Genomic DNA, 72089 nt, shown 5'->3' on the forward strand with positions numbered 1-72089 from the left:
TAGTTGAAATTTTGTTTTATATACCCTTAGTCCTGGTAAATAGTAGACATTTTGCACTATTTTCCCCTTCATCTTGATCCTGGCAGATAGTACACATTTTGCATTATTTGCCCTTTGTACTGGGAAATAGAAGAAAATCAGTGCTATTTACCCTTTGTCCTGGCAAATATTGCACATTCAGCATTACTTATCTTTCGTCCTGGCAAATAGTAGAACTTCTGCACTATTTACCCTTCATCCCATCCTCCTTGCAAATAGTAGGAATTCTGCACTATTTACCTTTCGTACCATCCTCCTTGGAAATAGTAGAAATGCTACCCTGTTTGCCCTTGGTCCTTGCAAAGAGTACTCATTCTGCACTATTAACCATTTGCCCTGGCAAATGGTACACATTTTGCACTATTAACCCTTGCTCCTGGCAAAGAGTAGAACTTCTGAACTATTTACCCTTAATCCCATGCTCCTTGCCAATAGTAGAAATTCTGCACTATTTACCCTTCATTTCTTCATCCTTACAAATAGTCAATATTCAGCAGTATTTACCCTTCATCCTTGCAAACAGTAGAAATTCTGCTCTATGTACCCTTCGTCCTGGCAAATAGTACACATCTGTGTCACAATTTATCCATCGTCCTTGCGAATAGATGCTACCATAAATAGGCGGGCATGCCCAAACCATATGAATGAAGTCTGGATGGGTGGCTCGGCATCTTAAACTTTCCCCTCTGTATTCAGTGCTGTATTTAACTAATTACTGTGGGGTGTGTTAGTACAGGTGAGTGCATTTAAACTGGATCAGTTTCTGAGAGTACCATATTGAAAATCTGTTTACGTGTTTTAAGTCTCTTGCCCATTTCACGTCTTTAAGTTCCCTTTCTAGCGATTTCTCCAATTTGTTCCTAGCCGCATGGATTGCCCTCGCAAAGATGACGCTAATTTATATAGCTGTGACACAAGGTGATTGTGTTCCGCCGATTTCAGCAACATACTAATTATGAGGCTCTCCGGCGGCGCTAAGGGGAAATCCTCTAGGAACATTTTCACAGCATACAGAGCCCATTGTACCACAGGCAACATGCTTGTGGGGCCTCCCAATTCCCTCAGTCTATCGTAGGTTATTAAAATACCCTTATGGGAATAAGTCTTCCAGCCGAATTAAGCTCAACTCAGCAAAACCCCTGAGGAATGAAGACTGAAATGTGACCGATAAGCTCTCGATTCTTTTTAGCAGTAACATCTTGGCCAGGGGTGTTGCTGGGTCTGGAAAAGACCCGGGGCTTTGCTATTGTCAGAATTGTCAGGACTGGGGGCTAGCTAGTCTTTTGGCTGTAGCTCCTGAGATTCTATCCGGGGCTACAACCAAAATACCAGGGGCTATAGCCCCCTTAGCTCCCCCTAGCAACGCCTCTGATCTTGGCTTCGAATAGTCTGCCAAATCCTAAACGCGTGTGTAATCTCCGTCAGGCCTATAAAGTGGTGTCACTTGTGTCGCTCTCTTTAGTGAATTTCTCTTTCCGTGCAATGGTTAGGCAACCAGGGCATATGCACGCCTTTTCCAAGCGAGTGGGCTGGGGTGGTTAAGCAGTTGTGCATCAGTGGCAACCGTTGGCCACTTGTGCAGGTAGCTAGTAGATTTCCAGATCTGGAATCCCCAGAGTCTAGCAAAGACTGACCCAGGTTGTTTGATTGGGCTACTCATGAATAGGTATAAGCACTTTGGAAGTGTTACCATGCAAATCAGGGGAACTACCCAGCATTGTAAGAGGTGGGAGGGGGGGGCGTCCATCTCTTGAGTTTTGCCACCAATTGCTGCAGAAGCGCTCAGTGGTTTAGTGCGATTAACTGTAATTTCCGTGTTTGTGATGTGTATGCCAAGGTAGTGGATCGGAACTGGCTGCCAGATTAGTTGACCACAGTCAAAATCGCATTCTATTATCAGAAGATTTTGAAGGATTCCCCATGAGATGTCCCCAAATCTGGAGATATCAGCTATCAGCGGCCCACTATTTTCCACTGGGGTCTTCACGTAGAGCATGAGATCCTCTGCAAATGAGGACAGAAACACTCTCACCCCATTCATTGTTCAGCCCCTCTGTTGCATGTTTTTCTCACATAAGACACAGTCCAGGGGTCCCATAGTAATAGCAAACAACAATGGTGACAGTGGACATCCTTGGCTGTGCCTCTGGCCAGTGTGAAGGAGCCAGAGGTGTTATTATGTGTAAGTACCCTGGAAGTAGGGTTATGTTACCACAGCTGTGTCATGTTAATGAAGGGATAACCCAATGCTGCTCTTTGTTAAATTGCTTGCAGGTAGGGCCATGCAAGCAGGTCAAAGGCCTTTTGTATATCGAGCAGAAGTGCTGCTACGGGCACGCCTGGGTCAATCTTATGCAGGACAGTAAATAGTTTCTTTATATTGTGCTGTGTTGTTCTGCCTGGTATGAAACCAGTCTGATCTGGCAATACTATGTCTGGCATTATCGTCTGAAGCCTGCGTGCCAGCAACTTTGCAAATATTTCATAATCTACAGTCAACATAGATGGTGGCCTGTATGAGGCCCAGTCTATGGCAACCCTACCCAGCTTCCAGAGTACCACAACATTGGCATGCATTGCATGGGGCTCGGGGCAGGGAGGGTTTAGTGACTTATGTCTGGGTAGTGCTTGTAAAAATCAAGTGTAAGCCCTTTAGGGCCTGGCCCCTTGCCTGGGGCCAGGTCTCGTATGGCGCCAGGGATTCCTTCCTCTGTTATGTCACGACCCAACCAGCCTCTGTGGCCACTCTCGAGCCTCTAGAGGGCTATGTCATCAAGGTAATGCTCCATGTCTGAGGCTGATGCCTCTAGTATAGAGGAGTCTAGAACTGAGTAGTAGGTTTTGAAGCGGCCATTGATTGCCAAAGGGTAGGTCGCTAGATGACGGTCAGCGTCTCTTATTGCCTTAATTGGGTTGCGCCATTTCCCATTTAACAAGATTAGATAATATCCTCTGATTCGCCATACTTTTTGGCATCACGTGTACCATGCAGGAATTGAACTTCACGTTGAGCAAGTTCTTCAAATGTAACTTTAGCAGTGGCTATATCATGAGGGGTGGTGTTAGCGTGCTTCTCAACATTGCTTCTTTCTAGATTTGCAAGTTTAGTTCATAAAGTGTCCAATTCGGCTCTAATTGATTTTAAAATACCACATTCACTTGAAATACAAATGCCTCTTTCATAGAATTTAAAGGTCTCCAAAAGCACCTGCAAATCAGAAACAGCCTTCGTAGTGCTAACAAAACACCAATATATCTACTTTAAGGGATGTGCTAAACTGTGTGACGTGTAAAGGCTCATGTTTAAATCTTCACAGGGGGCTCGTGTTCTGGGTTATGGCCACTGGGGAGTGGTCAGAAAGCTTTCTTGGCAGAATGACAATAGAGGTGGTAGCTTGAAACAGCAACTCAGAAGCCAACCCCTAGTCTATTCTGGTGCATGAATCGTGCACTGAGGAGGAGTAAGTGTATTGATGGTCTTGCATGTGCATACATTTCCACACTTTGTATAAGTTAAAACAGGACATCCGGACATCCTCTCTCATTTTAACGATTGCTTTGCTGACAGGCTTAGTGACAGTTGAGGCATTATCCCTGCTGGGGTCTAGTACTATGTTTAAATCCAAGAAGGGTTGGTAAGAACTACGTGTACTCCGGCGCTGGACCTTGAGTATTGTGACCAGTTAGGTGGTGTGTCAGAAGAGAGTAAATGATGAGTCTTGTCACTTCAGTTTCAATTTTTGAATGCTGCTTTATTGGCATATAATTGCCCTGATCTGTTAGCACATACAGTGCCTGATCAGATTATTATATCGGGGAGATTTTGGACCCCAGGAGATACATATCATGGTACGAAAAGCCATAAAAATATTGTTATAGAGCTAGCTCACTCTCATTTAATAGGACATTTGAGAACCGCAAAAACTCAGACGTAAATTGTGAACAGATTTTATTGGCCCGGAATTGATGTCGATATAAAAAAATTGTATCTGTACTCATCAAATTAGCCATACTTTTCTTGTATACCTTTGCTGTATGTATTAGTGGGAGGGTCAGAGCTGTTTTGGACACTAGGAGCCTCATTACACGGTATGCGGTAAGGGTTTACCGGTACCGGTAAGGGCACCGGTACCGGTAAACCCTTACCGCCTTATTACGAGGTCCCTTTGCCGGACCTGACCTCACCGGTTGGTTTTAGCAGCCGTTAAGGAACGGGCCCGCTAAGGGACCTTGGTGCTAATTACGGTACCGCAATTTGCGGTACCGTAAATAGCTCCTTCCCCATTCCCATTGAGCCCTATGGGGGCAGAAATGGGAATTGGGAAGTGCCTTGGTGAATGGGGAATTACCGCCCCTGCTCACCTTGGAGTAGGGCGGTAATTTTACCATCCACCAAGGCGGACACTGTAAAATACCGGCGGCGACCATGGCGCTAATAGCGCCATGGTTACCGCATACCGTGTAATGAGGCCCTAGGTCCCTTTTCTTTCGTTTTAGTTTGCTAGGCAGGAAAACATAAGCATTCATCGAACCCTTTTTATTTTAATAAATGGCAAACCTTGAAAAAACATGACCTCTGTGTCCATCTCACATTTCTGACCCCTCAAATAATGCAGTGACTTTTCTCCCTTTCGTGGTTCAGAGTTTCAATCACTTCTGTAGATATCAAGATCACCTGAGACCCTGTATGTATGAGAGCAGATAAGTCACACTGGGGGTCATTACAAGTTTGGAGGCAGCCATGGTGCTATTAGCACCATGACTGCCTCCAAACCCGGGTCCGGTGTCTCTGAATGGGGACTAACCGGGTCATTCCAACCTTGGAGGACCCGGTAAGTCCCCATTCAGAAAACCATTCCCCATTTCCATTTCAGCCCCCATAGGGTTCAATGGGAATGGGGAAGGAGCTAATAACGGGCCCGCAAATTGAATTGCGGGCCCATTATTAGCTCCATGGTCCCTTAACGGGTCCCGCTAAGAACGGCTGGTCAGACCAGCCGTTCTTGGTGGGACCCGCTAAGGGACCTCGGAATATGGCGCTAGGGGGTTAACAGCACCAGCATCCTTACCGGTGCCGTTAACCCCCTACCGCCATACTTGGAATGAGGCCCACTGTCCCTGAACTTGGATAGGCATGACAAATCTCTAATTTCTAAATTACAGAGAAAGTGTAAGTGCATGGATCGTTCAAATTCTAGTTTTAAAAAAGTATCCTATTAAATCATTACTGGGAAATCCGACCCAGAAGGCAGATATGTTCTAGTGCAGGGAGGCTGCTGAATAAGTCAATCACGATGAACATATATGGTTCAAACTACGACTATCCCCGACTTCTACCCCAAGACACTGGAAGCAAGCTCTCTCATTTATGACTCTAATTTTCTCATTGGGAGGGGGATTTAAACACAGGTTTGTAATCGAGGTGAAGATGAGAGCATTAGGAACGATAGATCACTGCGCTGATCATGGTATGTATCATATGTGTGTCCTGCTACCAGTTGTTGGGTTCTTGCAGGACAATGCTCTGATGTCCCGTATTGTAAGGTAAGAAGGGTTGGTAAGAACCACATGTTCTCCGGCACTGGACCTTGAGTATCGTGACCAGTTAGATGGTGTATCAGAAGTGAGTAAATGATATCTTGCCACTTCAGTTTAGCTTTTTGAATGCTGCTTTATTGGCATATAATTCCCCTGATCTGTTGGCACATACAGTGCCCAATCGCATGCAGCTTTCGGACACGTGTTTCAACCATAAACATCTTTGTCAAGGATCTGCATGAAATTACCGAGTTGAAAAGTCTGACCACCAAACGTCTGTTTTTTCTTTCTTAATTTTTTTGCATATATATATATATATATATATATATATATATATATATATATATATATATATATATATCATATATATATATATATATACATATATATATATATATATATATATATATATATATATATATATATATATATATATATGTGTGGGGGGGATACCCCCACCTTACACCTATACATTTTTATTAACTTTACCCCCGCACACATATACATATGCAAATAAATAGGGGTCGGACTTTTGGTGGTAGGACTTTTCTACTTAGGTAATTTTGTTCTAATCCTTTGTCAAGGCTGTGTTTAAACAAAATTGGTGCCGTGTACATAGTTGTGTTGTGGTGTGTTAACTGTGATTTCTATGTCTAGGATGTCGATGGTGTAGTCACTGTGAGTACCTGTAAGTTCAATCCCAAACGTGTTGTTGAGGTATTCCTAATGGATCACAAGTTACTCTAATGTACCTGACCAGCTCATTAGAACATCATCGATGTATCTGTGCCATTTGTATACCAGTTTGTTGAAAGAGGAATTGGCAAATGCATGAACCTGTTCATAATTGTTCATTAATACATTTACTTTACAATAGTAGGGGCATATGTTGCACCCATTGCAATGCCCTTAGTGTGTCTGTATTATGCCTCATTGAAAATAAAAACATTATGCCTCATTACGATACTGGCGGTAGCTGTGCTGGTAAAACAGGCACGGTTGCCACCAGTATCATTTTTTTCTGGTGCCCAGGAATGGGCAATTACCAGGTAATTATGGCTCCCCCGGACCTGGTAATTGCCATTCCTGGGTGACAGAATAAAATGCTCCCCATTCCCATTGAGCCCAGGCTCAATGGGAATGGGGAGGCCGAATGCACCGAAACCATTTACAATGGTAGCGGTGCATCCGGCATGGCCTGCTTGCGGGTGCCAGTCCGCCCGCCAGGTCAGACCAGGTGAAAAGACACCTGTGAGCAGAACTCGTAGTTTGCCGGTACTGGTACCATTGTTACTGTACCGGCAAACTTATAATGAGGCCTATTGTTGGTTACGGAAAATTCTAAAAGTTCCTCGGTAATTTCCAAGTGAGACTAGAAAGAGGCTGAGGCCTTGGCATACGTGTAGCGGATGGCTTTGAGAGCTAAGGTATGGTCAGTAATATCTTAACATTGACACCTTACATAAATCACACATAGGTTTCATCACTTCTCTCCAGTGTCCAACCGTGCTTCCCTAGTCACGCTAACCAGATTATTTTGTTATGGGACCATTGTCCCAGGGCTAAGAACGACACACCAGGCAACCCGCCAACATTATACTGGGAGCCAAACACGTGTCCCTCCAGCACTACGTGCCAACCTGACCATGATTCAAAGTGGCCTACATGCCTAACCGCCCCTCCAGCGCCCACCACACACTGGAGCGCCATCTTATCAATACCCCTCCAATGACGTCCCCACCCAGCACCATGCTATGCTCCTCAACTGATCAGGGACACACCAGCTCCCTCGAGCTACTGATACATTCATGCCCCCTGTAGTGTTGTGCAACGCCACCATGTGAGACACGCCGAAACTTGAGCTGGTAAGGTGACCAGGTCAATGTACGTGCACCGCACGCCAATAAACCAGTTCCTTATTGACTACAATGGTGTCCGGTCGCATCAGTATGCGCGCTGCTGATGTGCCTTCCCAGCGCGCCCCTCCCTGCCCTTAAGAACGTCACACTGGCGACGAGGTACAACCGACCAGACACGCTCTGGTAAATGGAGCATTTCACAAGACGTGCCACATGCGTATCGTGGGAGATAAGCGTAAGGCAGAAGGAGGCAGGAAAGGACTAGCAAGGATTGTGGGCCCACGGGTGAGTGCAAAGGGCACCCCAGTCACCCAGCCATGGCCAAAAGCCCCATAATTCAACCTGGGGGGCACAAGAAAGGGGCTTCTTTGAAGAAAAAGAAAAGAGGAAAATTAAAGGCGCGTATGCAGACATTGGTCTGAAGGGCTGCACTGACACCCACACAATTAAGAGTGTCCACAGCAGGCCATACGGCACGCACAATGCATACCACACCTGAGGGACCATGTCAGAACAGGAGCAGAATCTTGCTGCGCCAGCCCACGCACAGGGCCAGAAACAGAGAGATGCATTGCCTGCACCCTTAATAATGCCCTTTCATACAATTTACACCAGCAGCCTGGGTCCTTGGTGGACCAGGTGGATGAAAGAATTTGACACGTACCTCGATGCGGTGGGCCTACAAGAAGACAAGCATATCATTGGCCTACTCACAGTGACTGCTGGCCCAGAGGTACGAGATATCATCTTCGAACTGCCTGAAGATGTGGAATAAAAGTATGACAACCTAAAGAAGATATTGAAGAAACATTTCACCACACACCAAATTCGTCACGTGTCTGAGAGCGAGGGTAAAACACTGCGAATTCCACCAATATAACAACAAAGAGGCCGTAAAATTGCAGGTGACTGCAGGGTGCGAGTCGCTAGTGCTAAAAAAAAAACTGCTGCAAGTACCACACTCTCTCACGGAAATACTTGTGTTGGCCAGAACATCGTCCGCTCTGGATCTACACATATCCACATTGAGCAAAACACACATCACGGCACCAGTCATCAAAGAGGTATGCATAAACAAGATAGCATCTCATACTTTGGCGCCACACAACACCAAACAAGAAAAACACCAGTGTTTCTGTTGCAGACACAATCTTCCACATGACGGATCATGCCCCGCCATCAGCCAGATATGCTCAGCATGCAGCGGCGAGGATCAATATCGCATGATGTGCCGTAATCCAAATCAACGAGGGTCGCCTCCACGGATCAAGAACCACACCGACAAAGGACCTTGCCCAGGTACACAAAGGAAGACAGGGTCGAAAGGATCAGAGAGAAGATACTATAAGGAAAAACAACACACCAGAGGAAAACACTCACAGTCCCCAGAAGAACAGCGAAAAAGGGCGGAGAAGGATACATAGATTTAACACATCAAAGCCATCCACCAGCGAGTTGCAATCCCACTCCAGCACCTACAGACAAAAAAAGGATACCTACACGCTCTGGGAAATCTGACCGCCTCCAAGCACAGTCCCACCCTAACTTTAACGCTGCAAGATCAGGAATTCAATTTCTTATTAGATTCTGGAGCCACCATCAACGCCATGGCTCTCAATCTCTTCCACTTCCCTGGTCTTCATATCCTGCTGCTCCCATTCTGCTCTTTTCCTCTCCTTGCGATCCTCTCTTCCCTTTCCCTCTCCATCGGCTCCTTCTCTCTCTTTCATTTTCTATCCTCCCTCCCCAACTTCTTTTCTCTCTTTCTCTCTTTGTCTAACTTCTCCTCTCGTTCCCTCTCCCTCCTTTCTGCCTCATCCATTATCTCTGCCCAGTCTGATGCTTCACTGCTCCCCTTCAGACCTTCCATTGCCTTAGTTGCCCCTTCTGCCTCCCTGTCTGTTTTCCCTTCCAGCTTCAGGAGTATCTGTCCTCCTATCCATTCCTTCGTGGTTATGCTCCCAAGCCCCTCCTTCGCGCATTTCCGCTCCTCGCCGCTCGCCTCTCTTTCAGTGGCTGGCTGCCCTGCGCCTCTCAACCCCTTCTCCTTTGTATATGGTTGTAGCTTATATGTCGGATTTGAGTACCCCTCTGCTGCTCTCAATTTCCGTAAAGCTCTTATCTCTTGCAATGGATACATCCCTTGCTCATCATCTGTGTCATTGGATGCTACACTCAGAGGGACGTGGGGAGGAGCGGAGGGATGAGCCCCTGGCTCCTTCACATCCTGCTGGCTCAGTATCTACTGACCCCTCGCTGCATCCTCCTCGCACTCCTGTAACATGCACCACAATTCGAATATGGCCATGCGTTTTGTTAACCTCTTTCCCTTATAGGCCCCCTGTATATGTGTCAATAGTGATTGCGGCACATCTTTGGAGAAACTTCTGCACGGTGGCCGTGGTTTAGTTAACTTTCCCTCTGTACCGTTGGGCCATTCTATGCTATATTTACATATTTTCTCCCAATAGGGTGGGCATAGGATGTGAGTGTCTTACACAGGTGCTGTAGTGGCATGTCACCCCCCGCACTTCCCCTGATACATTTTTCTCGTCTTTACCTGACCTCAAGTCGAGGGTTTCCACAATCCGCTGTTAAGGGAAAAGGTAAAATGCAAGAATACTTTTCAGGTTACTACAAGCCTCTCTGGCTCCTCAATTTATCAGGCATGCTCCGCACACCGCCCCTCCTTACAAGTTCGCTCCTCCTCAGGCACAACCACAATCTTGCGCATGCACCTTCCGCACACCGAAACTGGTTCACCTCGTCTGCCAAACCCAAGTTTCCAATGCTAGCTCTTCACCGTCTCATGCTCTCTGTGTCCTATGCGGAAGCCTCTAGGTGACATCACCAATCTACTAACCAAGGTAGTGCTGAAAAATCAAATACCGTGCGTACACCGTTAAAGCCTGCTACTTTCAAAACACACAAAAACCCCACAGCTGTCTTCCCGCCTCCAGGCAGAGTATACCAATATTCTCTTGTGATCAAACAGTATCCGCTGCGTCACCTAGCATGCTAAACTTCTCACTCCAGGAGACTTAACCAGTCAACTCACCTACCGAAAGCTAGGCCAGCTCCCTTGCTAACCATTACAGGGATACTGTCACCTATGACCCGAGCTAAAACGTCCAACCCACAGGAAAACCACTATTTACATATCTTCTGTCATCCGTGTCCCCGAGCCATTAGTCTAGGTTATCCACCAGAACAGTTTACCTCTACAACCGAATGTGCCCTAAACATAGAAAAGGGACATCTACCTCCACTCCCGTCCCTACTAACTTTGACAATGCTGGACAATACTTTGACAATACTCGACGATACTAAATAAGCTGTCCAGACAAGTGGTCGACTGTAAATTGGTCGAAGGACAAATGGTCGACGTAATTTGGTCGAAAACCAAATGGTCGAATTTTTTTTTTACTTATATATGTATTTTTTTGGTTTTCGTTTAGGGAAAAAAGGGTTTTTTAGAAAAAAAGGGGTTGGGGGGGGACCCCCTCCAAAAAAAAAAAAAAAAGGGGTGAAAATAAAAATAAAAAAAATTCGACCATTTGGCTTTCGACCAAATTGGTTCGACCATTTGTCCAGTCGACCACATTTTTTCGACCAAATGTCTGGCAACCACTAAATAATACTCCACAATACTCAATACCCTCATTCACACCCACAGTTGCCTCTCAACTGGGTCATTACTTACACTCTGTGTTCTACTGGCGCTGCTCGGCTGCCGTGTTCCCAGGTGCTCACTTCCCGTCCTGGTCTGCTTGGACTCCTCACTGACTCTGGGCAGGATAATTTCCATCTGGCTCCTGATGGCCTTTCCACGGGTACGCGTTTCCCGTCTTCTCGAAATGTGCGAAGGTCCTGCAGCCTCTCAGGTTCCACGCCAGGGGAGACTACCTCGTGCCGGGCTGACGCAGCAAACCATCAAATCTACTACCAACTTGTTAGGGACAGACTCCCAGGTATGCCAAAGTGATGCTGGGGGTCCGCAGACTCAGAAGGCCCAACTCCCTCCCCAGAATAAATGGAGGACTCAGTCAGACGGCAAGTACATAGTGCCGTTTATTATGGATCTATGTGATTTTTCCACAGCTGATTTTGCTGCAACAGAAATGTTCGCATGGGAAATGCACAAATACAAAATGTTCGTACATTTCCCATGCGCACACGCAGGGGTGTCCCCCGCAACCCCCGCTCACTATACTGTGTAGTATAGTGAGCGGGATGTTGCAGGGGACACTGTACACTGTAGTGAGCAGGGTGTTGCGGGGACACCCCCTCCAGCCGCCTGCAGCCTTTAAAAAAATGAAATGTTCACACCAACCTCACCTAAACACATACCACGAAAAGTTTGAACTTTTGGTAGTTAGAACTTTTCGTGGTGTGTGTTTTAGGTCTTTTGGTGGGGTTGGTAATTTTTTTTCTGACATTTCATCCTATTCCGTGTATTACAGCCAACGGGGATCGCTACAAGAATTCAGAAAGACTACAGCACGTCACACAGTAAATGGCGCGCAGGCCAGTTTTGTCGTGGAAACACGTCACTACTCCGTCATCACTTGGGCCTTTCTTCAAAAACCTATTGCTACGTGGGATTGGCAGTTGGAGCATGATAACCTATATGGGTACCTATATGTATTATTCTACTGGCTCTCGCATGTCAGGTGGCTGGCCTGTCCCATCCCCAAAATCTAACTTGCAACATTGTTGCAGAGTATTGGGCCTACCATTGGTTCTCGCCCATTGCTACCCACCCCTAGAGTGCTAAACTGTGATTGGCTAGAGTTTATGTCCCAGGTCTGGGACCCAAAGCGGTTCTCAGTTCACTGTGCACCTTTTCACTGTGATGTGAACGACTGTGTCTGAATTGTAACTTGTGTGTACCCCCTTTGCCTATGAAACCATGTCCTGCTTGTTGCAACACTTTGTTGCCCATTTGTTGCAGCATGCGTCTAGAGGCCTGGGATCGGCTCCCCTTTCTCACCATCGATCACTGTCCATTATCTGCCTCAGCCGCATCACGTGTACCGAGACCACAAGATTGAGCTCTGCAGCTCCGAATTATGAGAATTTATTCACTTTTTCTGCAGCTGGTGCCTTTGTTGTCTGGGGATTGGAATGTCTCCATATCTCTTGTCCTTGGCTGTGGGTCTTGTCTCACATGTCTGGCTCCTTGCGCAGCCTGCATCGGCTCAGCTCGTCTTGTGCTCAACAATTTGAGGCCTGCTGTAATTTTCCTAAACCGTATAATGCGGTTTCTACATTGTCCATGTTACACTACATTCTCTGAGTTAGCTATAGAAGGTTTGATCAGGTTCCATACATACTCCTTTATGTCCAAGCTACTATTGGCTTTAAAAATAAGCAAGCTCGATCAGGATCTCTTGTGCCTTGCGGGTTCTGCGTTACTGCATTTGGCTAATGACAAAATAATAAAAGCAATGACAGTATGTATATGCATCTATCCTCCAACTATAGAACTATATGCTCGTGTTCTTCATGTGAGTGTGAGTTTGTGTGCGCATAATGAGGATTGCATGTTTGCTTCCTGTTCAACGCTGCTATGTCGTGGTGTCTCTAGTGATGTTAGCAGCCTGGCTTCTTGGTGTTTAGTCCAGGCTGGCGATAGAGGTCTCTCTGACCATAGCCGTTGGCCCTTCATCCATGCATGGATAGATTTGTACTGCACCTGGTCTGTATGGCTGGCTGAGAGGGTACTTCTCTGTATTTGTCGATCATTAGTGCATTTGGGATTTGTCCAAAATAGAATGGGTGGTTGCAGTAGTTTCTGGCCTTCTGTCTTGCATGAACTTGGTGGGTGGGGGTGAGGGGGTGGTAAAATTCTGACTCCCTCTTCAGTCCTTTTTCTGAATGTCCGTCAGACTTTGAGCAGGTTCTTCCTTGTCTGGTTTCACGGGACTCAATGTTTCTTCTGACTTTGGATTAGTGTAAAATGTTGGGGTGTTCCCTTCCAGTGTGGATTGCCACTTAAACCTGGGTGGAAGGCTGATTTTCAAGAATCTGGAAGGGTTCCCATCACCAGTTTGTTCTCCTACAGAGATGACTTTGAGGTCTGGATTTGGTTATTCTTGAAATGGAATTCTTGATCAATTAAGTGATAGGTACCATTCAGGCTCAATACTTGGTACTCATCTCTTTTTTTTATTTCTTTTTTTATTTGATTTAATTGTATTACAATTTTTACAAAAAAAGGTCCTAGTCACGTCCTTCGTGTTCGTTTTCCAGTCAATTATCACTACATCTTAGAACGGCGGAAGAAAGAAAAATGAAGTCAGCACTTTTCATTCTTTCCCATTTGGTTCGGATGAGGACACTCCTCCAGGACAATGTTTTTCATAAACGAAGCGACCACAAAACCCATTGTGTCTTTTCACCACTCATTATTAGAGGCCACCACACTTCCTCATCGTTAATTGGTGATGCCTTCAGGATTTTCCCTAAATATGTGGATCTTGCTTCCTGTGTCCCAATGCAGGTTAGGAATAGGTGTTGAATTGTTTCCACTTGACCTAAGGATTTACAGAAGCGACATTTGTTGGAAATGGATTGTCCACTTTTAGCTATTATTTTGCTTGTTCTCATAAGATTTAGTCAGATTCTTAAGAATGTGCAGCTCAAGCTCTTGTCTGGGCATTTTCCTAGATATCCTCTGACTTCGTTGACTTTCATTGAGTTGGTTGGAACATTCTTTGTTAATTTATAGGTCTCAGCCTCTTCTAAGGTCTTAATCCAGTCCATTTCGATCAACTTCTTTGTGACTTTGTTTGGGTTTGTTAAGAGGTTTTCTTCAGTTGCACCTATTTTGTCCAAAAGGTTGTTGTTTTCCAAAGCTCAATTTGTCAGCATTCTGTTCTTGCCACCTTCCATTTCTTTTTGCATAATGTCGAGGATTTTTGGTCTTGGGTAGAGAACAATCTTTCTGTACAGCATCAGGGTGTTTCTTGCAATAATTTCGTTTAATGATGTTAAACACAGTTTATGTCTGATGAGAGTCATTGGGGTTGTGTGATGGCGGCCAAGTAGGTTTCTCCAAAAATATCCTTCAGGCTTGAGCCAAATATTTTGGGGAATTTGAAGCATAGCTTCTGTAACATATGATAAACTTGGTACCACTTTGGCTTTGAAAATGTTTATTGCCAGGATAAGTGAAAAGTGTCCGTATTTTCTATCCACGACCTTAGCCTGGGAGGTCAACATTTTATATTTATCATACAGTTTCATCTGCATAGGGATTTCCAAGGGGTTGCTATTCATCATTACTCCCAGATATTTAAAGCTGGTTACCTGCTCCAGTTTGACGCCTTCGATATGCCATTTCAATTTTTCCGATTTCTTTGATGTCTTTTCCAACGCTATGATTTTAGTTTTAGCCTTGTTCAGCGCTAGGTTGTTTTCCTTTAGATATTGTACTAAATTATTCAGTTGTCTTTGAAGTCCCACTGCCGTTTGATAGAATGTTATCTGCATAGAGGAGTCTCAAAATCTTTGACTCCCCTAAGGTCAGCAGGAAGATTCTGATTTCTTTTTCTGCGTCTTCAAAGTCTATTATGTAGGTGTTGAACAGGGCTGGTGCCAATGGGCATCCCTGTTTAACGCCTCTGGTCATAGGGATTTTGTTTGACAGAGTTCCTGCTCGGCTAAGTCTTACTCTCATTGATGTTTCTAAATAGAGTACTTTGATGTGACCTAATAGTGACAAAGGCGGTCCCTGTTGGACCAGCATGACCTGGTCGAATGCTTGGACCAGGTCAATGAAGGCCATGCATATCATGGGGCCGCCCTGTAGCACCTTAGCTTTAAGGCTGCTCAGCAGAAGAATGTTTACTGTGGTTCCTGTGTTCTTAACGAAACCTGTCTGAAAGGGATTGATAAAGTCTGCTTCTTTTAGCCACGACTGGAAAGCATCCAAAGCGAGCGATCCAAAGACTTTACCAATGACGTCAAGGAGTGCTATTGGACGATAATTGCGTGGATCTTCCTTTGAGCCCCTTTTGAAGATCGTTACAACGTCTGCCATCTTCCAGGTTGGTGGGATTGCCTTGTTCTGGTTACAGTTGTGGAAGATTGAGAAGGGCCCATTCGCCAGGATGCTGTTTTAAATCAAAGTTTGTGATCCTGTCTGGGCCCAGAGCTCTCAGGCTGTTCAGTTTAGTGATATTTCCCAGGATTGACTCAATGTCGCATGGAATCTCCCAAGTTGTTACATTTTAATCTTGAAGAGCTGAAGAGGCAGTCAACAGGGATTTATACAGTTGTGAGAAATGCTCAACCCACTGTAATTCGCCCAGATTATTCTGAAGTGAGCCATTACTGTTTTTAGCAATTGCCTTAATCAAAGACCAGAAATCCCTCCTTCCACAAACTGTACGCAACATCTGGTCCGAACCCTGATGGTACAAGCTTGAGGCGGTGTTGTAGGAGACAATTTCTGTATATTTTTTCTGCCGATTTTACCTTTTTTGATTTTCCAGAGAATTCGTTTTCTTTGCCTCGTGTTTTATTTGATATAGGATTTTTCTTTGTTCAACCAACTGGTGGTTGTACGTGTAGATCTGATTTCGGTGGATGGTTCTCTTTTATCTTTTTTATGCGATGAATTGTGAGAAGAGGTAAGTAATCCACTTCCAGTTTAGATTGAGTAGTTGCTATGTCTTGTTTGTTGTTGTGAACTGATACGCTTCTGAGATTTGTCTGACTGCATTCTCAGACAATTTTAGGCGATTGCGCTTGTTTCAGGTTTCAATATCGTGGGTCATGTAAAATCTCTGGGCCTGTGGCGCGTAAGAGGATGTGATCAAGATGTTATGATTGCTGTTTACTGTGTTTTCCACACTGAAGGAGTCGATCAAGGCGAGCAACTCCTTTGATACATAAGTGTGGTCAAGTATGCAGCTTTGGTCGGCCCGTTCCCAAGTTGGTACTGGTAAATTGTACCTTAATCTTGACCAGTGTAAATTCTGTAGGTCTCGTTTGACCATTAAGGCCTCCCATCTTCTGCCTCTCTCAAAGACTACCGAAGATCTTGGCCGGTGGAGTTTTTGGTCGCCGATATGCGGCATATTGCATTTAAATCTGTGTTTATTATGACATGATTGGCTTCATTAATCAGACATGTCTTATCCAACAAATTCTCCATTGCCGTCAGATAAGAGTCATTTGTAGTGGTGTTTGGATTCCAGTAAGTGTTTACTGGTTCCATGTGTTAATATCCCTGCAAAAATATCACCATGTAAAAATATTGCCATATTATTGCGGTGATATTAAGGCATGTAACCGGCGGGGGACACCGCCGCAACCCCTGCATTATTTTTAAATGAGTGGAGGATACCCCTGCAATCCCCGCTCCCAAAAAAACCCAAAATGATCCCCCCAAAGAATATCGCCGATGGCCGTTCCAGATGACTATATCTACAGCGATATTTTTGGTGGCGATAATATGTAGTGATACCTGTTTACTAAAAGCAAACGGTCCATCTTTTCCACCCTGATCGTCGTTTCAGGGTGTCTCCATGTGACCAAGGAAGCCTGTAGTAGTAGTGATGAGGAGATTTGGGCAGAGAGTTCTAGGCAACTACCTAAATGAATAGATGTCAAGAGACCCGCTGTTGGGCGACCATCGGGGCCCTACTTTTCTGCTGGTGTAAAAGCTATTACATAGCCATCCAAGGTAGGTTTTATCGTCAGCCACGTCTCATGAAGGCACAGGACATTGAATTTACCCAAATTGACGTCACTAGTTTTAGTTAGGTGACCAAAACCTCTGGTGTTCCATGACCCCATTAGGATGTGGTTGCTAAAATCAGATTTGGTTTCTACTATGGTTTCCTTGTGTGGCTGGTGTGCTTCCTTATCTTTTGATTGCTAATTATAGAACTTATTAACAAGGACCACTGATATCCATGACCACTTGTCGTGGACATCTTCATTTTTCCCTCTCCCTGAGGTATTCATTATCGTTGATACCTTGTCACTCGGGAGGTTTTGATCAATGGTTATTTTTTATTTTTCCAAAGGACCATAAGTATCCTATCAGGGTCTCTTGCGTCCTCGTCGTCACTGCTTAATCTTGCTTTTTTTTGTGGGAGTCCTCGCTTTGAACATATCCTTTTGTCGGTAGTTGATGTTCATTTCTATTTTTCCTGTCATCAAATTTCTGCTGGTCTTTGTTTAGCGACTTTTTAGTAACTTGGGCCATTTCCCTGGTCGTCCCACGATTGTTTTCAGTTTCTCGCGTTCCGCCCAAGTGAGAGTGTCTGGAGCTGTTTTTGGGTTCCCTCAGATCAATTTCGTCACATGTCCCTCTCGCCTGCTTGATTTAGTTTAAGTCATAGCCTAGGATTAGTAGACTTTCTGCTGCTTTTACTAGCGGGTTTTTCACTACTATCGAGGCGATATGGAGGTAAGAACAGTCTAAACGACAGTTTTCACAAGGCTCTACAATCTTCAGGTCTTCCATGTGTAATTGTCTCAGACTCAGGACGTGCCTAAAAAGGATAATTATTGTTTTTCTGTTCAATGGCCCTCATTAGGACTCCGGCGGAAAACCATGGTGCTATTAGCACCATGGTCGATGCCGGAGTCCGCCATGGCGGAATGGGGAATTACCACCCCATTCCAAGGTTGGCGGGGCGGTAATTCCCCATGCCACCATGGCCCTTCCCCTTTCCCATTATTGCCCCATAGGGCATAATGGGAATGGGGAAGCCGGTAAGTACGATACCGCAAATTGTGGTACCGTACTTACCTCGAGACTCCCTTTGCGGGCCCCTAATTTAACGGCTGGTCTAGACCAGCCGTTAAGGTCGGGTCCCGCAAAGGGACCTCGTAGTAAGGCGTTAAGGGTTTAACGTCGTCGACACCTTTTACGGCACCGTTAACCCCTTAACGCCAGGGTCCTAATGAGGCCCAATGTCAGGTTATCATCCGAGTCCAATAAACGTTCCAGCTTGGAGATACAACTACTTTGAATTTTACAAGTGATGTATTTTTCAGGCCTTCCTCTGGCTCTGAGCTTATCCTCGCGGTCGTCAGCTAGGGGTACTCGTGATCTTCTCTGGCTTTGTTTATCCTTTTCCCTTCGGCCTGATCTAGAAGATCTTTCTGGCGAGGAGTACTGAGGCGGTGGACTAAGGCTCCTTTTGTTATCCGCTAACAGTCTTCTGTACTTCTTCCTTCTCTCATGATTTCATTCTGGGGATTGAGACCTCTTTGTTCTAATCTTTTCTCTTTTTTATTTATTTTTTAATAATTTGTATTAAGTTTTACTTAACATAACAATAATAACCACACAGAGCAACAGGCTCTGACATTATTTCAAACCACTAAACTCTACCACTCCCAAAAACATCTCCCACCCCCGCAGCATTCACTTTCAATTTGTCAATCAATTTCAATTACTGCATCTGCCTCCACCAATTGTTACACATCGTCTGTCCCACCAACATTTGCAAACAGTGTCACTGTTAGTGTTATCCATCTTTGCATGTCTATCCCAATCTCTGTATTTTGCGTTTTGATTGCCTTCTCCCATATCCCTGTTTCAGCTGTACACCACTTTTCCAGCTCTTTCCACCATCTGTGTATACTTGATTCTCTCACATCTTTCTATCCCATGGTTATGCTATGCTTAGTCAAAATATAAATCAGATCTTTGAGCTTGTTTACTGGTTTGTCTTTCACATTCTTCTTGTATTGCCCCAGCATGCAAGCCCCTGGTGTCTTAATATCTAATTCGATACCGCCTCGATCTACTTTGTCTGCTACCTTCTCCCAGAACTCTTGTACTATCGGGCATCCCCAAAACATGTGTGTAAGCCCAGCCTCCTCCCCCTTGCATTTGGGGCACACTTGTTTCTTAGCCCCTTTGAATGTGGAGATGACAGCAGGTGTAAGGTATGCCCTTTGCACTATATACATTTATATCAACTGTAGTCTCGCATTTATACCTTTTTATTTGTCTCCACTCTTTATCCTCAAACTCCTTTCCCAATCCCCTCTCCTATTTACTCTTGCTTGAGAGATCAACCCGTGCAGTGCAACCCAGCAATACCTTGTGTATTCTAGACACTGCATGTCCACCTTCCAAAGCTGTAAGCAACATCTCAATGTCCTCATTTTCAATATTCCCTTCCTTAACATTCGGCTATCTTCTACGTAGCAGTCCTAGCACTGTGTTGTACAACAAGAACTGCCCAACCTGTATCCCAGTATCCTCTCGCAATTTATCAAATGTCTTCCACCTCCCCTTTTTCCTCAGGTCTCCCACTGTGGACACTCCCCTCATCTCCTATCTTGATTCTATCATGATCCTTTACCTTTCCCTTCCTCCCAGTATCGCCACTATCAGTGTCTGAGGAGAGAGAGGGTCTGTAACTCCCACGACCCTGCATGCCCTGTGCCAAATTCGGATGCCCAATTTCACCAAGTAGCAGTGCTTTTGAAGTTCCCTGGTAGGAGCCCAAAGCAGGTCTCTCAAGTGTCTTTGTTTCAGTGTGGGCTGTAGAAGAGCCGTCTCTATTGTGGTCTCATCAGTCATCCATTTCACCACATGTTGTAATTGGCACGTCAGCAAATACAGTTCAAAGTTCCGTACCCGTAACCTTCCCTGGTCATACGGCCTCTGCAGTGTGTTTAGGGTTACCCTGTTCCTCCCGTCCTACCACAGGAATCCCCTACATAGTTTCTGCAGTTCCCAGATGAAGCGCCCTGGTATGTCACATGGGACATTTCCGACACAATGCGTAAGTCGAGGTGATGCCACCATTTTTAACAGTGCCACCCTCCCCATCATTGACAATGACAGCTTACTCCAGAACCCCATTGACGCAACTATTCCTGTCTTGGCACTTGCTGTGTTCTCTTCATGTTCCCGGAGGAGGTCTTGTTGTATATTACTACCCAGGTATCTAAAAGAAGTTCTGCTCCATGGTAGGGGGAGGGTTGGCAAGCTCCCCTCCTCTATCTGTGCGGTGGCCGCCAGTGGGAACAGGCAGGAATTTGTTTTATTAATCTTGATGCCTGTGAACCTGCTGGAGTTGTCCAACCCCTCCAGTATGTATGGCAGATTCACCTCAGGGTCTCTAATCTTTTCTCTTGTTGGTTCTCGGGTGTTAGCAGAGATGGAACTTTGTCTAAGGTTTTGCAGTATCTTTTCTCTCTTATCATCCAAAGTTAGGAAGACAGGGGAAGGTGGTTACATCAGAAGATACAGTATTCCAGAGCTGATAATTCACACCGACCCTGCACCTTGACCGGGGCATAAAATCATCTTTCCTTCTGTTGCAAGTGGCAAAGAAAGTGAGTTATTTGACAGCCCAGTGGTCATTTTCTTAATATTGAACTCTGTGATCTTGGGCAATTTTCTGTGTCAGATTCAGGAATCTGTAAAGAAAACTTTGCAACTCGCAATGGGAGTTGCTTGGGAATCCTCCTTCTCCCCAGCTCCTTGGCTATCCACCTTTACCGGGCGACAGTTCTCAGAACCTGTTTGGAGGAAGGACACCCCTTCTGTTTCAATACTGTCTGGCTCACATGTTTGGGGTTGAATAGTTTCTGGTTCAATCTCCATACTTACCCTGCCCCATTCAGGGTGATTTGGGAACCATTTCTCTTTTGGTGAGGGATCCCCGTTTTTGAAGGAGAAGGTCTTCTTACCTGAATCCAGGGATTCTTCTCTTTCAAAAGGGATAATCCGGAGGTCCTCCACAAAGTGCGTTTCTCTTTGGCCTCTCCTACTCACCCTTTGCTCTTTGGGTTCTGACTTTTCGGGGGTAGCAAAGACACTTTCAGGCTGAGAGGTTTTATGGGTTCTGTTTGGTTGAGAAAGGAAGCTTCCTCTAGGGCTTGGCATCTCCTCTCCACCCAGGCCCCCTCCTCTGGAAACTGTAGTTTGTCAGACATTTCCTCCTGTCATTCCCCCGACCCATGGCATTAGCCCTGGGTGTTGGAGAATTCTGGGAAGTAGGGTTAGGTCAAGGGTTGGACTGAGCTCTCAGCATGCGTCCCATGTTGTCAGCCAGTTGCTGAAGTGTCGCTCCAGCTTTAAGACCTTTTCTGAGTTGTTGGGAAGGTTTTTAGTCATACCCCTGCTGCTCCCAAAAAGGGTAACTCTCCCTTCTCCCAGAGTAGCTTGGGTACTGGAAATTCACCCATAATTATCCATTCTGAATTTCCCTTCTACCGGGTTTAGGGATCTATTGCCCTGGAACCAGGGAGAGAGAGGATGATTGTTTTGAATGTTCTGGTTTGTGGGCTATCTGGGGGAAAATGTTCAGAATGGGTAGAGTGATACTCTCTGCTGAGGGATTTTTGGAGGGAGGTTTCCTGGGGCAGTACCTACCTGATTGCCCCCCCCCCCTTGGGCCAGGGGAGTGTATACATATCACAGTATACATATCCCAGGATTGGTTTGGTATCCTTGTGCCTAGAGCTTATATAGGTGGCAGGGTCAGAGGGATCATTGTTCTGGGCCCCTGCCTGACTACCATTCAATTGGGCCTGGTTGGGCGATCCCTTCTGACTTCCATTTTGCTGGTTGGTCACTTTTAAGCTCCCCGCCTCCAGATCCAATGGAGGGGTAGTTTGTAGCTCTGTCACCTTTGCTGCAGCAGGAATGTTGGATGGTTTGTGGGTTTTGACTGTATTTTTACTCTTAGCAGGCTTTTGGATATCATAGATCCCGGTGGCCTGTTCAATCACCCAATTCAGGGCCCTGTGCTCATGAAAATCATGCACCAATTGAATCATTATGTATGTAGTTATGAACTCCATACTATTTGTGTTCACCCACCGGAAAGTCTGAGCAAATGCACGCTTTAGCTCCTGCACAAACCCCCTAGGGATCCTCACCATATTGCAAATTATCGAATTGTAGGCAGCCTTACAGGTCACCTGTGGGTTTCTGTGTGAGGAGGAATGTTTTAAAATGACCACCTTATAGGTGGACCATTTATAATGATCCTGGTCCTCCAGTCCTGCAAAGAAACTGGAGCACTCAGCTGACAAAGTCCATTAAGCAAATGCTGTACAATTCACATCATTCCTGATCTGGAATGATACCATTATCTGCTCATAAAGGTCCAGGTGCTCCCATACCAAATACTTGCCATTCTTATGGTATGGGGTCAGGAAGCTTGTTATGGCCTTCATTTGTCTTATTGGGTATTTCACAAAACCCTTGCTCCGTTTGCCTGACTTTTTCTTTTTCTGCACCGGAGTCTATTCACCTTCTGACTAAGAACTGCTACTTGTACTCCCTTCCCTGTCTTTTAGATGCTCCCAATTTCTGTGAGACTGGGCATATGTCCCGGAACCATGGGGTCTGGGCTCCTCTTGCTTGGGCAAAAGCGAACACTCAGGGTCACTCTCCCTGTAGTTACTTTTAGGCCCAGGATAGAACCCAGTTTCCTCATCGCTCCTTCCAGGGAGTCTGAGGAACCCTCTCCCTTTCCCCTGAATGTACTGAAGTTTTTAGAACGCCCCTCTTGGGCTGAAGCTTTAAAGGTTGTTCTCTAGTGAAGTGGGCAGGGGGGTCTCCCTCTAGACTCACCTTCAGCCAATCTAAGTCCTTGACTTTCTCTTCATAAGCAATTTCATGGTCTGAAGTACTTACAGTATTATTCTACTTCCCAGGACACACTGGTCCGGCCACTTTCCCTACTGTGTGGTAGAGATGAATACTCATCAATATCAGACAGGGACTGTCCTTCTGGGTCAGTCGGGCTAGGCCTGGGTAAGTCTAACTGCCCCAATGTCATCCTATTCTAGATAGGTGGCATGCATGAGGTTGGTTCCCATTTGTACATGGGAAGTTGTAAATGACTGGCAATGTGCCACTGCTGGGAGGGGTGCCTCAACTTCATCAGTGGACCTTGTCCCATATCCTGATTGGTCAGGGTGCGTCAGGGCTGGTTTATAATTTTCAATTTCCTTGGTGAGGCTCTCGCACCTGTGTCTCCTTAATTCCTGTGGCTAGTCTGAGAGCTGGCTTTAATTCTAACACTAAGTATTAGTGCCATGCACCCTGCTTTGAGGTACCAACTGATCTTTTGTTTGCTGCACCTTATGCCTGAGTGATTCATTCTCCTTCTGTGAACCTTTTATGCTGAATGCATATTCAAGGCGCTTTTCCTTCAGGAAGACAATCTCCTCTTGTTCAACCCTTACAATTTGCTGCCTATAATAGTTTTGCTTCTATGTGTCTCACTCGTTCTACTAGCTCATTGCTTTATTCTCTAATTTTGGTCAGTTCCTGAGAATCTGCCTTTTCTACATCCATTTTCAACTGATGCCCCTCCTGTGCAAGAACACTATTTTCCTGGTTCAAGAGGTCTTTTCTTCCTTCACCAGTTGCACTTTCTGCTGTTTTAAAGTATTTACCTGCTGATTTATCTGATCAGTAATTTTGGGAATCAACCCCTTTCATAATTTACTGTTTTCATTTTTCAACTCCTTTATTTGTAATAGAAAGGTCATAAGGTCATCTAACAGCACTCCATTAAAATAGTCTGATCGTTAACCTTATGTTGCAGTGTGCTCAAATTTTCAACAATCTTTATGTGCATTTTGCAGTTCAGAAAATGACGTTTCACACTCTGTGCTCTCTTGCTGCTGGGTTAACAAATTTTTGAGTGCTTCCAAGAGACTTTCTTGTTTTAGCTCGAAAATATGGTTCTGCTGTACTTGAATTTAACTGAAGTTTTTTCTGCGCCTTATTTAGTTTCTCAGTCTGACCACGCGCACAGGCCTCACTCTTCTGCACTTACTCTTCCACTAACTGCAAGTGGAAGTATAAATAAGCTGTGAGCTGAACCATTTGACTCAGATGTTTTTGAGCATTTCGGGGTCATATAAAATGTCTCTAATGTTTTGTGCCATATCCCACCTTTACACTAATATCAATTCCTTCTGATGGGGACATTTTGCATCATTTTAGCTTGCCAGCTCCCTTCGTCAGCCTCTGTCCACTCAGCACGAATGTACAGCTTTGTAAGGAAATGTGTCCTGGCATCTTCTAATTCAATTGTATTCATTTTTTAAATGGCTTTTTGCAAATTTGTATAGCACTTTCTGTATGTAGGGGCAGAAATCACCATGTTCCAGCTTGATTTCCACTGACTATGCCAACTCCAAATCAGTTTCTTTACTCAATCTTAATTTTTCACCTATACACCTCCCTGGAACTCAGAGGTTACGTCCTCAGAGCATTTTAACAAAAAAAAGATGACATTCCCTCCACCTTAATGCAATTGCATCAAAATTAATAGTCTCTCACAATGCACTTGTCATGAGTCAGGAATAGCCAGCTTAATTCCAGCCACAAGCCCTCAACATGGGGTGCTCCTTCCCTCCCCCACTCAAGGTGTCACACAACAAACTGTTTAATGGATTATTTTATTCAGCCCCATCTCCAATTCATCTAATAACTCTTGGATCCCTCCCTTTGGGCTACCAATGAGTCACGAAGCAGGCCGGTGTACAGGGAATATATTTATTTGAATTAGATGTTACGAACTCGCACTGAAATGTCAAACACCACTTTATCCATGGCACAACACAATAAAACTCTCTCAACATGAATAAATCGCAAGTGAGATGAAAAGAACACAAATCACAATTCTTTACTTTCTACAAATTTCACTTCAAGAAATATTGAACACAATTTACAAAATGTAGTGCTGTGCAATTTTGATTTTCCTATATGCTTAAAAGGCTAGCAGTTTGTTTTTTTTAGATTTGGAAAACTGCATATGGCAATGATGTTTTCATCCACACTTTTGGTTTAAAATAAACACAGGGTGATTTGAGAAGTTTGTTTTTAGACCCCCTACTTTGGTCTGGGTTGGGGGAAGTCTGACAGAAAAATTAGAATGATGAAGAATTTTGGATTTCAGACCCCCCTCGACCCCCGCGCCACTGAAAGGAGTGTGTTGGAGAAATTTGGACAAAAATATTGAACTGATTTAAGAACAAAGACACCCCACTTCCATGAAGACATCAGGGTCATCAGGACAACAAGGATTACCCAATTGAATTATAGGCTATAGTTTTTCAGCGAAGACTGGGAAAGTGAGCTTTGTTCATTTCAAATGTTAACAAAAATCACCCCATAGTGTTCTGCTAAAGGGAATTAAATTCATATTTTTAATAGGCTAAAGATCTACACCATTTTGCCCCCACACCTCCCTATAAAGGAAAGGGATTTAAGGCAAGCAGACTTGCCGACTTTTGGTCTCTCAGGGCTCACTTCTACTTAAATATAAAGTCTCTGTTTAAGGTTCAGGAAAGCTAGCTGAAAATTAGGACCCTTTGGAAAAATAGGGGCAGGGTCTGGTCACTCCACTCTCAAGGATGGCCTCCAGCACTCTGTCATAGGACTCAGTCAGCTTTTAGGCCTTCACAGAAATACAGCTCCACCGAGATGTACTCTCAGCAATCTCCTCTGGAGTTTCCTTGCTGCTGTCTGATGGTAAGTTTCCGCATCTCTGTCCCCCTCCTCATAGTGCATCCCATTAATATAGCAGGGATGACACCACCAAGTTTACAATCTTGGGGAGTACCCTGGAAGAGTTCTCACAAATAGGATTGGACAGTTACTCTTCTGTCTCCTCCCAACTCCTGCCTCTCTCTACGGATTGGTTCAAGAGTATGGATCAGACATGGCAGCTTCATTTGCAATCCCCATTTGTTCTCGTGTCATATTTTTGCAAAAATCAAGAATGTGACAAAACTTCATAATTTTACTCACAACTGCCATAATATATATATATATATTCCAATTCAGCTAATCATGGGGAATTAAATAAGACAGCCAGGTCTGCATTTTTCACAAAGAGCATAATCGTTAGGAAGATGCAATGTATTCTCCATATTCCTATTCACCAACTCCAAAAATTTGGAACATTTTAAGATCAGCCAGAAACCCATTTTAGATGGTCATTACCGTTCTCTAAGTCACAGGTGGATGAATTTTAATTGTATCCCCTGTCTTCACACCTCCTGTCTACATTCCAGGGATGCACGAGCCAGGACCATTTGTCTCTGCACAGAGCCCTTTTAAAAACAGCAAGTCTAGAGAAAGTCTGTTGTCAAAACCTCTTAGCAGTCACACTTTATTGCAGTTGTAAAATAGCTGTGGGGATGTAAACCAGGTTTTCCGGTGGGGGAGTTCTTTGTGACATTTTTCCCACAGCAAGCAAACAGGGCCTGCATTGGGCCAAAGGAAGTTTTCATGGAAACAAAGTGGGCTTTCTTTCCAAATGTTTGCTGGTATTCTGCATGCGAAACATAATATACATAATTTTTTGGTCAACACGCACCATGTCTTTTTCCTTAGATTGTTATGTTAGCAGAGGTACATTTTTCACATTTAAACTACAAATACACATGCAAAGCAGTTTTTTGTCCGTGTTTTTCATGTGAAAGGGTCCCTTGTATTTCTTAATTTGGGAATTAGAAAATGCTGCTTTTTCTTTAGTAATGACAGGTAGACCTTTTCCACATGGCCCTTCACTTCTGTTAATTTTTGGCCTTGGATTACACCCCACAGTTCTAACTACCCCTATAGATGGTTGGACCATTTTGTGTACCTCGGATTTCATATTTTAGCCAACCTGCATAGATCACAGGTTCAGGAATGGTTGAGAAGCAGGGTGATTGCCTTTGTTGGTTCAGATGTTTCGTGTGGATGCTCATTACAGGAAATTCTCTTTGCTCCCAACCCTGATTTTAAGAAGGAAAAATTGTGGCAAAGCTGCTTTATGGATTTGAAGTGCTCCCTCGTTGGCCACGTTGGAAGGACTAATTTGGAAGACCAAGGGGTTCAGATCTCACTCCCTCTGGCAGCTATCCAATATGAATTGGGGCTTACCTACATTGCCAGAGCAAAGTGGAGAGTCTTGTCACTATACTATAACATAATTTGTCCTTTGGACAATTCATTGTACATAGACCTGCATAATGTAAATCAGTCAACCAATGTAAAATTCTTAAATTAATTAGTGCCCTTTTGTATCTCATTTGGGCTTCAGGATGATGACCTCATTCAAACTCCCTTGAGGATGAAGGCGAGGATTGGCTTCAGATCATGGAGACATTCCATGGTTATGAGTCACTGGAGCACTTATTATGATCATAAGAGACAGGTAATTGTGGCTCATTTTCTTAACATTTATGCCAATAGAACAATGAGAAGGCAGTTCTTGAGACTCAAGTGGAATTTTAATCAAATCGAGATGCAGCCACATATATAGAAAATATAAAGTGCAGATATTCTATGTTGGGTGACTCAGTGGAAACACTGAATCATCTACCGACTGACTACCTGCCATGCCCTCTTAGACAAACAGCAATGTTATTTTGGGAAACATGTACATTATCGATATCTGGACTGTGAGGATAAGTTCTGAAAGGAATGTTTGGTGGGTAGAACGTCCTCACTCATGATTGCAACTGTGAACCTGTTTTTTTTAAAAAAAATTCACCTTAATGTTAGTCCCCAGGAATGCAGGCTGTTGTCGGGTTTACTAAGGCTCTCAACTGAGATTATTATGACCAATGGTCGGAACGTTCTTGGAGCCGTAATGTTTTTTCTCCTTTGCTAAAAGCAGTTTTTAATTTCGATTCTTGTAATTGTATGAATTGCCTTTTGATTCTTGTAATGTTATGATATGTAACAAATCACATTCATTCAATAGTATTGAAATGTTTTGAAATTGTGTTTCAATATGTTTAAAGTCTGCTGGTTTTTAACCATGAAATAAAAAAGAAGTCAACATTAGAGTAATTAACATTTCACACAAATATGGTGGCTAACAAATAATGCATGCACAAATGGAAACAATTCCTGTTCCAGCAAACAGGTCATAAATGCTGCAGCATCAAAGTGATGTTTTATGGTGGGATACTTTCAGGGCAGATTACAGCAGCTCTGTCTTTATAGGGAGCTGCCCAACAAGACTAGTTTCTAGGCCTCTGTGCTTTTTGTTAATGCCAACGTGCAAGACTAGGGGAACATTGGGAAGAAGTTAATTTTAACAGAAGTACTGTAGTCATCATGGAGCCTGTCTGATGTGCAGCCAAGAGGCACCACTGTACCCCAGTCCCATAGTGCAACCCCATCCAGCCACTTGCGCCGGCACCATCAACAGCACCCTGTCCTGCTCTATACCTATGCTGATGCCTCCACAGCAGGTTGTGGGAGACCGCAAAAGTAAAGCATCTGATAGTCAGCCAACTCGCCTAGGTTCAAAAGCCACTGCAGGCTCAGCACTTCGTTCTTCTGAAAGGCGCCCATACCATTGCAGTGCAGAAAGCAAAAAGGCCCTCCTGCTTTACTACAAGTTGGGGGAAATCACTGCTCACGGGTGAAGTGAGGATTGACAGGGACTGCAGCAATATACTAGAAATCTGGTGCCAAGCCAGGAGCTTGCTAATGAGAAAACTGGGGCAGGATTTATCGTACGTGCCAATGATTTGCAATGAAACCAGTTCCTCAGGGTCTGGAACCCAAAAAGCCCCTATCAGTAAAGCAAACCACCACCCCTTTGTAGTGCAGATTTCCCATTTCCAGTTGTCTTCCATTCTCCCGCCATGCAAGGCAGGTAGGACACGGTCATGTATACTTCTGAGGCATGGAAATTGCATTGGACCGCGACCCTCAGCAGCTATGCATTTTGGCCACGTAAATCTTCAAATCTAAGAAGTTTATTTTGTTGGTGCTAACAGTCTGACGATAGCAATGTATGAAGATAAACACATTTACACAGACAAAGAATATGAAGCAAAGGTAATATTATGGACACGGTACATAGATGATGTACTTATCATTTGGAAAGGGGAGGAGGGATCCCTAGAGGAGTTCAGACGGAGAGCAAATCAGAACACAATGGGGATAGAATTCACAGGAACTGTTAGCACCAACGAAATAAACTTCTTAGATTTGAGGATTTATGTGGAAAATAACCATCTCAAAACTAAAACCTTCAGGAAAAGCACTGAGGCAAATTCCACCTTATTTTCCACAAGCTGCCATGTTAACTCTGTGATCAGGAACATGCCAAAGGGAGAGTTTATCAGAGCTCGGAGAAACTGTTCTGAACAAAGCAGTTTTGAAGACGAATGCAAACTACTGACCAGCAGATTCAAAACAAGAGGCTATGGAAACAAAACAATAGCACAAGCTAGAGATAAGGCCTCCAAAATCAATAGGGCGAGTACCCTTAAGACAACAAGACCCATACAAGAAGAGAGACAAGAAATCAGCTTTATCACTAGTTACTGTGCAGACAATAAAGTATTGAGGAAGATTTTAAGGAAGAACTGGCACTTGTTGCAATCGGACGATAATGTGAGGAAGTACATAGGAGACAATCCCACATTAACCTACAGACGAGCCAAAACCATCAAGAATATTTTAAGCCCTTCACTCCTTCCAGAAGAGAAGAAAGAAACCCCAACCACATGGCTCCCACCACTACCAACAGGGTTTCGGAAATGCGGGACATGTACAATGTGTAAACATGCTCTAAATAATACAGTGATCTTCAAAGACAAACATCACATAACTCACAAGATAGTGGATCAGATTAACTGTAGAAGCAAGTTTGTGGTCTATGCAATATTCTGCTATTGTGAAGAAATGTATATAGGCAGTACCATTAGGGAACTCAGGATAAGAATAAGGGAACACTTATCCAACATCGGAAGTCAAGACACCAATTTACCTCTAGCCCAACATTGGCAAAGAAAACACCAATTAGTCGATAAAAAACAATTGAAATTTATTGGACTTAAAAAAGTGACCCTCGGACCAAGAGGAGGAGACCTTGAAGGTAAATTGAGGCAAGAAGAAGCAAAATTAATCTGCAAATTCCGTGCAGTGGAAAGAGGATTGAACTCAGACCATGAGATGGCCTCATTCCTTTAATAACAAGTAAAAGAACAATTTTTGCACAAAAAGTTAGCAAGAATTGATCAGAATTTGATTTTTCATCTGTGATTTTTCATCTGTAATTTCTAACATTTACCTTGACAGAGGCTAATATGTTACAAGAGCATGCTTTATATACCAAGTTTGAACCCCTGTTTTTCACTTTTTACAGACAATCTTTAAGCTATGTATGCCTCATATCCTTGAGAAGTGCGCATAAACACATACCAGGTTCTGTACCATTTATAGTCAGTCTTAAGTCTTTGTAACACCAGACACAAGTTAATGAATAATTCCTCTCTATGCAAAACCCCCCCCAAAAACGTATACCCACTCTATTCAAGCCACAATATTTTTAGATGGGCATTCTGCCGTAAAAGGTTTCAAGGGAATGCGATTCCCATGCTGTACAATCTTGTTTTTCCCAAAATATGGCTGCGACATTAGAAACCATAAAAGGACTACCAGAGATGCTCTGACATCGATTTTGATTTTTGCATTTTCAACTTTTAAAACCAAAATTGGTAATAACATACAACATGAAACATATATTTGTAGTTCAGAAAAATTTGTAGTGTCCGAATATGGCATTTAATTGGACAATTCAAAAAAATCATAATTCGATCCAGACAGCAATTTACAATTGCTTTCAAATTTCCTACATTCATCCAACACATAAGGAAGCCCGTAACGACATATGTAATACCAACAGCTCAACACCAAAAACAAAAGAACTAGACGAACATAGTGAAAACTAACGTAGGACTTAGCCGACTAGTTTTCATGGCCGCAATAATAACAGTAACACGGCACAGAGCGAACGGGGACTCTTTGAGACGGAACACGCTGACACAGGTGAGCGTGCTGGAGGGGCTCCCGCAGTGGGGCTTATTTCATACAATGCGACTGCAAGTGCTAAACACGTGGTGGCACGATAGATAATGTTCAATGTCCAAGAACGATAAATATGAGTGCTAGCGCAACTTTAGCTTCAAGTAACCATGGTAAACACTCGCACACATGGCGTGCAAACACGATTTGGATGACCATGGTTGATTGATATGAAGACCCGGTTCAATGCTTATTTTTATAAAGAAACTTTAACAGATTAGCCCAGTTTGTAAGTTTACAACGTTGAGTTCAAAATTAAAGTCACTCGGGAAATGTTATTATGATATTCTTTAAACAATCTATAGGTTGCTCTATTCACTGGTAAAGTGCACTTCATTAATTGTAAAGGAAGGCAGCTCACTAATGGGCCACATGATGTTTTCATTTTAGGGATTTAACCCATGACTATTTAACGCAAACCACCAACACATGAACCTTGAATCAACCTTACTAGGTAAGAAGAAACACCTCCCTCTTTTTTGGGTTGATTAAGGTTTAAACAATTTTTCTTTGAAAAATGCAACGGGACATTACTTTTTAACTAATTATTTCTTTATGTCTTTCTTTTTTACGTTCGCTATCATTATCTGTTGCATTTTCTTTCTTTTTGTCAACCATCCCTAACAATCCCACCCTTTCCCCTCCCTCAATGGCCATCCTTTAACATGCATGCATGCAATTGTTATGCTCTATTTGGAATGTGTATACAACTGTTGCTCATTTATCTTTTTCGTTTTTGCAAATGATAATAATAACTCTGTTAATGCAACTGGATTAGCCCTGATTTGAAAAAGACGCAGACGTCAAAACACGTGTAATCACGAAGGGCACACCTTGAATTTATGTACAATTAAAAATTAAACATTCAAAGCTTACAATTTGGAGAATAAGAGGTATTGTTTGGTCTTCCTTTTCTTCTCCACGACAAGGGCGCATGACACTAGTACAAGTAACATAGTTTGTTGAATTCTTTATTCTAACGGAGTAAGGGAGCCAAGGAAACTCTCTTGTTACACAGGTCATGCGACCGTGACTTGTGAGTCAAAAATTATTCAGGAAAGGGCGCTGAGGTCCACCTGGAAGGGAACCCAACAAAAAAGGCTCCTCACTCACAAAAACACTATTAAAGCTAAACACAAACAGTCAAGGCAGCCACAAATGTATCCCCATTAGATAAAGGAAATAATGGTTTGCACAGCCAATACAAACATTAGTACAAGTCCCTCCACGTGCGTCTTTTACTCGATCTTCCACCGGTGGGGCTCCGAAAGCCAATCAAGGAAGATAATTATACCGAGCGTTCATGGATAGGACATTAGACTACCAAGCAGCATTGCTGGTCACATGTACAGCTACCTGGACAGCAACGGCTGCATGCTAGTCACATAATACAGTTTTTCATCATTGCCGAGACGGTCAACCCCACTACAAAACAATAAATAACAGGTAGAAACGGGCCATACGTGCATTATGGCTCCAGATAAACACATGAATCTACATATTTAGTCTGATCTCAGCTGTCAGATCCGTATTAAGTGTTTCGTCAGGAGTTCAGGTTCTGGATTGTGTCATCACTTATCAGACAAAAAACAAATATATTCAAGTTATTACACACCTGGCTAAAACACACACAGCTGCCATTTCTACACTGGAATGGGAAAAAGGTTACAGTGAAAGGGTGGCTTGAAAATCACAATAGTATACCTCCTGAACCAAAATTAGGCAATTCAAGCACCCCAAATCACCCTCATTCCCCCCTCCCCATTTTGCTTGGACAAGAAGCAAAGCACAAATCTACACAATTAATTAATTCTGGTCTCTGAAGTCAGATCCGTAAGAAATTTCTCATCAAGAGGTCAGGTTCGGGACTGAGCATAGAACACAGTGCAACATTTGCACCCGCCACTGGCTAGTGATATATGACTCTTGGAGTAAGAAACGGTGTCCTGTTGAGGTGGCGAGTATTTTTATAGCTGACTGCTTGCAACTTGAATGTTTGACCTTGGCATGCGCCGTCCTATTTCGATGACCTACAGTCAGTATATTCAGCAATTAACAACATGACTTGCTAAGCAAATAATCCAGGTTGAATGGAAGACATACCTTTAACATGAAGAGCACCGTGCACCCTTAAGACATGCTGCTTTCTCCATAATGTAGACTCTATTAAATAATCTGTATCCCAGAAGATATAAATTGACCATAAATATAAGTACCCAACAGCATGGAGGAATAATGCACAAGCATGGATCAACGTGACATGTTCTGCATCAGCTATCAGATTCAGTAAACACTGGACCAGTGGAGATCCTGCTCAAGTCTAGTCACAGTGAAGCCACCACCCAATTAATAGCAGCATATAATTTCTGTCATTGCACCCAAACAATGAATGCCAATTCATCTCTTCCATGTCTAAATTGCTACACGCCAATTGGAATGAAATTTGTATTTGAAATGAGAATATAGGTTAATGTGTATACAAAAGGCCAAGAAGCATTCCTAGTTCTGTGTGCCACAAGGTATGTGAATATTTATAGCACAGGGGCTGTCTGGTGGGGGACAGTGCCCCTTTGAATAGGCGAGGAAGAAATTGGGTTAGGGAAGCAGTACATGCTGTGCTCCATATGCAGGTTAAGGCAACTTGGTTTCTAATGTTCCAGAAAGCAGGACCTGAAATATTGCCACACTGAAATTGCTCATCTAGTCAAACGAACCAAATGAGATACTTATGAAACATGTGAACGAAAAGAAAGGTGCATTAGGAACTAAAAATGCACAAGTCCCTAACTTTTCCTACCGTGTAGAAAATAGGCTTAACACTACACCTACAAACCATACACTGCCTCACTAAAACAGTGCAACCATTACTGCCTCACCCCAGCAGGTATCCTTAACCAACATCTTGCCTGGACTCAATTAAAAGCTTGACAATTAGATTTTTTGGGGTCCTAGCCCAGTGATGAATACCTACAACTACAGTCATCAGGCACATTCAGGCCTTTATTCCCACAGGATTACACTCTGTTACCTACACTGACTGGGATAGAGGCACAGTATCAAGCAGTAATGTATTCAACGTATTCAACTCGGTCCTTGCATGTAATTTTTAGTAGCCTCACAGCTAGATATTAGTTCTCCATTGGAAAATTAAACAGATCCCCTTTTACAGGCCACCCCATTATCACCTGACTCCACTACAGCCTAGCTCAAGTGACAATGTCCCCTAGTTGAAAGGTGGATTGCCAGATTCAAGCCTTAGTTTAGTATAATGGATTTTAGCAGAAAGTTCAACAATTCAAAGGAGGAAGGTGAGGTATAAGTGAGGCAGTGTGAGGCTGAGGGGTGAAGGAAAAACCTAATGGCAGGGATCAAAATTAAGGTTAGCTAAGCAGGATCTAAAAGCATCCAGCATTAACAAGAAGCTGCCTCTAGGGAACAAGGAGCGAGTACAGTGTTCTGCAAATCTAACTGCCATATAAGATGCAAATACATAATGTTGTCCATTTACAACTAAATCACCAAAACCAGCTCATGGTGTTTGTGTCAAGCTAGCCAGGCTCTTCTGGGCTACAAGTAGGAGGTAAATAGCTCCCCTCAATGTCGAACCCTGAATTGGGCAGAGTTACAGTGATTGGAAAAATGAATATCTGCTTCCAAGCATCTCCAATGATGTCAAGCAAATGGGGCAGCCAGACTAGGAGCCAGGCATGGCCTGCAGAGACTCCATGCATAACAAATGCATATTGATTCAAGTACATTTAAGAAAAAACAAGGCCATGCATGGCTGACGTCAGAGTAATCCCATCACATCTTTGTGAGGCGCATATCCAGCAAGCTCATTTACTCGCACTAAAGCCTCGTTTCGTCTGCCAACTACTTTAATGCCCTCTTCTTTCCTGACTGTTGTGATATTTCCTCCTTTAGAAATCACATTTCAGGGGGGGACCACCCTCGCAGGAAAGGCACCCCTTTACCTCAAACAGTTTACTCGCTCCAACACCCCTCCCCACCCCCAAACATACCTGGGACACTGACAACCTCCCTCTTCCAGCCCAGACACGCATTCGCTTGAGTCATGGGGTGTGACAGTTGGATTGCAAGAGAACAGATCCTACAAGCCCAATAGCCGGAAGCCAAGCACTGCCTAAAGAACAGAATGCATGCTCTCACACTCCTGGACACCCGATGTAAAAGCAGGCAATAGGCATCTTTGCTAGTGTATCAGACACAACTGGCTAAGAACCCTCCAGATTCAACACTGTCGGTCTGATGGGGAAAAAAGTTCAGTCATCATGTACAGCAGAAAAGAGCCTTGCCCGTTAACAGTTGCAGCAGCGAACGCCAACATTATAGTACAAATCAACTCATGATCTACATACCGTGCCCATATGAACTCTGCATACACGTGTACCCGAAAAATGCAGCTGCCTTCAGTCACGACCTTCGATCACATTCCCTCCTTCCAGTTAACATTCCTGGTTAATTACAACTGAAAATTGGAAAATACCAAGACGACCAAAAAGGAGATCCGTGGCATTATCACAGTAACGCGATGGCGTCTGATGTGCGGCTCTCCATAAATGTTGACAACTCCCATAGGCCTCGCCATTTGTGGGGGGCTTTGACTGATGCGGCTGTAATCAAGCAGGTGTGAAGATTTAAATAGAAGCCACGCAAGCGGGAGAAGGAAAGCCATTCATCGGATATTGGCAATGTAGCCGATGCATCAGACATGACTGGCATACGTTTCTCATCACGGTTGATATGACGGAGAAAAAGATCAGTCATCACATTCAGCAGCAAACAGCACCCATGTCAAAGAGCAGCCACGCAAGTCCAAAATACAAATGCACAAAATAAAATATGGGTTTAGACTTCAGACGTGTAACCCACCTGTAGGTATGCCCAAAGTAATCGTGTCTATGTCCAAATAGTGTTTTTAAAAAAGGGTTACGGTTAACCTATGGACGTCAGATTTGCTGCCCTGCACACTTAGTCGGCATGCCTGTGTACTTACTGCAAGCATGCGGGAAACGCCCAAGCCAAGCAGCAAGAGTTCAGCTTTTCGTTTCTGAACCTTTACAGGGGAAGGAAAAATAAAATAAAAATGAAAATTGGTGGTCAAAGGTTGAACACACATCAGTGTCGATTTAAAGATTAGGTTCTAAATCCAGCCATATGTGCTTTAAACTGTCGATTTTAAGAATGATTACTACATCGGGTACTCAAGATGGCCGCCCACTCAGAATGGTTTCAGTTACCAACCACAATGTTACAGAAACAGCAGACAAAAGCCAGTTTGTTAGTGTTCTTAAAACAGTCACAAATCATAGGAATGCATCAGATGTTAAATGTTAAAGGTATTTGTACCGCGCACCGTCACCAACGGAGTTGGTCCCCAGGCGCTGTGGCGGATCTGTAAACAAGAAGTTGGGATGGGTTAGTAAGGTGAAGAGGGAGTAGGATAGTGAGAGGAGTGGTGTTCTGTTGGCAGCTTCAACTCGGTATACACCGGGTGCTGAGCTTTGGTGCGAGTATCGGATCGATGTCAGTCCTCATGTGCTGTTGGTCCGGTTTATGGGTTATTGAGGTGTGGTGAAGTGCGTGCAGCTTGTTGTGCAAGAGATGGTTGTGTATGTTTTTGTGTGAGATAAGTATGCAGAAAGTTTGAGCTTTTTGGTAAGTGGGTTAAATACATCTTTACAAACACATGTTTGGAGTACCTTAGTTAAACAAAGTAGTAATAGTGTCAACATATTCTGTACACAGAGGAAGGACACACTTGTGGTTCTATGCAAGATCACAAAGGAATATATCCAATTTTATAAGTATAAACACGCATTGTGCGTAACGCATGATATTTCATTTTTCAGTTAATTTGTTGAATTCATACAAAATATTAGAAAAAGATTACAATGTAGATAAAACAAAAAAACACTACAAACAAGGATGGGAGAGAAGATGAGCTTTCAGGTTAGACTGAAAAATTCAAAGATGGAGTGTAGAGGAAGAGAATTCCAGTGTAGGGGCTCAGAGGGCAAAAGATCAGAAATAGGAAGAAGCACAGGGAGTTTGGGATGGAGAAGCAGATGTGATCAGAGAGTGCGAGAGGGAGTATAGAACGAGACTAGCAAAGAAAGATGGAGCCAAGATATGAGTACACTTAAAAAGAAAGTGGTAGAGAAGAGAAGCAGTGAAATAGACAGTAAAGATGTAATAAAGGAGCAAAAAGGTTAAAGGAATAGTGCGCACAGAAATATTATTGTCCCGAGGGTTCTGGCATGTGTTTTTAAGCATACGTTGATGGATCGTACAAACATTTCCTATGCACCTTACCGTAGTTTTCCTCTTTTGTACACATGCGAAATCAGGCAGCAGGGCGTGGCCATCTTGTGATAATCTTATCTGTTGCCGCATCGCCCAAGCAGGACTGCCTTGGTGGCACTAATTCATATGCCCCGCCCCTGAGGCTGAGATCACTAGACACGTACCGCCCATTTCACAACGCCAATGCACGTCTCGTGTCAACATTCTCTGCACTTCATCTAATGACGTGTCTCCATGGAAATGGCAGGGTGCCTCTTTCCTCAATAAGTATAAACAAACTGCTTCTAATCAGACAACATCAGATTTGTTTTTCAAATCGTTTCACTGTCTTTTTTTGAGTATTCTGTGCCGCGTTTCTGTGCTCTGGTCAGCTATCTTCGTTGATCATAGCCAGTGCGAACAGATACCAGTACCATTACTATCAATTTTTTTTTTGCCCCATAATGGCAACAATACAGCCCTGCCAATATGAGCCAAAGTATTCCGAGGCGGAAAACTAGAAAGAGAAAGATGCGCAAATGATGGGGCTTTGGACGACAGTTGGGAGGACGATTCTACAGATCAAGAGCCTGGGCCTAGTCGCATGGACAGTGTTTCCACCTGGTGTACCTGCAATCGGTGCGCGCTAATCCCAACCGAGGAGAAGAACTGCTGCTGCGGGGGAAAACTCTCCATGCTTGTCCTACATATCGGAAGACGAGACACAGCCGCAATGCGTTACCGAGCTGCCAGACTTCAGTGCAGCCTGCCTCACACGGACCGTGTTGAGGATTATGATGGTGTTTATGCACGAACTTCGAGCAACAGTTCGCCCACGCTATCCAAGTAACGAGTAAGTGTACTCTAGTTGTGATGTCACTTAGGCCACTACCATTTCATGGTTGTCTCCTATATTGTCGTAACTTTGATCTATCAATGCCAAACGAATGTAGTCTTGCAATTCTATACATCACTCTCAATTTGGGGACATCATAGTGGTCTCCTTGTGTTAATTTCATGTATATCCATGAAGCAATATTTCTTTGTGTCTCAAATGTAATGGAATGCACAGTCGTTCAATATTGTACAGTGTCTAGGCAGCATTTGTACTGGCAACAATGCCATTGGATACAAGAACTGTCATGGGCAACTAAGGTTTAATACACTTATCTTGTTCATTTAAACACAGTTTGTATCTTTCTCTTTCACAGGTGGTACAGGCTGGTGGCCTATCGTTCGTTTACATGGTGGCTTCATGGGAGGCTTGGACACCACGTTTGACGAGTAATACCTGCCTGTGTCGTTGGTGCCATTAGAGAAACTTTCCCCAGTGACAGCGGTCAGTACAGGGGATTTTCCCACACTGTGCTGCAACCAGAAGTTTTTAATGTGTAGTACATTTGTGCCATCAAAATCAGAAACAAAATAAAACAACAGAACATTTATCAATGGTTGTCTCAGTTGTTCAGTGAATCAAGTGTGTTTCCCTTCAGCAGTGTTCCGTACCTTGTCTGCACGCCTCTTGCCCATCCACCCCCCTCCATTTTCAAAGGCAGTTGGCACCAGTGGATGTGCGCTGCCAAAGGGAGCTGGCAGGGGTGGGAATGGCCAAGGTGCCAATCACCATGTACACTTCAAAGGGATCTTACGCGCAGGGTTCAATGTTCACTTGTCCTCCCCAGATCCCATGTCTCCAGGCAGGATCCCCTGAAGGAGGCCGTGCCCCTGCAATCCACATAAGTGTGTCTCCATTCAGCATTGGTCCGGGCCTTGTCTGCATGCCTCATGCCCATCCATCCCCCCTCCACTATCATTGGCAGTTCACACCTGTGGCCGTTCCCTCCCAAGGGACGATCCCCTGAAGGAGGCCGCGCCCCTGCTATCCACACAAGACCACACCATATACTCGTCATTCATTCACATACACACCCTCTTTTCAAATTCTTTATAAACCACTTGATATTTTTCATGAAAACATCTGTGAGCACTGCAAGTCAACTCGTGAACGTGCTACCTGAGAACGTCTGTGACCACTGCGATTCAGCTCGTCGTCGTGCTACCTTCGAACATCTTCCTGTTCTCCTGCCACTAACTACCCTGCTGGCTGAATCTGTTTGTTGGTCAAGGTAAGGGCAGGTCACCTAATCATATCTCCTCGATCTCTAAATTTCGATCTATTTTGAACGAACATACACAGTGTTATATTCATTCATCTCATTGCCATTGACTTGATTTTAATTTGTTATGTTATCGATATATATATCAATTGTCAACAGTGTCAATTGGGATCGAATTGCATCCTTTGCGGACCGTGTCTATAAGCATGTTTCTTTTTGATGCTCGTTAGTACATTCAAGGGACGAGTAACATGTTATGATTTTTGTCAAATCAATGAATTGTTTATGAAAGTTATCCTATAATACAGCCGGCTACGCTACACTGGTTTTGCTTTGGTGACCAAAACATAGCTTGCATTGAGAAAATGTATGGTATAATTCCGTCTTTCTCACGCTTTTATGCAAAGTAATTTTTGAATATTTACCTTTTTTTAACAGAATTTCCAACAATGCCTGCATATATGGTTTTCGGTTGCCCTTCTAAGACTTATAACAAATCTGAAGGCACTACAATGCATGTATTCCCGAGGATTATAGATCGAATACGAGAATGGGTCAGATATTGCGGATTTGCACCACAAAAGCTTGAAAGTAGAGCCCATAAATTCTTGGAGGACACAAGGGGTGATCGATTCTGCATTCACAGCCTGCACTTTGCCACAAATATGTACGACCAATCTAAGTACGCAAAGAAGCATCGACTCAGAACGTCTCGTAAATTGCTCCCAAATGCAATTCTGACTCAATTCATGCACAGGCCGCCTCAGGTGAGTCACGGTTCCCGATTTAGCTGTAGACCTTGAGGTAGTGAACAGGTAACTAAATGGACGGATTGGTGATTTAGGTGTAAATGTCCCTTATAATACTTTTCATATTCACACGATTGTATTTCTTTATAACTAAACCCCATTTAGCTAAACATCTGTCCTTGGTTTTAGGAGCATCATAGAAAACAATTTATGGGCACAGATAACTATGCTATAGTGCCCTTAGAAATAAGCATAATATTTTCGTAATCTGTCTCTTTACATGCCAATTTTTAAGATTAGCATTTCTAAATCAAATCAAATTTTCCCTTTACAACTCCATGACTATGCACTGAATATGAAGGAGCAGGATTTTGCATCCATGTCTTGCCTGCAGTCAACAACAACTTCGAGCATGTATCAGGTAGTCTTATTTAGCTATTCAGTTCCGGAAATGTTTTATGCATGGAATTTGAGATAATTTGATGATATTTACATATCGTGTCGTTCGTTTACACAATGTTTCATTCATGGTTTTTTATTGATATCTACCATTGTCTGCGTCACATTGAGTGTGTTCAATTTCAATTTTTTCATCCATACTAAAACAAGTACTGTGTTACAGGGAGATGCAGAAGCTTCGACTACAATTACATCATCCCTCGTAGTTGATCCACACCCAGAGGTATGCGTACTGACAGTTCCCTCGAATGAAAGAAAGTAGGTCCTAGATCTGATACTATTAGAAAGTAACATTATTATAAACGAGCAGTTTTTGCAAATAGCTTGAGTGCAACATTTCAATCAGTGTGCTTTGCACAGTCATCTTTGATCTAGTAAATTAGCCATCAATCATGTGGAAATCGAAATGTATTTTTTACTAAATGACATACACCGTGTACGATTGTATCTGTGTAAACCATGTGTGTGATTGAATAATTTGATTTCTAATACGAATGAGTTATTTTGAATGGATACTCTTTTCTAGGGATGTATACATGATCGGGATATAGAAGAGTAGGCATGTGGACCAGCTTGCTGTTGCTGTCGTTAAAGAAAAGAAGAAGGTTTCACAGAAAAGCAAGAAAGATATGGTAATTTGCAAACAATTTGATTTTTAAACAGTGTATTGTGCTGGTGCCTTCATAACATGCTGTTTTTTATGTAAATTGTCCAATACTGTATGTTGGATTTACATTGAACATCTTTTTCCAAACTGTCTTCTAGCTGCCCGATGGTGTACGAAGTATGCAGACACAGACAGCTACAGAAATCAGAGATGCTACTTGCCAAACTGATTTCACCATGGCGAAACTATTATTTGAGGCGCAGCGTGTTGAAATCAATAAGCAGACTCGAGATGCTTTTGCCCAATGGCCAGAAAATGAATTTAATATGACCGCGAAACAAGCAAAGTTTTGTTGGACCATTGCTACAATGCGACTGCTCCACCAGATGAAGATGAAACTGAATGTAATGAAGATGCTTTTGAATTAGTCGCAGACTACTTGACACAATCGACACCCGCTAAAAAAGTGCCACCCAAAAACCAATCGACATTGATGTTTTCTCCGATTCATGATCAAGTAACAGACGCTGAAATGACAGACTGAAGCATCAATACAATTGACCAAGGAACTAGACAAAGATCTCGAATACAATATGTTCAGTTTGGCTGATATGTCAACCACAGTTCAGTCAGAAACAACAATAATGCAGGATGATAGTCTAATAAAGGAGCCCAAATACTTAGCATTCGACAGCAGCTTGATGAAGATTATAATGATGCTGAAATGTGTGCATTCAGTGAGAGGGGAAGTATGTGGGAAGCCATTGGTGAATGTGACTCGTGTACCACAAGGCAGTAACATCAAAATACATGCCACCTGTGAAATGCTCCATGAAAAATGTTCACGGTCCGCACAACCGATGCTGGGGAAACTGCCAGCTGGGAATCTACTGTGTGGAGCTGCTTTACTTTTCAGTGGCTCTAGTTTCATAACATTGTCCAGTTTCTGTCAATTTGTGGGACTCCATTTCATTTCTAAAATGCAGTACTACAAATATCAACGTCAATATCTATTCCCTGCCATTAGTGAAGCATGGAAAATTGAACAATTGTCTATTCAAAGTACATTCTCCGAAAAACGGTTCAGGCTAGCTGGCGATGGACAGTGTGACAGCCCCAGATTTTCAGCAAAGTACTGCACATACCACTTTCAGGACATGGAAACTAAAAAAAGAGTTTGGTGGTCTTGCAGGTGTCCGAATGTAAATCCTCAGTGGCCATGGAGAAACTTGGTTTTATAAAATCACTGGAAGATCTCCAATCGAGGGGAATCCAAATTGACCTCATTGCCGCGGACAGACACATTTCAATAGCCAAGACAAAGAAAGAACATTTCCCAAATATTCGCCATCAATTCAATTTATGGCACATTGCCAAATCCATCAATAAAAAAAATCAGGGGAAAAAAGGTTCTGAAAATATTTTACAGTGGTCCCAGTCTTTCAGCAACCATCTTTGGTGGAGCTCCAAAACTTGTGATGGATCTGTGGAAATTCTACTAGAAAAATGGCGCTCACTTATGCACCACTGTTCCAACGTTCATTCTTGGACAGAAAACCAACATCTCCACCAATGTGCACATGGCCCTTTGTCGCTGGAGCAGGAATGGAAGAAGAAGTGGTTGATTCCATCTTCACCTCCACACAAAGCCCTTGAGAAGATTGTGTCTGATAAAACTCTATCAAGAGATCTGAACGGACTCACAGAATTCTGTCACACAGGAGATTTGGAGGTGTTCCGCAATATGTGCCTAAAGTACAGGCCAAAGAGATTGCATTTCAGCATAGACGGGATGCAATATAGGACATTACTAGCGGTATTAGTGCATAATGAGAATGTGGGTGTGAACAATCGAGGACTGTGGGAAACTTTGGGATGCTTCGCTACACAATGGCCTTTATGAAAAGAAGCAAAAATGGGTGGTCAAGCCAATATATGAGGAAATGGAATTCAATTTTGTGAAAGATCTTATTATGACTGTCTTGGAGATACATACTCACGGAATCGCACACGATTTTTTTTCCGAGTACACATACATTGCCACAAAACATTGCCAACGTGCCCTTTCCACCTAAAGCAGAGCTTGTAGAACAGTTCACTTCCCGGTACAAATGATTACCATCCGTTTTTTTGCTCAAGAATGTTTTTATGAAGTGTCCAAATAAAGCATCCAATTTGTATTTTGAATTCTATCCTCTTTGTCAATTTTTTTTTCAACAAGTACCATTTTTACGAATGCCATACAATGTAACGCTGTGCTTTCACACTTCTCAGTTTCGTCAAGCTTCTGTGGGACCTTCACTGATCGTGGGAGGGCCAGATGGATAACAGTATGAAAGCAACTTTGGGGTTCTGCTGTTGCCTTACCAAACAGTTGCCCAAATAGCTGAATAACTATTCGTCACACAAAAGGGATGAGACCTAGGCTAGATAAGATACTCAGCACGCAAGAACTAGTGATTGTTAGCAAAACAGTGCATCAAAGTGGGTTGTTGGTGAGAAATAGAAGCACTCTGACCAATATATTCATCGGGGCATGTGTTGGGGGTCATTGCTAATGTAGGGAAGGAGTGGGTCGGTTGAGCCCCCAGCCCGCATACATTATATGCGAAAGTGACATCCTGCTATTGCACTTGTGGGGGGCACATCCTTTCCCCTTCTGCTGCCATGGGGAAGAAGGCCCTGACATAAGCAGAGGTGGGCTGTTGCTAGACACACTTGGACTCCATTTTGTGTACCCTAGACTCCAACTTTGGACTGGGCAGCATTATGTCATTGCGAAGTTTCCCCAGCCCCTCAGCAGCACCGCGAATAACGAGCACTGATACCCCCACATTTTTCCTCCTGTGCCTGTGCCTCACAAGTCCCTTTCTAATGCATGCGCCAACACAAGATGTTGCAAACTAAGAATGTATCTTCATTCTGAGTGAAGGTCACCAGCTTTGAATTTTGGCTTGCGAGCTGAGGAAGCCCACGCATCGCACACAGTATAAGGTTTAATTGTTTTTCGGCCTCGAGAGAGAAAGGGACCATTCCGAAATGAATTGAATTAAGGGAGGGGTGTATGATAAGGTTCACTAATCAAAAACTGGTGAAAGGAACATGTGATTTCAGTTTATGAAAAATCGTTGATCTGAACGGAGTCTGCGTTACGGTCTGCGTTATGCGAAGAGAATGGAAATGCCAAATATAATGTAAGTTTGACTTTCAGTGATTTTATAGACTTACGAGTCACCTTATCATTAGCCGACCTTTATTGCTGGGTTACATTGTACCTGTTTGTTCTGTGTGGTATATTGCAATGAAACGCAAGCACGACCTTTGTGTGTACTGGTCTTTCTACCGGGCACATGGGCAGTCCAGCATCAAGATGCATGTAGACCACCAATCGGTTCCCCCAGGTTCAACGCTAATATTTAATTAAAATGCCGTCTATGTGTTCCTCGATTTGTAGTGTCAGCTTCCACATCCAATTTCGAGCTGAACATATTCCATAGCACTATCCTCCGAAGCAAATTGTAGACTACTTTCCATATTGTTTTCTATGTTTTCCCATTGTTTCACGTCTGTGCTCATCTTTAGTTTTAACACGGGCCAAATTAATGTGTAAAATGATAAATTGTAATAAAGATCGGCTACTGAGACACAATTCTGTTTTGTTTTCAAAACAGATACATCCTGCCTTTTTGTGATTGTCATCGATTCCAGATACCAACTGATGGGTTTTTCAACCAGCAGCTGCAGATACACGTCAATAGCTGGATATCAATGACTCTTTTGGGACGATCGCCACAGCCCGATATGCCCTTACGCGGTACCAGCGATTAAGAGCAACCCAACATTGTTTACGGTGGCCTAGCGCCAAGCTGATGCCCAAGCCTTGTGATTCATGGTGCGTCCAAAGCACTTCTTTTACCCAAAAGGAACATTGCGTGACTCACGATAAACATTTGCGGATCGAGACCGAATAAAAAAATTACACATTTGATTGAATATGTCAATCGGCAGATGTTCTCGGAGCGTTTATTGTGAAATAAAAGTACTTTACAAATTGTACAGTCTTGCTTTATCCTTTTAAAGTATAGTTTTATATTCCGAATTGTGATGCGCTGGGTTGTGAGATGATGTGTGTTGATTTCTGGGTTCTGCGTCACGTCACGTAGGTGATGACTGGGCGTGTTTGGCTACGCTGCCCAGTAACGTCCTGGAGATAGGTGGAGAATATCACTAGGTTTGGTGATGGCAGCCTCAGGGCAGGGGCAAATGAATTAGTGCCGCCAGGGCTGTCCTGCTTGGGTGATGCGGCAATGGATAAGATTATCACAAGATGGTCGTGCCCTGCTGCCTGATTTCATATTTGTACAAAAGAGGAAAACTACGGTAAAGTGCATTGGAAATGTTTGTACGATCGATCAACGTATGCTTAAAAACACATGCCCAAGCCCTCGGGACAATAATATTTCTGAGCACACTATTCCTTTAAGAGAAGACAAAATAAACAGAATGGAAAAAGATGCGAGGCAGGAAGGCCGACAAGAGCAGTAGTCAATACAAGGAAAGACCAGGCAGAACAGAAGTTTAGTAGCATGAAATAAGATGGGGGAGCACAGATGTTAAAAAAGGGCATAGCAGCCGGAGTGAGCAATAGAAAAGATAGGCAGCTTAAAAGAAAGCTAGGGAAATCAAAGATAACCTCCAAATTTTGTGCAGAAGAGGAAAAGGGCAGAGGAAGGAGTAGTAAGTAGACAGAATAGTTGAAGCCGGAGAAACAAACTCAGTTTTAGCAGGATTAAGGTGTAGAAAAGAGGAAGACATCCAGTTTGAAAGCATAAAGGCAAGTTGATACATGGGCGTGCAGAATAGAGACAGTGGAGTGCAGAATAGAGTCAAAGGAAGAGAAAGAAAGATTCAATTAAGAAACAAGCAGGGTGGTGCAGTGTAAAGAGAGAAAAGGAAGTGAGAAAGGTGACCGGCCCAAGTTACAGAATAGGACCTCTGAGAAAGATAGGAGCTGAACCATTCAAGGACAGACCCAGTAATATCCAAAGAAGAAAATGAGGAAACAAGCGTGATCAACAGTATTGAATGCCACTGATAGATTGAGAAGAATAAGTATAAAGGAGAGCTTAGAATTACGATCAGAGAGAAGAGAGTCAGACATGCAAAAGAGCAGTTTCAGTGAGAAGGACTGAATCTAGATTGAAGGGGTGGTAGAAAAGAAGTTAGGAAGCTAGCCACCAGGGCATATGCAACCTGCACAAGAATTTGAGTGAGAGAAAGGGAAGAAGTGAAAATGGGGGTAAATCAGCAGGAGTGGATGGATCAAGGGTCATTTAGACTAGGGAGAATGATAGCATACTTTAAGGTAGCAGGGAAACGAGTTACAAAGAAGAATGGGTGAAGCTAAGGAAGAAGATGTGGATAGACATGTGGAATAAGAAAAGAGGGAAGATGATCAGAATGAGATGCTGTTGGATGAGCACAGGTTAAAAGGGCAGAAGTATCAGTAAGACGGGTTGGTTTTGCAATGCCCTTGTCATCTTTTGTGGTGGGCATGGGCATCCTTCCTGTTCCTGCTTTGGTACGACTCAAAAGTACTGGGAAGAGGGACATTGAAGTTATGCTCAGATCACTTATTGGTAATTGACATCCCTTCCACCCATGGGCAGAAGGTGCCCATGTCTTGGCTTTGGATTTACTGCTGTGATGGGCAAGTGGGAAGGGATACCTCTAGGAAGGGGTCTGGGGAGATTAGCTTGAGAAAACAAAAATGTAGAGTACCTGCGAACATGGAACATGGCGGGGCAATCCCCCATTGGCCATCCACACCTCTTGTGGCCACATTATGTCATAATTACATCATGCAATAACCACAGACCACTTTGTAAAGTCTTTGGAAAACAAGGTCAGTTTTATTTTGGAGCAACATAACAATGGGACAGTCCCAGCCATATACTAAAGAATTACATGTATAGGGTGACCCATGTCATTCCCCGCCTGCCAGAGGCATAAGCGGACATACGCTTCTGGTTGTACTCCCAGTCAGTGAACATTTTCAGGAACACTGGCAAGAGATGCTGTAGCCTAATGCCCTGGAGGGGAGTCAGTGCCCGTTGCTTGGATTTGGCTCGAGCCCGGCCATTCCTGAACCACTCACTGCCGAAGCCGCAGCATCAAAAAACCCTCACTGGCTAGGACCGTCCGACACTCTGTCATGCTTTGGGGGTGGCTTCCCGCTGCCCACAAAGCCCCCACACAACTAGCACATACTCACTAACATTCCTATCTGCAGCCAGCCCTTCTTAATGCCACTTGGACTGCCATCAAGAAGACATCCATTCCCTTGTCAGACAGGTAAACACTGTCTGCAGCAAAATGCAAAGAATTTAAACAGCAGTGTCCCACAAATCCCAGGCCTTCAGCTTTTGCGAATTTCTCAATGCTCCTATTAAAACGCCTACTGGACTTCTCCATTCCTTCCTGGGAAATGCCGCTATGCCAGAGCTGCCTTGTTGCAATCTCAGACCAAAAAATGTGTGCCAGGTAGCACCTGAGCTGCTATGCGCAGGGCCACCCGCACCTGGGCTAACAAGCGACCCCAACCCAACTTGACCAGGTCTTTACCACCCAAATGGATCACCATCATCCTTGGTGCCAGCCTCCACTGTAGTTGCCAATGTATGGCGGGTAGCAAGGAGTGCCATCTCATGCCTGGTGTACCAAGCCATACCACCTTTGTCCCCCTAAACCCTAGGTTGGGGCCAACCTTCCATTGCACAGCCATCTTCTCTGCCCATGTTATAAATGACCGATCATTCATACTGCATCATCTGATGGAATAAATCTGAGTCATAAAAACAACCTTTTTCGCTCCTGCCTACCCCCCCACCTTTGTTACTGCCTGACACCCCATAGCCTAGGGAGGGTACCTGTTTATTAGGGAGGGAGGGGCGCCTGTCGATTTCCTCTGGGCATGGGGCCTATCTGTGGGCGTACATAAAGCCTGTAGCGGCCGGATACCCATCTGCCTACCTTCATGATGGCCGGTGGTGACATGCCCTGTAGAAATGCTGTTGTGGCCTCCCCTATCCTGAAACTGTGGGAGGACCAACCCTCGCCATGGATGCCCAGTGCCCCCAAGGCCAAAACTTTCCTGAATTGGAACAGCGAGGGCGGGGGGAGTCAGCATGCACTAAAAGGGGGGTGCCTTCCTTGGGCCTGATTGCTAGAAAGAGCTTGAGGAGGTGTACCGGGCAGCCTTACCCAACTAGTCGGTTTTTGCATTTCCTGAGCCTAATTCGGACCCCCTCGCCCGTGCCCTTGCAGAACAAGAAAACATCACCCAAGGCAATGGCCCTACCCGATGTGTCCTTTTTAGAGGCTGAGACCAACTCACTAAAACTAAATGCCCTGAAAAAAGCCCATACAAATGCAAGCTTAAATAGGGACAATTCATACGCATCAAAACACTCCTTCCAAGGCAGACAGCAAACTTACCATTAAATCAAAGTCAATGGGCTTGCGCCCATCTTTTTTGGTAGGCTCCATCCAGGCCCAGCCCTTTAAAGTGGTGCGCACCAGGAATCCTTTGATGGGATCCGCTTTACCTCCCAATTTGAAATAGAAAGCCACTGCTGCCAGATGAGCTGCTGGCCAGCTTTTAGATTTACCTTCCATGTGAGCCCATGCCACAAATGTGCATACCTGTTCCTCAGCAGTACGCTCAATACATTGTAATTCCAGTAACACTAATGAATTTATCATAGCTTTGCTGGTATCTAAACCTGACGCCTTGTGTGAGCGATTGTTCATCTAGATCACAGAGCGCCCTGTCCACGCTACCAACTGCCACCGCTCCTTTTGGAACTGCGCTCCCTCCAGCCTAGCCGCCAGATGGGCCCTCCGAAACTTGGTCGACTGAAATCAAGAAAGAGCATCAGCAGCAACATTTACAGTGCCCGGCATTTGCCAGGCCCTAAACACAATATTTTGTACAGGCATACCTCCACCAATTTCCTCAGCAGGCTAAGTACTGCCGGGTATGATGCAGACTGGAGATTAATGGCCTGCACAACAGTCTTGTTGTCGGACCAGAAACGTACTCTGTTACCCAATTCCTTGGGCCACAACATGAGTGCCACCACAATGGGAAACATTTCCAAAACCATGATGTTTCTTTACTACCCTTCTTGTGCCATTGCTGTGACCAGTGCTGGGTACACCACTCCGGCCCCAGGATCACTGACCCCCAGCAGCCGCCGCCTTATATGCGTCCCCCAAGTGCCTGCCACTGGAAATCAGGCCCTGGGGGAACGCCTCTTCCACCTCACAGGGGAGGTAGCGTAGAGGTTGACCACCCCCGGAAGGAGGCAGCCAGAGGGGACAGTCTGCTATGTAGGCTGTCCTTCTAGAGCCCCCTGTAGGGGCCGGTCAGCCTCTTACTCAAAGCTAAGGACAAGGACTAGGAGTAAGGAAGGTTCCATTAAGTAATCGCAGCATCACTAATCAAACGGTCTAGTGATGACTACAATAAAAATGCAAACACCCTTTTCTACATCCTCAACTCACGAGTGGGCATGTTTCAGAACAAATGTATAGCCCATGTGGCTGACCACTCCCAATCAATTTGACCCATGTTTTTGCTAAATGCATTCTTTTTGAAATGCTGGTCAGTAACGGTCCACATTAACGATAAAGGCTTAAATACATCATGCGTTAGAGAACTACATATGCACAGACTGCAATTTTCCACTTTTTGGGCCTCATCACAAATTGGGCGCTAACGCTGGCACTAATAGCGCTGACGTTATTAGCCCTACCGCCAAACCCACCGGCGCTACTAGCGCCGGATCATGGGTTTGGCGGAACGGGTATTGCCCATTCCCCATTGAGCCCATTGGGGAATTCCCCCATTTGGCTCAATGGGGAAATTTTGCGCTTTTACCGCCGACGGATTTCCCGCCGGCGGTAAAAGCGCTGAAAATCGGCACAATATCAGCTCTGAGCTGGGGGGAAATCAGCTGAAGCTGTGATTTGGCGGACCCTTAAATCCGGCGGTAACAGCGCTACCGCCGGATTTAAGGGCTACCGACAAACTCGTGATGAAGCCCTTAGTCTAATAAAACTATTGGCTTCTTGTGAACCATGGCCAGCTGCAAATCTTGTACTGGAAAGCACCCTTGATACCCAATTTAAGCAAAGACCAAAGGGGATGTGCTAGGGCAACAAACGTGCATGTTTCTAAGTTGTGGGGAGGTGCATCCTGAGCACTCCATGCAAGGTATAAGGTGTGTGTATGCGTTAAACGAACCATCAACAAAAAAGTTATGTGCTGTATCTTGTGATTGGGTGTGTCTTGCTGCACCCTCGCAAGCACCCCATTCAATCAAACGGTTTACTCGCTCCAATCATACATACCCTGTCCCCACGACCTTCCTCTTCCAGCCAGATCACACATTCATGCGTGTCATTAGGTGTTTGCAAGCAAAACCCTGTTTTCACTTAATACCGATCCTACTGTGCCAAGAACTTGACGAATGGGTGAGGACTTTGTGCTTAAAGCGACCCGGTATGGGGCTGAAAACGAGCAATAGCCAGAAGCCAAACTGCCTAGAACAGAATGCAGAATTACTTCCTCTCACATTCCTGCCCACCCTAAGAAAAAGCAGGCATAGGCATCTTTGCTAGTGTATCAGACACAACTGGAAACAAATCCTGCAGATTCAACATAGTCGATCTGATGGGGAAAAAAGTTCAGTCATCACGTACAGCAGAAAAGAGCCTTGCCCGTTAACAGTTGCAGCAGCCAACGCCAACATTAAAGTACACTCCGAAGACTTATCTACATACTGTGTCTATAATGAATCGCACACAAGTACATCTGAAAAATAATAGCTGTGCTTCATCGCATTCCCTTCTTCCAGTTATCATTCCGGGCTAATGAAAAGTAAAACATATATTTAAATACAACTGCCAAGAGGAAAATACCAAGAAGACCAAAAAGGAGATACGATAGAATGAAATACGATAGAATGGAATTATCACAGTAACGCAATGCTCTCCATACATTTTGATGATCCCACCATTGATGGCTGCTACGACTGATGCGGTTGTAGTGAAGGTTTAAAGATTTTAAAAGAACGCCACGTTAAACGCTTAGCCAGGCAGGGAGAAAGAAAGCCATTCAACGGATATTGATAGTGTAGCCATGTATCCGACATGATTGGCATGTATTTTCAACTAATCACGGTTGATATGATGGTGGGAAAAGATATGCAGCAGCAAATAAGAACCCACATCACATCAAAGACCAGCCACGCAAGTTCGAAATACAATGGTCTTTGACGTCCCTAGGTAAAACGTTTATTTGGACAGACATCGTCACTACTTTTATAACGTAAGTGATTTGCTGCCCTGCACACCAAGTCTGCATACCCGTCAGACCGCAAGCATGTGGCAATCAACTGACACCTCCCAAACCCAGCAGCAAGATGTCAGCGTTTCTCGTTTCTAAACCTTTACATCATAAAAATTGAAATAAATAGTTAAGAAAACTGATGCCATCACAGATTGAAAAACAAGTGGCAGATTCTACAAATTAGTGTTGATTAGAATAGGTTCTAAATCCAGCCATTAAAATGTGTATGGATTTCAAAGAATGGATTACTACATCCCATAGTCCAGGAGGCTGCCCACTCAGAATGGTTCCAATTATGGTTCCAATTACTGTAAGGGAGAATTCATTTCTGAGCCAATTCCCTATAGCCTTAGAAACCCCAGACCCCAGCTGTTGCTGGACTTGGGTTTTCAATCATTTTAACTCCCGAGTGAGTGGGACTTTTTTCTCACTCATGTGTTTTTTTCTGACTAGGATTTTGTGTTTCTTACTCTTTAATGGGGTCTGGTAAACTCCATAGGCATCTTCTTTTTGCATTGTGACAGCACCTTTAGTGCAGTGCCACTGAGAAGTTCCTTGGACTTCTTAATACTCAACTACATTTTCTTGGGTAAACTACCGTTCCCAAGAATAGTAAGATGACTCCTGCCTTAATTACCTTTTCTTTTGTAGGTCCAGCACACACCACCCTATGTGGAGTGCTCAGGGGGTTACATAGTAACTCCTTTATCCCACTCGTGGAACATTCTGTTTCACTGATTTCAATGGCTGGTAGCAGTGTTTTTTTTACTACTTTGTGCCATGTATCTGCAGGCTGATTCCTCAGCTGCAGTACAGCACCCAAGGGTGACCACTTTCTCAAAAATGGCCCTGGTCTTTTTTCACCATCTCTTGTCAGTCAGTTCCTTCTGGGCTTTTACTCTGACTAAGGTTTGAGCCCTTTGTGCATTTTGCCATTGGCGGGCTTCAGCGTGTCTGGAAAGGTAGGAAGTGTACCAAAACTTCCCTGTCCTTTGTCTCTAGGTGTGCCTGAGTACTAGTACTGTTAGGCAAAGTTTGTATGCAGTACCCTTTGGGACCACTACACACAACTAGGAATAGAGGAGTAAGCAAAACCAACCTTTGGTATAAGTCTGTATTACACAGTTTTGTGGTAGCGTTGCTGAGCAGCCAGGCTGATCTCAAGAGGGGAATGTGAGCTGTAAGGATGTTACACAGAGGTCTACAATCACAAGTATTCAAATACACTCTTACACTCAAGGTTTCTTGATAAAACACTTATTAATTTATTTCACAGTCAGTTATAAAACATTCACTAGAACAGTGGTATTCAAACTGTGGGTCGCGACCCCCTAGGGGTCCGCGGGTGCATCCCAGGGGGGCCCTGAGAGCTCAGCATGAAAAAAGATTTTTTTTTTTTTTTAGATTGGAAGAAATGGGCAGGGGTGGCCCACATGGGCGGGCTGAAGCATGAAACTGTCTCAGGCAACAATGAAAAAGTGGCCCACAGTTGTAAATGGATATTCATTCCTTTAGTCACAGACTGGGCCTCATTACTACTATGGCGGACCAGTAACAACGGTGCTGGTAAGCTACCGGCACCGTTGCTACCGTTCCGCCATAGTAAGAGTTGTGCTCGTGGGTGCTTGACAGCCCCCGCCAGGTCTGACCTCAGCTCGTCGGATGCACCAGCACCGTTATTAACGGTGCCGGTGCATCCGAGCTCCCCCTTCCCATTTGAGCCATATGGGGCTCAAATGGGAATGGGGATCTACCGGCACCTTCGAAAGGGCAATTATCATGTCCGCCTAACTCGGCATGACCTAGTAATTGCCCATTCGCGGGTGCCAGACCCGGATGCAACTCCAGTGGCAGCCGTGCCGGTTTTACCGGCACAGCTACCGCCAGAGTAGTTATGAAGCCCACTGTTTCAATAGTACCCAAAGGGGTGCTTTGTGTTAAAATGTAAGTAAATTGTGATATATTCAGCAACAATGGTCAACATTACTAACTGCATAGTGGCCCCTCACCCATTATGGAGGAGCTAAGGAGCCAGCCCAGTGAAACAGTGAGCACTCCCTCAGCTGCTTTATCCAGCTAATGGAGTGCTCCTGGGCTGGCTGAACTGTCAAAGGGAAACACTGTTTCCCTTTGACAGTTCAGTTTAGTTCCCCAGCCTCACATGCTCACTGAGCCATGCAAGTGCTGGGGCGTTTTGCTTCGCCAGCATTGCATAGCTCATTGGAAATTCTGGCTGGGGCACTGCATGTCTGTATGTCCGAGGGGGAGCTCCTGCGCCTCCTCGCACATACGGACAGAGCAGCTGGAGCAGCACCCACACACAGGCCAATGCAGAAGGTACGTTTATGTTCATTGTTTTTATTTAAACATGTGTATGGATGCGTTATGAGTGAGTGTATGGTGATGGATGCTCATGTGAATGATAGAGTGATTGCTGTATGAATGTGCAGCGCCTTGCATATACACATAATCATGTTCATTGTGTTAGGACCAGTGGGGCCCAGGGGACAGGGATGGTATCTTTTTACCGGACATCTATCATTCAAAACCCTCTGCCTTGTCCACAAGGCTTTCTGGGGCCTCGGTCCAAAATACCTTGAGCTATTCCTCCGCAAATACCTCCCCTCTCGAGCTCTTCACTCCTCTACCTCCAACTCCCTCAGGGTCAGTCGTTTATCAAAGAAACGAGCTGGGGGTAGATCTCCGTCTTCGGCTGGGGCCTCCCTCTGGAACAGCGCCCTGCCACTCTAAAACTTGAGGAGAACCATCTTTCTTCCTGCACTTATCAGACCTACCCTGTCTGCTGCCTTAAACGTAGCACTTGCAAATTGCTGGCTGCACTACCACTGTTTGTTGCCTTTATTATTTATTTATTGTTATTTATCTGTTTCTCCTCTGCTTCGCACTTTCCACTTCTCCCCCCTTCCATGCACTTTTCCCCTCACACTTGCGCGTTCTCAATGTCACTGGGCCTAGTAAGATCGCTGTTTTATTCTCCTCTGTTCCCCTCCCTTGCCTTGTCACGCTCTGAAACACTTGTGTACGAGCGCGATAGAAATAAAATATCAATGCCTGCCCCCTGGACTCCCAGCAACAATTGCAAACTGTTTGGCTATTTACCCATTTTTTGTTAAAAGTATGCTCTACAATGCAACATTTTAACCTATTATTTAAAAAAAAATTCACAGGGGGAAACCCCCCCGAACCTCCCCTTAATGCCCCTCCACTTAAAAAAGATTCACCAGCCGCCACTGGCCCTCAGACTGTGTTGGGAACGGGATGGGGGAACCGAGGGACTATGGTGGGAGCACAATGGGCGGGAACCATGGGATAGTGATGGGAGCAGAGTGGGGAGAGCCCTGGGTGTGTGATGGGGTGGGGAGAGACCAGCGACTGGGTAGGATTGGGATGAGGGAGCCCAGCGACTTTGATGGGAGCAGGTGACGGCGCGCAATATATACTGTCCATTTGGCATTTCTGGGGGGTCCCGACCTGCCCAAATTTTGCTCAGGGGGGCCCTGGCCAAAAAAGTTTGAAGACCACTGCACTAGAAGGAGGCAATCTATATCATACAAAAATACACTTCAGCACTTCACACTGTCAGGTTCTGAGGCATTTATTGATTGGTCCCACCAACTCAAAGGGAGAAGTCGTCCTTGAAGGGCTTCTCTGTCGAGATGAACTTGGCGATTCGGACCTGCAGCAGGGCTTCACTCGGCAAACCAACGGTCCAGGAGTTGCAGCAGCCATCCTCTTCGGTTCTTTAGTTCCAGTGGTCGACTCTGCCTTCCAAGCCAAGAGACTCGCCTTTTATCCAGTTTCCTCCCATTCATTCCAGTTTAGCTGCCACTCACCCAGTAGGGTGGCTGTCCTTGCTGGACAGTCAGCCAGCCAATCACGCCCAAGTGCATTTGGGTCTCCTACGAGACTAAGCACAGGGAGTTTCAGACACCTCCCTCACTTCCTGCCCACCCCAGACACTTGGGCGCCAAGGGGGTCTTCAGTCCTGAAGCCCGTCAAAGGCGTAGGAACAAAGGGACCAAAACTGGTTTGGCGCGCAAAGGCAATCTCTAGAAGGACCTTTCCAAAACGAAATAGTGAAAAAACAAGACCGGGACCTGTTTAAACAAAGGGGGCTCAGACGTCATCTTGAAAAACATGGCTCCTGCGATTTAACGCTACCGGTGTTCGCGGTCGGGAAAAATCATCGTAGTTTGTTGTAAACCACTGCCACCAGCCATTCTGAGAGGAAAGGGTAACATTTGACTGCTACATGAGTTTCTAGACACAGAGGATACTAAGTAACACCTCCAGCACTATATTTTAAGATAGGGTGTGCTGGGTCTAGGAATTTGAAAAGACTAGTAAAGTCAATTTCACTTTACTTTCTCCGGGGAACAGTAGTTCATCCCAGAGAAGGCATTTAAACCTTGGGACAGCCTAAAAGGCTTCCCCTGTGTAACTGCACTGAGGGTGCTGTATGACACACATTAAAAGATGATGCCTATGGAGTTGTCTAAAACTCCATAATCAAAGAACACAAGAGTAAAACACATTCAAAATACATGAGAGAGTGGGGAAAGAAGGCTCATACTCTCTCCAGGTAAAAAAATGAAGTCCTCCAAATCCAGCAAAGTTGCCAGGGGTCTCTAATGTTAAGGGAATTAGCACATTTATGAGAATTCTCCATAACAGAAACCAGTTTGGATTGGCCAGCTGGCTGTCCAGGAGGACAGCCCCCCTGCTGGGTGATTGACAATGAATGGGAACTTACTTAAAAGGAAAGGTTTTTGGGACTAGAGTCAGAGTCGACCACTGGAGGACAACACCCAAAGATGTGAAGAGACACCAAGAGCACCCTCCTGGACTGTGAAGTGCCCGGTGAAGCCCTGCAGCTGTGCTGACCCAGTTTTCATTTTGACTGGGAAGACACACACGGGACGACTTGCTCCCTTGGGCTGGTGGGACCAACTAATCTTTAGACAAGCTTCATTTTGGGATAATCCCGACTTGCTGTGACTTTCCAAGGCTGCAGAATCCCAATGCCGGGGACCCCGGACCATCATAGATTACATTGTTTATGGAAGTGCTTATCCAGCAAAAACTTCATGGGCATCCAGAGGACCCTACAGAAGCAGAAAAACTTCATCCAGAGTCCCCTCGGCAGAGTCCAGGACCAAGGGATCAAGTAACTTCTAACCAGAGCGGTTAGTTCTTTGGTACTGAGAAAAAGGTGCCAAGACCACCGATTTCTTCTGAATCAAGGAGAATCCATTGCTGCAGAGCCCTTCTCTAGTGCTGCCACAGAAGTCCGCCAGACGTCCTCCCTTTCATCACCACGACCAAGAACCAGGAACAAGGTTCTGCTACAATGCAACAGGAAGGCATCCAGCTGGAACAAATGCTTCAGTTCACAGGTACTGTGGGGTGCCAATTGTGGTGCTTCCTAACTTGGGGAGTACCATTTTAAGCTCTTGAGTGGACCTAAACTCACTTGCACTGGCCTACCTGCTTGGGCTTCTTCAAGGTGGCTCCTCTGGTTCCTCTTAAGCTTCTGTGATTTTCTATTTGAACTACTGACTTATTTTCGAAGAATGGAGCATCAGAACTTTGGACTGCCCACTGACTTTGGCTGTCTTGGCTCCCTAACCCCCAGCCCCCTTCTGAACCTATTGACTTTGGCAGTGATTATTCCCTTGCAGGTTTTAATTGTTTAATTGTTGGCAGCTGAGTATTCACCAGCATAGCCGCCACTCGGTCAATGTTACACTAACCTGGATCCCACAGGGGCGTCGATCGGACCCGGACAGCTGCGGTCTCCACCAACGTGATGCGTAGTGAAGAGATGACAGTCTGGACTGGCCCACCTAATCCTGTCTGCTGGACTCGTAGAAGTATTCTCCTGCAAGTGGAGAAAGGGATTTAGCCACCAGTGGACTTTAGTGATGGCCCCCCCAACTGTTCTCGTTCTCCCCACTAATCACCTCCGATATCCTCTCTTGATAACCTCACCTTATGTTTTTAAATGATGAGCTCTCCATCCTGCATGGCATGCAGGGGCGCTTAGATACCAGTTACTTCACTGGTTTGAAGGTACTGGAGGAGTTCCGGAGGAATATTGACTCCAGTGTCTATAAAGTTCAAAGAGTTCAATATGTCCGATGTTCACTCTTGTTACATTCCCTCGTTAGGGGGCAGCTGGGTCCAAAAGAATATTGCCTGGAGGCAGCTGAAGGCGTTCAGGTAAGAATCTGTATTACCAAACACTGTCCGGTAAAAGTTGCATGAGTTTAACTTGCTGTTTTCTCTCCCTTTATAGGTGCGGCATAGAAAGATGCAGCGAATTACAGGATGATACCTCCGGTGGTAAAGCAGGTAAGCCTATGGTGGCAAAGAGATTGTCTTTGTCGGTTTTCTCGGCTCACCTTGTTATTCCGTTTGTTTTCCCCCCAGGTGCTGAGTTTCGACGAAGAAAATGATGGAGGCAGCGCCGAGTTGAAAGATGCGGTGGACTGGTGAGTATAACGCGGGGCTGCAGCTGGTGAAGCAACGCGTGCTGCAATAATGTCCTTTCCAGGCTCAGAGATGTGCTGGGTCCGGAATCAGGTAAGGAATCAAATAATGTCCGTGATCTAACCTCTTCTCCTTTCTTTTCCTTTTGTCTAGGAGCTCTGGATTCGAGGCGGGCGTGGCAGAAGACTGGATGCTGACTTGCAGACACGATGAGCGTTACGCTGCTGGATGCAGAATAACACGAAGCATGAGCTGCTGGTCGGGCGTGGTTTAAATAGCTTGCAAAGTAGTCCCAGGTAAGAAGTTCCCCAGAACCACACCCGAGTAAAAAATAGTCCCTGTAATAAAATAGTCCCATCCAGGCCTCACGTTGGCTTGGACTCATTTGCAGCATGGTCTGCATAAGGTAAGTAAAGTCTATGAGCCTGGCGCCTAAGGCGCCAGGACTGAATCCAAACAGCCCCAAGCAGGGGATGTTGGGGTTTTAATGAGTATCTGTATGCCTGCTCCCGGGGCTGATGGACTCGATCCGGATGCCCGGGGGTAGGCATCATGACAGCACTCCCCCCCAAGGCCCCTCCTAAAGTTGTTCTTCCCTTTGGCCCTGGCTTGTCTGAGAAGTCCCGATGGAATCTTTTCACCAATCGAGGAGCATGAACATGGTCATCAGGTTCCCATGACCTTGTGGTCCGTAACCCTTCCAGTCGATTAAATAAAAAAGTCTTGATTTAACCATTTTAGAGTCCAGGATGTTTTTTACCTCGAATTCAGGTTCTCCATCTATTAGGATGGGGTCAGGTGGTTTGGTTAATCTTGTCCCAGGTTGAACTGGTTTTAGAAGTGAAACATGAAAGACAGGATGAATCCGCATATTAGAGGGTAATTCTAATTTGACGGCCACCGGGTTGATAATGGCCTTAATGGTGTAAGGTCCCAAATATCTAGGATTAAAAGTCTGAGTTCTTTTCAGAGGTATATGTCTTGTAGCCAGCCAAACTTGGTCTCCGATTCGATATGGTGGGGTCTCACTTCTATGTTGATCAGCATTTTTCTTGTATTTCTCTTTTGCTTGTTTCAAATGTTTTGTTGCCTCTTTAAAAGCTTGTGTAATAGTAGAATGCAGATGAGTTACTGCCGGCATTTCTAAATGCTGGGGCGAATGGAGTTCAGGGGTTCGAGGATGATGTCCATATATGGTATAAAAGGGGCTTTGTCCGGTTCCTGCATGTACAGAGTTATTGTATGCGTATTCAGAAATCCATAAAATGTCCTTCCAATTACTTTCGGTTTGATGGAGCATACAATGTAGGTATTGTTCAAGAGTCTGGTTGGTTCTCTCCGTCTGACCATCGGTTTGGGGATGGTGACTGGTTGATAACCTTACGTCGATTTGTGCCAACTGACAACACTTCTGCCAAAATTGCGAAATTAACTGACTCCCTCGGTCAGAGATCAATACGGAAGGAAATCCATGTATTCGAACAATATTTTCAAGAAATTCCTTGGCCAAGATTGAAGCAGAAGGTAATCCTTTTAAAGGAATAAAGTGGGCCATCTTGGAAAAAAGATCCACAATAACTAGAATGGTGTTGAATCCATTATATGGCGGTAGATCTGTAATAAAGTCTAAAGACAAAGTGTGCCATGGTGTGGGTGGAATATCTAAAGGTTGTAAAAGACCAGCTGGTTTCTTCTTTTGACTTTTGTTCTGGGCGCAGATGCCACAAGACAGTACAAATGACTTTACATCTTTTCGCCAGGTGGGCCACCAGAATTGCCTTTTAATTTTAGTTTCAGTTTTTGCAATACCTGGGTGCCCTTCCATCAGAGCTTCATGGTAATTGGAGATCACTTGTTCTTGTAGTTCCTTGTGTGGTAGAAATAGACGCCCTTGATAGTAAGGTAGGTCATTGACAACTGAATAATCTGGGCCCTTTTTAACCTAGTCCTGCAGGGCTGCTGAATCGAAAAGTTGTTGGATCTTTAAATGAATATCTTTTAAGGTCTGTAGAGTAGTTATCCCAAGAATTCTTTGTTCAGGAATTATAGGCACCGGTTCCGGGTTCGAATATGCTTCTCCCATCCCAATTCGGGATAAAGCGTCTGCCTTACCATTCTTACAACCTGGTCGATAAGTGATCACGAAATCGAATTCGGCAAGGAATAAGGCCCATCGAAGTTGACGCGATGATTGGGCCTTGGCTGTTTTTAAATACCGCAAGTTCCTGTGATTGGTGATTACAGTAATGGTATGCCTGGCACCGAGAAGATAATGCTGCCAAGCCTCGAAGGCGGATTTGATGGCTAACAACTCTTTATCGGTAACCGCATAGTTTAATTCGGGCGCTGAGAATTTTCTGGACCAAAATGCTACTGGATGAAGTTGACCGGTTTCCGGATCCTTCCTTCTGGGACAGGACAGCCCCCATGGCTAAACTGGATGCATCGGTTTCAACTATGTATGGGAGCTCGAGGCGTGGATGCTTTAAGACAGGTGCCTACGTGAATTTCAATTTCAGTTCTTGGAAGGCTTTTTCAGCCTCTTCCGTCCACAAGAAGCGTTTGTTCTTTCGCGAAAGTGCTGTGATGGGGTGTACAACATATGAGAAGTCAGGAATAAATCTGCGGTAGAAATTAGCAAATCCAAGCATGCTTTGCACCCCTTTAACTGAACTGGGTGATGGCCACTTGAGAATTGCTTCCACCTTTCGAGAGTCCATTCGGACTCCTTTTGGAGTCAGGATAAATCCAAGGAATTCAACTTCTGTAGCATGAAAAACACATTTTTCCAATTTTGCATATAACTTGTGCTGGCGTAGTTTCTCAAGGACTGCACAAACGTGCTTAACATGGTCTGATTCTGAGGAGGAGTACACTAGAATATCGTCTATGTATACGACAACACAGACGTCAATGAGTTCACAAAGGACATCGTTCATAAAATACTGGAAGGCTACTGGTGCATTGCACAACCCGAAGGGCATCACCTGATATTCGAATAATCCGTACTTGGTGCGAAAAGTGGTCTTCCATTTGTCGCCCTTCTTTACACGTACCAGAAGATATGCCCCTCGGAGATCTAAATTATGATATGATATGATATGATATGGCATTTGTAACGCGCCTATACACAGGTGTTTCAAGGCGCGACGAGGCAGGGAGGGGAGGAACAAGGGGAGACAGACAACGATCCTACTAGGCCAGGTGTCATTCAGATCGCGCAAGTGCATGGGTGGGGGAGGGGGAAAAGTGCAAGGGGAAGGGGAGGGGGGAAGTGCAGTACAAGGTAAGTGGCGTAAAGTAATAAATAAATAGGGCCAGCTGGTGGCAAGTGCAAGGTAAGTGCAGAACAAGTGCTGGGAAAGGGGGGGGGCTGTAGGGATACAGAGACAGTCCCGCAGTGCAGAGGGGTTCCAGTGCATCAGTGCAAGTGGAGAGTGGCTGGGCCCAGGACCGAGGCCGTTAAGAGTGGTCCAGTTGCAGAATCAGTGCAGGTTCAGTGAAGGATTTAGTGTAGATGCAAGCATCCTTTACTTGGTCTAGTAGTTCGGGGATCAGAGGCAATGGATATCGGTTCTTCACCGTGAACTCGTTTAATGCGCGGTAGTCTATGCACGTTCTGAGGTCACCTTCCTTTTTGGGCACGAAGAATAAAGCTGAAGATGCGGTGGACTTAGATGGACGAATGAAGCCATTAGCAAGGTATTGGTCCAAGTATTGTCGTAGGTGACGGTTTTCGGGTTCTGTAAGGGCGTAGATCCTACTGTATGGAGGTTGTGCACCGGGTATGAGGTCGATTTGACAATCGTATGATCTATGAGGTGCTAAGGTGTTTGCCTGTTCTTTTTGGAAAACATCCTAGAATTCCTGATATTCCTGAGGTAACTGCATGACTGGATTAGTGACTGTGGCCAGGCTTTTGTTCAAGGTTTTTTCCGGGTAACAGGTGTGTGCACACTCCGGGAAGGTTACTCTCTTCTCTCGGCAATCAATACAAGGATTATGTGTTTCCAACCAAGGTATCCCCAGTATTATTTGGAACTGCGGGGCTTTGATTAAGTCAAACACAATAGTCTTTCGATGCCCATCTTGACCCAACAGTGTCATCTCTGTGGTGGAATGAGTTACAGGCCCAGAGGCAATTTCAGTTCCATCGACTGTGGTGATAACATCTGAAGTGATCTTTTTGCAGAGAGGTAGATTCATCCTAGAAGCCAATTCGTGGTCCACATAGTTTCCTATGGCCCCGCTATCAATGTATGCCCTAACTGTGTGCATACGTGATGGCTGCCTTGTATCAATAAGGACCATTGGTATGATTAGGTGCGAGGTCTGAGTGTCCTTCTTTAAGCTCGGCAAGCGCACCTCTACGCTTGTCGGGCATGGTCGTTTCCAGAATCAGGCTCTGTTTGATGTCTATCAGCAACTCCGACTACTTTCTTGGAATGTTTTATAGGGCAATCCCGTAGAAAATGTCCTGAGGCCCCACAGTACAGACACAACTGCATCTGTCGTCTCCTTTCTCTTTCTTTTTGAGCTAAGGGTCCCTTAACCCCCCCGATCTGCATTGGTTCTGATGCATCTGTTCCTTTGGGAGTAACATTGGGTTTAACCAATACCCGATTCTTGAACTTAGCTCGATCAGCTTTTCTATTCTGAAGTCGGTGGTCTAGCTGGACCACTAAGTCTATATATTCTGCGCAATTCTGAGGTGGGTTCACAACTTGGGCCAAAACATCTTTGAGTTCACCCCGAAGTCCACGATGAAATAATGTAATTCGCTTTACCTCTGGCCATCCGGTTTCCACCACCAACCTATTGAAGGTTGCGATATAAGTTAGCAGGTCCTGGTTTCCTTGTCGTAGGGATAGAAGTTCGTTATCCAGGACCTGTCCCTGTGAATGTCTGGCAAATAGTCTTTCCATGCTCAATTGAAAACCCTGAAAATCCCGAAGAAGAGGGTCATCCTGGTTGACTAATGGAATTGACCAATCCGCTGCACTGCCACTAAGGTATGACAGTACAAAGGCTACTTTGGCTTGGTCATTTGGAAAAGCTCCTGGTCTGCATAAAAAGTGCAAGCGGCATTGGTTCATGAACACGGCAAACCTTTTCGGGTCCCCAGCAAAGCGTTCGGGTGGAGCTAAAGGAATGCTCCCTGGTAGAACCACTTGCACAGGGCTGCTCGATGAAACGGGGGTTGAATTCCCCCCAAGTCCAGGTAGTGGTGTTTGCCCGGCTTGGTTTTGCAGCAGTTGTCTGGCAAGATCATCAGTGCGCTCCTTTGACACAATCAGTTCTCTCCTGAGGGTATTAGTTTCTGGGCGCGCGGAGTGCACTTCTGCCCTAAGTTCTCCTAACAATTGGGCTAGTTGGTCGGTTTCTGAGGTCTCCATTACGCCCAGGTGGGGATTTGTAGATAGGCTTGGTGTTCTGTTACGCTCACCTGGTTCCCACAGGGGTGTCGATCGGACCCGGACAGCTGCGGTCTCCACCAACGTGATGCGTAGTGAAGAGATGACAGTCTGGACTGGCCCGCCTAATCTTTTCTGCTGGACTCCTAGAAGTATTCTCCTGCAAGTGGAGAAAGGGATTTAGCCACCCGTGGACTTTAGTGATGGCCCCCCCCCAACTGTTCTCGTTCTCCCCACTAATCACCTCCGATATCCCCTCTTGATAACCTCACCTTATGTTTTTAAATGATGAGCTCTCCATCCTGAATGGCATGCAGGGGCGCGTAGATACCAGTTACTTCACTGGTTTGAAGGTACTGGAGGAGTTCCGGAGGAATATTGACTCCAGTATCTATAAAGTTCAAAGAGTTCAATATGTCCGATGTTCACTCTTGTTCCATTCCCTCGTTAGGTTGCAGCTGGGTCCAAAAGAATATTGCCTGGAGGCAGCTGATGGCGTTCAGGTAAGAGTCTGTATTACCAAACACTGTCGGTTAAACGTTGCATGAGTTTAACTTGCTGTTTTCTCCCCCTTTATAGGTGCGGCATAGAAAGATGCAGCGAATTACAAGATAATACCTCCGGTGGTAAAGGAGGTAAGCCTATGGTGGCAAAGAGATTGTCTTTGTCGGTTTTCTCGGCTCACCTTGTTATTCCCTTTGTTTTCCCCCTAGGTGCTGGGTTTCGATGAAGAAAATGAAGAGGCAGCGCCGAGTTGAAAGATGCGGTGGACTGGTGAGTATAACGCGGCGCAGCTGCTGGCGAAGCGATGCGTGCTGAAATAATGTCCTTTCCAGGCTCGGAGATGTGCTGGGTCTGGAATCAGGTAAGGAATCAAATAATGTCCGTGATCTAACCTCTTCTCCTTTCTTTTCCTTTTGTCTAGGAGCTCCGGATTCGAGGCGGGCGTGGCAGAAGACTGGATGCTGACTTGCAGACACGGTGAGCGTTACGCTGCTGGATGCAGAATAACACGAAGCATGAGCTGCTGTTCGGGAGTGGTTTAAATAGCCTGCAAAGTAGTCCCAGGTAAGAAGTTCCCCAGAACCACACCCGAGTAAAAAATAGTCCCTGTAATAAAATAGTCCCATCCAGGCCTCACGTTGGCTTGGACTCATTTGCAGCATGGTCTGCATAAGGTAAGTAAAGTCTATGAGCCTGGCGCCTATGGTGCCAGGACTGATTTCTATGATGAGCCTGGCGCCTAAGGAGCCAGGACTGAATTCAAACAGGGGTTTTAATGAATATCTGGATGTCTGCTCCCGGGGCTGATGGACTCGATCCGAATGCCCGGGGGTAGGCATCATGACAGTCAAGCAGACACCATTGGAAGCACTTTGAAGACATCTCGCTAGTCTCCGGGAACACAAGAGGCTTTGCCCACCTCTTTGGTAGGTGCGAGCTTCATTTTGAAGATCACATCGTGTGTCTGCAAGAGACGTGGCTGAGAGACAAACCACTACTGGAGGGCTTTTCTCTTTTTATAAATTCCTCTTCTAAGGCCCCCAATGGTCGCCCTACTGCGAGACTTCTTTTGGCACTGAAAAACAACTTATATCCGAGTAATCATGGAAAAATGACCTTGTAGAGGAGGTCCCAGATATGACCTGAACCCCTGCCCCCATTGCGAGTTGCCAGTGAGGGACTCGCCGTGGTACGTGACGCATGAGGTGCAAATGAACCAACAGAGAGCCGCACTGGGACTCTGCCCCTTGTACGTAACGAGATCAATACCGGTTGAAGCAGCCACAACGCGACAACCCTGGGCAGCACGATACCCTATCTGACAGCCATACCAGCCACTGATACGAAATGAGGAATAGCTGCACACGGTCCACGCGGGGACCCCTAAAGCCTTAATGGAAGGCCATGATCTCTGCTTCCAAAAGATCAGGACTTTCCCGACTCCCTTGGAAGCAGACCCATAACCCCGGTTCCGAGTGCCAGCCAGTCCCAATTGGGACCTTTTGGACCCTGTCCTGGCGCCAGTGGCACCAGGCTCATAAAGATGCCCAGTCCCAGCGCTGGAAGCGCCGGGCTCATAATGCTTGGGTGGACTTACCTGCAGCAGACCATGCTGCTTACTTACCTGCCAGTTGAACCCCGGATCCTCTTCTGTTTGGGACTACTTTTCCTGTTGGGTGGGGCAGGAGCCACTCCCTAGGTTCAGAACACTGGAACTCTTCTGGAAAGCAGGAACTCTTTTCTTACCTAGGCGTGGCTGTGGAAGGAGACACCTAAGCACTACAGGAGGCTATTTAAACCACACCCGATGGATGAATCTTGCTTTGTGTTATTCTGCATTCTCTGCAGCAGAACGCTCATCGTGTCTTCTGCTTCTGATCCTGGGCCTAAGGAAACAAAGGCTTACCATCCTGGAATCCAGTCTTCAGCAGCACCTGTAAAGACAAAGAAAGAACAGGTTAGCACTACGGTCTTCAGTGGCAGCGCATCTCTTACCTGGTCCATCGGCTGTCACCAACGCCTCGCGCTGCATTCCGGCATCTGAAAGACAAAGGCTTACCTAATCTTCGCATGTTCCGGAGGTCTTCGCACTGCATTCCGGCATCTGAAAGACAAAAGCTTACCAGCTCTTCGCACGCTCCGGAGGCCTTCGGCGCTGCATCCCGCATCTGAAAGACAAAAGAAGGTGCGTTTAAAGACATTGGGCAACTTTATTACTCACGTGCCATTACTCCTTCCCATGCCGAATCCAGTGGGTATTCCAGCACCCTTCAGCTTCTCTAAAGCTCCGAACTTGTACCTGCAAGATAAAAGGGACAGTTAGTGCGCATCGTGAAGCAGGCTACAAGCGCTTACCTACGTGCTTCCAGGCGCTTCTATTCCTCACGCGGGTTCGATCCTCAACTCTCATCAGCCCGCCATCCGCCATCGCCGGAACCCTGCAAAACAAGAGATATCATTACAAAAGACTTTTAAGACATTTGAAGTGCCCAGAACTTACCGTTCGTGCAGTTAACGACGGACAGCAGTCCTCTGAGGTCAAGAGGCCTGCACCCTTATCCAGTGAAGAAACTGGTTACGGCACCCTGCCCCGAGGCAGATGGAGAGCTCGGCGTTCACTTACCTAAGGTGAGGGCGTTAACCTTTGGGGTTCTACAGGAGAAGAGAAAGGGAAGAGGAGAGAGGCACCCAATAACCCCAGTTCATTAATCCCATATTTTCTATCTGCAGACATCTTACTCTTCGAGTCAGACATACAGTGCACAGAGGTCCAGCCCAAAGAGCCAACTGTGTTTTACACATCACCTTTGAAGATACGGCATTCACCCAGTCAAGACTTGCGGGAATCAGGTGAGCGTTACACCAAGGGCCCCGAGCAGCCCCGAGAACAAACAGAATTGGCTACTGAAAGCACGAATGCCAGTACTAGTAACTGCAAGGATAATGATAATGGATGCAGGGGAGAGGCACTGTTAAAACGTAAGAGAATGGTGCCATAAAACAAGATTGAAGCAACCGCCCTGTTGAATGTGTGTAAATAAACTTGAAATGCAAGAGGCTAAGAAATCGATACTGCTTGCAATGCCTAGTAGAAGAGTAGAGCGGCAAGTGCCAACCACATATCTACCTCAATACTGCACAATGTACACGTGCTACTCCATTTTGTGAAAGCAGAAATGTACCCAGGCGGCCAAAGGCCTGACAGGCCGAGTTTAGAAACCCAGCAAAGACCAGAGAAGGAGCGGAATCGAAACTCAACAAAGAGAGGCTTATGCCGGGGAGATCGAGGTCCACCAGAGAAGGGGAGGTGAGCATGAGCTCACGAGACTCCAACTGCAGAGAATACCAGCCCGCCTGTGATGGTCAAGATAAGAGAGGCCCATGCAGGTGGCCAAGCGCACACAGAATTAAATACACAAAAGGTTGGAAACTGAAGCAGATTCACAGTGGACCAGCACGTGACCAGACAGGCGCGAAGATGTACCACCGCCTGATGTCATCCAGAACCAGAGGGTGCCATAACTTTTCCTGATAAGAGACTACAGATCCGAGGCCATACCCAGCCAACTAATTGACACATAGCCCTAAAACACTGATTGATGGAAGGGAGGAAGGGTGAATCTTGGGACACTAGGCACCTGGGTGTCTACTCTGCATGCTGCTAATTAAAATGGAGATTTATGTTTAGGGGAGTCTCTTGCCCAATCACAAGGGTCCATGTAATCTAGGGTCCTATAGACACTGTAACCAATGAGACTTCGTACTTGTAGTGACGTTAATCACGTGTGTTGTAGAGTGAAGGGCGTAGACGCCCACCCGATAAGAGTTATCCAATCCACTTGCAATATTTCCATATACAGATATAGCACCTATACTTAAGTTACATTTCCCAACCAATTGTATTGCATGATGATTTTTTGTAGAATTAGACGTCAATGATGATGGATTTTGCCCATAAAAGAGGCTGTTGAACTAAAGTTCGGGGAAATCGGGGTAAGGCAGCTGTTCGAGATGCTGCTGATTTCCATAAACTGATGTATGTATCATTAAATGGACTTCCCTTTGCCAATTTACTGAGTCCTGATTATTGAACCTTGCTGGAGTATGTGAATCCTGCACTCTGTCCTCACATGGTGCAGCTATCTTGTATTACTAGTTTTTGAGGGTGAGTACTGACCACTGGGCCCGTCAGTAATTTCCTCTCCTCGTCAACACTTGGTAGCGTGAGGATGGTTTCGGCCATCAATTATAGATTATCGATTGATATAGTATAAGACACCTTTATACCGACGGCACGAAGTAAATCTGGGCCTTCTGTTACATCACAAGTCCTTTTACTATTCCGGCTGAGTAGGCCGAGAAGCTCCCCGTGGACAATGATAATGAAATCATTCCCAAAAAATCTGCAGTGGGCCTGAAGGAACCCGCCTTTCCAAGCATAACCCTTCTCATTCCCACTGGCAGCAGATCAGACGAAAACCATTAAAGCAAGAACAAGAAGGGGCGGTGATCCAGAAGTTCCAGAGAGGAAAAGAGGCGATCGGTGAGTGAAAACAACAAAACTCGTTACCTTGCCAAATGTCTTATAGGCCTTAGAGTAAGAAGGGGAAAAGTAACGGAGGGTGGTGGAGAAGATTAATACAGTTAAAAGTAGGAAAGAATGTAGAGATATAGAGGGAAAAAACCCGGGCACCTGAAGTAATTGGGAAAAATACCAGGGGGGCACCCGAGAGAAAACTGTAAAATTTGCCTTGTTCCTGCGCTTTAAAGAGTGGTCAGAAGGAACTTGAACCCAGAGCCCACAGAGGGGGACTTTAGGCTATGATGACGTTTAAAGACGTCATAAAGGGGTTAGTTCAAATCCCATGACGGGGTAATAATTAGAAGGCAGGTATACGTATGACCAGCTGGTGTCCGTCTAGTCTGTCAAGCGTCTGTCCTATATGTCTTCGTATGTCCTTTATATGTCAAACGTGAAATTGTTGTACTGTTGATTAATTGTAATGCATTTTGGTTTTATACGATTCCGTAATTGAGAGGGAATCGCCACTGAATTGAGAAGTGTTGAGCGAAACTGTTGGTGTAGAGCTTGGCAGAAAAGTCGGATTGGAGCTTGCGTATGTGGTGCTTGCTCATAATAGCGTAAAGTTGAAAAACTGTATGAACATTGTTGATGACAAAATTAAGGATGGAAGAAGTTACCCCACTTGCACATTTGTGCAAGCAGTTGCCAAAGCACGCAACAAAATTGAAGAAATATAGCCAGGAGTGGGTTAAGGGAACCGCAAATAAAATGTTTATGCCGTGGCCCCAAAATGGGTCATTGTCAAAGGCTGTTTTACAGCACATGACCACCTTCCTACATGCCTCATATAGCGGGAAGAAGCTTGAAAAACGCTTTGCTGTTCTCGAGCTTTGGAAAATGTTTGAACAAGCAAAAGAATAAGAACCCCCCGCAGACTGGATATTAAATGTATGTACGGAGGGGGGTGAGACGCCTACCGCGCCACCTACCCCGCCGGAACCAATTGTTGAGGGAAGTAAGTCGGAGGGTCTTTACCCACTAAGAGAGCTTAAGGCAGCCACAGGTTATAGCAACCCTGCATATGAGTCACCTGCGTGTAGCAGTAACGAGACGAAAGAGAAGGAACAGGAAATTGACTCAGCCTCCACAGTCCCATGGGGAAAAGAGAGGCGAGGTGAGGAAAGGAAGGACCAGGCACAAACAAGTGCACCTCTAGATAGAGAGAGAGAGAGAGAGAGAGAGAGAGAGAGAGAGAGAGAGAGAGAGAGAGAGGGAAAGAAGCGGAAAGGAACCAATGTACAAAGGACGAATGGATGGGAGGGCAGATACTGTTGAAGTTAGATGGAAAAGGAAGCGATGATGCAAGGCTGAGTGAACGGTCTGATGAGGCGCAAAGAAAGGCAAGGGAAAAAGAAGTGGACATAAGAAACGTGAAGGCAAGAAAGAAGGATAGGTTGAGGCGAGAACAGTTATATTGCGAAGAGCAAGCTATACCGCGCAGTCGCATGAAATATGCTGCCTATTACAAGTACAGGTAGAACATGCTAAGATTAGAGGAAGAGAAGAGAGTGTATGAAAGAAAAGTGAAGAAGCGAGAAGACGAGGAAAGTAGAAGGACAAAGGAACGTAGAGATGAACGGATGAGGGAAGTTGATAAGGCTAGAAAGGAAGCGAAGAAGCGAAGAGAAATGGATGAGGAAGCAGAACATAAACGCAGGCAAAGGGCGCGAGATTTAGAATTCTTGCAACAGGAAGTGAAAACACCCAATCCTGTTGTAGACTGGGAAGACATAGAAGAGTTCTTCCCTGCACGTGATGCGGTACCGGGTACAAGCGGGACAGTTAGTGATGATGACTTCGACACCAGAAGCATCGGGGAAGCAATTGATAAAATATACAATGAGATGGGACTGGAACGAATCTCCCAAGAGGGAAGGGAAGATGAGCGCTTAGAGATCACTCAACTATATGACACTGAGGATGTCACCCAAAGTAGTGCGAGTAGGGGACGTTCCCTAGATAGACTAGAAGTTGGGCAGAACGAAGATGATGCGAGAAGTTGTGTAAATTGGGAGTACTCGGAATCAGACTCCGATGGAGAAGCGGAGGAAGTGGCGTGTGACGGAAGGGAGGCGGTGCGAAAAGCGACTCCCAGAGAACTGAGAGATACAATGGTCAGATGCAAGCGGGTCCATAGATAGGACACCGAAGTCCGCTGGACAGTCCAGCCGACATGAAGAGACACCCCACGGTCGGAGGAGGGCGTCGGTACCCGCCTATACAGATAGGCTAAGGGCATTGCCAGGTAGAAGGAAAGGCGGGAACGACGCCCAGGCAAGAGACCGAGGAGGTATAGAGAAGGAAACGGAGGATTGCGCATTCCAATTCCCACTGTTAGAAAAGGGGGGAGGAAGACCGCAATATATTCCATGGCCACACATCGATCGAGAGAATCTTAAAAATAAGCTTCCAATGCTGACCTCGGGAGCCAGAAAGTGGATACATGAGCTAGAGAAAATGACGGAGGGCGTCACTCTAGCCATAGGGGACATCAAGGGTCTTCTAATTGCTATACTTGGTGAAAGAGCAGACGACGTGTGGAAAAGGGCAGGATACCCTAGGGTAACCATAACTAACACCTCTCATGACGGAGCGCCATTTATCAACTGTAGAGCAGCAGTGTGGAAAGCGCTGCGTACACTATATCCGGACACATCGGATATGGGAGCCATAATGAGTCAGAGGATCCGTTGCTTTATATCCAGAATTTTCAAGACGCGTGGGTGCTCGAAACGCATGAGTCTTGGACAAAATCTATCCCTGTATTCTACCATATATTTTGCCAAGGGTTACCAGAACCGGTTCAAAAACAGCTAAAAAAATTGGTAGGAGTAGAAGCTAAACCATGGGCCAAAATCCAATTGACAATTGCACATTATTGTAGATTGTTGCAAGAAAAGAATCGGAAAAAAGAGGCAACACGTAAGGGAGAGGAGGCGAAGCTAGTGCAAAGGAAACTCAAAGTATGCTCTCGAGGGAGCCATGCTGACAAGCCCAACCGAATCAAGTGCACAACGTGCAACTAACCCGCCGCAGACCAATCAGGGTAACGCGGGATTTTACCCAAGAGGAAGGGGTTATGGAGAAAGAGGATGGCAGAGTAATCAGGGAGGGTTTTGAGGGAACCAAGGAGG

At 45.0% G+C, this 72089-nt stretch overlaps 4 non-coding genes and 1 pseudogene across 4 annotated transcripts; all 5 read right to left on the reverse strand.

Moving 5' to 3' along the window:
• Positions 1-32794: 32794 nt before the first annotated feature.
• Positions 32795-32864, reverse strand: LOC138460469 (small nucleolar RNA SNORD50). The gene has a single exon (XR_011263169.1). It is a non-coding gene; the product is annotated as a small nucleolar RNA SNORD50 (small nucleolar RNA).
• A 235-nt stretch (positions 32865-33099) lies between these two features.
• LOC138460470 (small nucleolar RNA SNORD50) lies at positions 33100-33165 on the reverse strand (annotated as a pseudogene).
• Positions 33166-35496: 2331 nt separating this feature from the next.
• Positions 35497-35588, reverse strand: LOC138460479 (small nucleolar SNORD12/SNORD106). The gene has a single exon (XR_011263177.1). It is a non-coding gene; the product is annotated as a small nucleolar SNORD12/SNORD106 (small nucleolar RNA).
• A 413-nt stretch (positions 35589-36001) lies between these two features.
• On the reverse strand, positions 36002-36085 carry LOC138460481 (small nucleolar SNORD12/SNORD106). The gene has a single exon (XR_011263179.1). It is a non-coding gene; the product is annotated as a small nucleolar SNORD12/SNORD106 (small nucleolar RNA).
• A 15119-nt stretch (positions 36086-51204) lies between these two features.
• LOC138460480 (small nucleolar SNORD12/SNORD106) lies at positions 51205-51296 on the reverse strand. Its single transcript, XR_011263178.1, has one exon. It is a non-coding gene; the product is annotated as a small nucleolar SNORD12/SNORD106 (small nucleolar RNA).
• Positions 51297-72089: the final 20793 nt, after the last annotated feature.

The sequence above is a fragment of the Ambystoma mexicanum genome, chromosome 4p (assembly GCF_040938575.1).
Source record: "Ambystoma mexicanum isolate Mex_15411 chromosome 4p, UKY_AmexF1_1, whole genome shotgun sequence".
Classification (NCBI taxonomy): Eukaryota; Metazoa; Chordata; class Amphibia; order Caudata; family Ambystomatidae; genus Ambystoma; species Ambystoma mexicanum.